The sequence below is a fragment of the Pongo abelii genome, chromosome X (assembly GCF_028885655.2).
Source record: "Pongo abelii isolate AG06213 chromosome X, NHGRI_mPonAbe1-v2.0_pri, whole genome shotgun sequence".
Taxonomy (NCBI): Eukaryota; Metazoa; Chordata; class Mammalia; order Primates; family Hominidae; genus Pongo; species Pongo abelii.
The window spans coordinates 55,925,584-55,997,672 of NC_072008.2; the positions used below are offsets into that span (position 1 = coordinate 55,925,584).

The following is a 72,089-nucleotide window of genomic DNA, read 5'->3' on the forward strand; positions in this document are numbered from 1 at the left end:
AGAAATCCCTTAAAACTTTATCCAAAGACTCCTAGATTTGATAAATAAATTCAGTAAAGTTGCAGGATACACAATGAATATACAAAAATCAATTGTATTTCTATATAGCAATAACAATCAATCTGGAAACCAAATCAAGAAGTAAATCTGAACTACAATAGCTAAAAAAAAAATAACTGGGAGTATATTTAACCAAGCAGGTGAAAGACATCTACAAGAAAACTAACAAAACACTCATGATAAAAATCATAGATGACACAAGCAAATAGAAAAACATCTCATGCTCATGAACTGGAAGAATCAAAATCATTAAAATGACCATACTACCCAATACAATCTACAGATGCAATGCAAATCTTTCCAAAATACCATCATTTTTCACAGAAATTAGAAAAAATAATCCTTAAATCTATATGGAACCAAGAAAGAGCCTAAATAGCCAAATCAATTCTAAACAAAAAGAACAAAGCTGGAGGCATCACATTACCTGACTTCAAATTATACTGCAAGCCTATAGTAACCAAAACAACATAATACTCATATAAAAATATAAATATAGTTCAATGTATATAAGCTCAAAAATAAAGCCACGTAACATACCTAATGCCAATTGATTTTCAACAAAGTCAACAAAAACATACACTGGAGAAAGGACTCCCTATTCAATAAATGGTTCTGGGATAAATGGATTGCCATGTGCAGAAGAATGAAACTGGATCCCTATCTTTCACCATACACAGAAATCAACTCAAGGTGGATTAAAGACTTAAATATAAGACTGGAAACTATTAAAATACTAGAAAAAAACCTAGGAAAACACTCTTCCGGACATTGGCCTTGGCAAAGTATTTATGACTGAGACCTCTAAAGCACAGGCAACAAAAACAAAAATAGGCAAATGGGACTTAATTAAACTAAAAGCTTCTGCACAGCAAAATAAATCATCAACAGAATGAATGGAAAATCTGATGTATGAGAGAAAATATATGCAAAGTATGCAACTGACAAAGGACTAACATTCAGAATCTATGAGGAACTCAAACATTTCAATAAGAAAACAATAAATACCCCATTAAATAGTGGGAAAAAGACATGAGTAGATATTTTCCAAAAGAAGACATAGAAATTACCAATAAGCATAGGAAAAAATGCTCAACATGACTAATCATCAGGGAAATGCAAATTAAAACCACAATGAGATATCATTTCACACCAGTCAGAATAATGGCTATTATTAAAAAGTTAAAAAAAAACATATATTGGTGAGGATGTAGAGAAAAGGAAACGCTTATATACTGTTAATGGGAATGTAAATTATTAACACCTCTATGGAAATCAGTGTGGAGATTTCTTAAAGAACTAAAAATAGAACTACAATTTGATCCAACAATCTCATTACTGGGTATGTATCTGAAAGAAAAGAAATTATTATACCAAAATGATAACTGCACTTATATGTTTATTGCCACATTATTCACAATAGCAAAGATATGGAATCAACCTAAATGTTCATCAATGAATGAGTCGATAAAGAAAAAAAATATATATATATATATCTCCCATGGAATACAACTTAGTTAAAAAAAATTAAATCATGTTTTGCAGCAGTGTGGATGGAACTAGAGACCATAGTCTTAAGTGAAATTACTCAGAAACAGAAAGTCAAATACCACATGCTGTCACTTATAAATGGGAGCTAAGTGATGCCTACACATGAATATAGAAAGTGGAATAGTAGATATTGGAGGCTTAGGAGGGTGGAAGTGTGGAAGCAGGGTGAGGGATGAAAAATTACTTAATGGATGTAATGTATACTATTGGGTTGATGGCTTCACTAAAAGCTCAGACTTCACCACTATGCAATATATTCATGTAACAAAACTGCACTTGTATTCCTTAAATCTATAACTTAAAAAACTGGAGGTCTATGAACTGGCCACAAATAATTCAAAATAATCATATTAAAGATGCTCAGCAAGCTACAAGAAAACAAAGATAGAAAATGAAACAAAAATCAGAAAAAATAACAAATAAATAATATCAGATGCTCAACAACGAGATAGAAATTATAAAAGGAACCAAACATATACCCTGGAGCTGAAGAATACAGTGTCTGAACTGAAAAATTCAATAGAGAGCTTCAACAGCAAGCTCAATCAATCAGAAGAAAGAATCAGTGAATTCAAAAACAGGTTATTTGAAATTATCCAGTCAAAGAAACAATATCAAAATACAATTAAAATTAGTAGGCTGGTTTGAGTGCAGTGATGCTTACAACTAATTGATCACATCCAATTACAGATTTCTTTGCTCTTTCTCTACTCCCAATGCTTCACTTGACTAGTCTATAAAGAAAAAAAGAGTAAAGAAAGCCTATGGGATATATGGGACACCATCAAAAGAATAAATATACACATTATGGAACTCAAAGAAGGGTAAGAGAAAGAGAAAGGGCAGATAGTTTATTTAAAGAAATAATGGCTGAAAACTTCCCACTTACGGTGAGGCAAATGGACATCCAAATTCATGAAGTCCAAAGGACTGTAAATATGCTGAATGTAAAGATGTCTATGGAGATAGATATTATAATTAAATTATCAAAAGTCAAAGATAAGGAGAGAATTAAGAAAACAGCAAAAGAAACATGAGTCATCACATACAAGAGAATGTCCACACAACTGAGTAGATTTCTCAGCAAATAAAAAAATGTCCATACAATTGAGAGGATTTCTCAGCAAAAACCCTTCAGGCCAGGAAACAGTGTGATGCTATATTAAAAGTGCTGAAAGAAATTTAAAAATGAAGGAGAGGCTGGGTGCAGTGGCTAACATCTGTAATCCTAGTACTTTAGGAGGCCGAGGTGGGCGGATCATCTGAGGTCAGGAGTTCGAGACCAGCCTGGCCAACAAGGCAAAACCCCATCTCTACTAAAAATACAAAAATTAGCTGGGCACGGTGGCACATGCCTGTAATCCCAGCTACTCAGAAGGCTGAGGCAGAAGAACCGCTTAAACCCAGGAGGTGGAGGTTGCAGCGAGCCGAGATTGCACCACTGCACTCCAGCCTGGGTGACAGACATCATCTCAAAAAAAAAAAAAAAAAAAATGAAACCAACAAAAACAAAGACACAACATATCAGAATCTCTGGGACACATTCAAAGCAGTGTGTAGAGGGAAATTTATAGCACTAAATGCCCACAAGAGAAAGCAGGAAAGATCCAAAATTGACACCCTAACATCACAATTAAAAGGACTAGAAAAGCAAGAGCAAACACATTCAAAAGCTAGCAGAAGGCAAGAAATAACTGAAATCAGAGCAGAACTGAAGGAAATAGAGACACAAAAAACCCTTCAAAAAATTACTGAATCCAGGAGCTGGTTTTTCAAAAGGATCAACAAAATTGATAGACTGCTAGCAAGACTAATAAAGAGGAAAAGAGAGAAGAATCAAATAGACGCAATAAGAAATGATAAAGGGGATATCAACACCGATCCCACAGAAATCCAAACTACCATCAGAGAATACTACAAAAAGGTCTACGCAAATAAACTAGAAAATCTAGAAGAAATGGATAAATTCCTGGACACATACACCCTCCCAAGACTAAACCAGGAAGAAGTTGAATCTCTGAATAGACCAATAACAGGAGCTGAAATTGTGGCAATAATCAATAGCTTACCAACCAAAAAGAGTCCAGGACCAGATGGATTCACAGCCGAATTCTACCAGAGGTACAAGGAGGACCTGGTACCATTCCTTCTGAAACTATTCCAATCAATAGAAAAAGAGGGAATCCTCCCTAACTCATTTTATGAGGCCAGCATCATCCTGATACCAAAGCCTGGCAGAGACACAACAAAAAAAAGAGAACTTTACACCAATATCCTTCATGAACATTGATGCAAAAATCCTCAATAAAATACTGGCAAAACGAATTCAGCAGCACATCAAAAAGCTTATCCACCATGATCAAGTGGGCTTCATCCCTGGGATGCAAGGCTGGTTCAATATATGCAAATAAATAAACATAATCCAGCATATAAACAGAACCAAAGACAAAAACCACATGATTATCTCAATAGACTCTGAAAAGGCCTTGGACAAAATTCAACAACGCTTCATGCTAAAATCTCTCAATAAATTAGGTATTGATGGGATGTATCTCAAAATAATAAGAGCTATTTATGACAAGCCCACAGCCAATATCATACTGAAAGGGCAAAAATTGGAAGCATCCCCTTTGAAAACTGGCACAAGACAGGGATGCCCTCTCTCACCACTCCTATTCAACATAGTGTTGGAAGTTCTGGCCAGGACAATTAGGCAGGAGAAGGAAATAAAGGGTATTCAATTAGGAAAAGAGGAAATCAAATTGTCCCTGTTTGCAGATGACATGTTTGTATATCTAGAAAAAACCCCATTGTCTCAGCCCAAAATCTCCTTAAGCTGATAAGCAACTTCAGCAAAGTCTCAGGATACAAAATCAATCTGCAAAAATCACAAGCATTCTTATACACCAATAACAGACAAACAGAGAGCCAAATCATGAGTGAACTCCCATTCACAATTGCTTCAAAGAGAATAAAATACCTAGGAATCCAACTTACAAGGGATGTGAAGGACCTCTTCAAGGAGAACTACAAACCACTGCTCAGTGAAATAAAAGAGGATACAAAGAAATGGAAGAACATTCCATGCTCATGGGTAGGAAGAATCAATATCGTGAAAATGGCCATACTGCCCAAGGTAATTTATAGATTCAATGCCATCCCCATTAAGCTACCAATGACTTTCTTCACAGAATTGGAAAAAAACTACTTTAAAGTTCATATGGAGCCAAAAAAGAGCCCACATCCCCAAGTCAATCCTAAGCCAAAAGAACAAAGCTGGAGGCATCACACTACCTGACTTCAAACTATACTACAAGGCTACAGTAACCAAAACATCATGGTACTGGTGCCAAAACAGAGATATAGATCAATGGAACAGAGCAGAGCCTTCAGAAATAATGCCCCATATCTACAACTATCTGATCTTTGACAAACCTGAGAAAAACAAACAATGGGGAAAGGATTCCCTATTTAATAAATGGTGCTGGGAAAAGTGGCTAGCCATATGTAGAAAGCTGAAACTGGATCCCTTCCTTACACCTTATACAAAAATTAATTCAAGATGGATTAAAGACTTAAACGTTAGACCTAAAACCATAAAAACCCTAGAAGAAAACCTAGGCATTACCATTCAGGACATAGGCATGGGCAAGGACTTTATATCTAAAACACCAAAAGCAATGGCAACAAAAGCCAAAATTGACAAATGGGATCTAATTAAACTCAAGAGCTTCTGCACAGCAAAAGAAACTACCATCAGAGTGAACAGGCAACCTACAAAATGGGAGAAAATGTTTGCAATCTACTCATCTGACAAAGGGCTAATATCCAGAATCTACAATGAACTCAAACAAATTTACAAGAAAAATCAAACAACCCCATCAAAAAGTGGGCAAAGGATATGAACAGACATTTCTCAACAGAAGACATTTATGCAGCCAAAAAACACATGAAAAAATGCTCACCATCACTGGTCATCAGAGAAATGCAAATCAAAACCACAGTGAGATACCATCTCACACCAGTTAGAATGGCAATCATTAAAAAGTCAGGAAACAACAGGTGCTGGAGAGGATGTGGAGAAATAGGAACACTTTTACACTGTTGGTGCGACTGTGAACTAGTTCAACCCTTGTGGAAGTCAGTGTGGCGATTCCTCAGGGATCTAGAACTAGAAATACCATTTGACCCAGCCATCCCATTACTGGGTATATACCCAAAGGACTATAAATCATGCTGCTATAAAGACACATGCACACGTATGTTTATTGCGGCACTATTCACAATAGCAAAGACTTGGAGCCAACCCAAATGTCCAACAATGATAGACTGGATTAAGAAAATGTGGCACATATACACCATGGAATACTATGCAGCCATAAAAAATGATGAGTTCATGTCCTTTGTAGGGACATGGATGAAGTTGGAAAACATCATTCTCAGTAAACTATCGCAAGGACAAAAAACCAAACACCGCATGTTCTCACTCATAGGTGGGAACTGAACAATGAGAACACATGGACACAGGAAGGGGAACATCACACTCTGAGGAATGTTGTGGGGTAGGGGGAGGGAGGAGGGATAGCATTAGGAGATATACCTAATGCTAAATGACGAGTTAATGGGTGCAGCACACCAGCATGGCACATGTATACATATGTAACAAACCTGCACATTGTGCACATGTACCCTAAAACTTAAAGTATAATAATAATAAAATAATTTTTTTTAAAAAAAGGAGAGCAAACACTTTCTGAGAAAAACAGAAACAGAAACTGAGGGGGTTTGTCAGCAATAGGACTTCCTTACAAGAAGTGATAAAGGGGCTGGGTGCGGTGGCTCATGCTTGTAATCCCAGCGCTATGGGAGGCCAAGGTGGGCGGATCATTTGAGGTCAGGAGTTCGAGACCAGCCTGGCCAACATGGCAAAAACCCATCTCTACTAAAAGTACAAAAATTAGCCAAGCCTGCCGAGATCGTGCTACCGCACTCCAGCCTGGGTGACAGAGTGAGATTCCATCTCAAATTTAAAAAAAGCTAAACAGATACTTGTTGAAAGCACATGAAAATATAAGTCTCACTAGTAAAGCTAAACATACAGACAAATACATAATCATTTCACTGTAGCAGTAGTGCATAAATCACATTAAATCCTAGAATATAACCATAAAAGTTTGTTAATGGATACACAATATAAAAAGAATTAAATTTTGGCTTCAATAACATAACATTTGGGTACAGGAGAGGATAAAAAGTATAGAGTTTTCACATGCAATTAAATTTAGTTATTATCAGCATAAAATAGATTTTTACAACTAAATGAAATTTTATGTAAAAGTCTCATGATAACTACAAAGAAAAAAACCAATAGTAGATACAAAAAAAATACAAAAACATTCAAAGAATATCACTACAAAAACTCACTAATCATAAAGTAAGATTTCAAGAAAGGAAGATTAGAAGAAAATGATTACAAAACACACAGAAAACAATTAACAAAGTGGCAATAATAAGTCCCTATCTATTGATAACTACTTTAAATGTAAGTGCATTAAACGCACAAATCCAAAGTTATAGAATGGCTTAATGTGGAAAAACAAACCCAAAACCTGTCTGTGTGCTGTTGACAAAAGACTCCTTTAGATTTAAGAACACATATAGGCTGAAAGTAAGAGGATAGAAGAAGACATTCCATGGAAACAGTAACCAAAAGAGAGCAGGAGTGGTTATACTTACATTCGATAAAATAGGTTATAAGTTGAAAACTGTCAGAAAAGATAAAAAGGTTATCACATAGTGATAAAGAATTGATTCAATAGGAATATATAACAATTACAAATATATATGCATCCAATATCAGAGTAACAATTTGAGTGTATATGTGTGTGTGCATGCACATGTGTTTGTATCAAACATTTATAGATCTGAAAAGAAGGAATACATAGAGGACTTCAATATCCCAGTTTTAATAATAGAAAAAACAACCAGACATAAACTTAATAAGGAAATGGCAGACTGCAACTTTATAGGTCAAATGGACCTAACAGACATGTACAGAACATTCCTTCCACCTGCTATAGACTGAATGTTTGTGTCCCCCCAAAATTCATTATTGAAACCTAATTCCCATGTGAAGATATTTGGAGGTGGAGCCTTTGTGAGGTTATTAGGTGATGAGGTTGGAGCCAGCAAGAATGGCATTAGTGTCCTTATAAAATACATCCTCACCCCTTCTGCCATGTAAGGACCCAGTGAAAGGACAGATATATGTGAACAAGGAAGCAGGCTCTCACCAGACACTTAATCAGCTAGTGCCTTGATTTTGGATGTCCCAGCCTGCAGAACTGTTGGAAACAAATTTCTGTTGTCTGCAAACCATCTAGTCTATGGTATTTTGTTATATCCGCCTGAATGGACTAAGACACTACCAATCAGCAGTAAGATACACATTCTTCTCAAGTGCATCCTATACACTCTCCAGGGAAGATTACATTCTTGGTCACAAAACAAGTCTCAACAAATTTAAAAATATTAAGATCATTCCAAATTTCTTTTCTGACCCCAGGGGAATCTAACTAGCAATGAATAACAAAAGAGAAATGGAAAAATTCACAAATATGTGAAAATTATACAGCACATTCTTGAACAACCATTAAATCAAAGAAAAAACCCAAAGGAAAGTTAGAAATTATCTTGAGAGAAAAGAAAACAAAAATAGAACTCAACAAAACTTATTAGATGCAAAGAACTGCCAAGAGAGAAGTTTATAGTGGTAAACACTAATATTAAACAAGAAAAAAAAATCTTAATAACCTAAGTTTATACCTAAAAGGACTAGAAAATAACAAACAAAGCCCAAAGTTAATAGGAGGAAGAAAATAACAAAGACGAGAGCAGAAATAAATAGAAGACAGAAAAACAATAGAAAAAAATTAATGAAACAAAGAGAAGATTTATTGAAAAGATAAAGTCCACAAACACTTACCTGGAACTATGAAGAAAGAGAGGATTCAAATAAATAAAATCAGAAATCAAAAAGAGTACATTGTAAACAATGCTACAGAAATTTTTAAAAGATCATAAAGGATTATTATGAACAATTATAACCAACAAATTAGATAACCTACAAGAAAAGGATAAATTCATAGGAACATACATCCTACCAAACTTGAATCTAGAAGAAAAAAGAAAGCCTGGCCACAACAAAAAACAAATAATGAGACTAAATCAGTAATCATAAATCTCCCAAAAGCCCAGGACCAGCTGGCTTCACAAATGAAATCTACCAAATATTTAAAGAAGAATCAATATCAATCACTCTTAAAGTCTTTCAAAAAAATAGAAGAAATAGCACTTCCAAACTCCTTTTATTAGGCCAGCATTGCCCTGATACCAAAGCCAGATAAAGACACCACCAGAAAACTACAGGCCAATATTCCTGATGAACAAGGGTACACATATCCTGAATAAAATATTAGCAAACCAAATTCAACAGCACAATAAAAGTATTATATACCACACCCAGGTGTTCTTTATCCCTGTGATGTAAGAATGTTTTAACATATGCAAATCAATATAATACATCGCATTAACAGAATGAAGGGGAGATGATCACATGATCATCTCAATAGATGTAATCAAAGCCTTTGAAAAAAAACTCAACACCCTTTTTTCTTTTTTTAATTTTACTTTTTAAATTTTACATTCTGCAATACATGTGCAGAATGTGCAGGTTTGTTACATAGGTATACGTGGCTGTGGTGCTTTGCTGCACCTATTAACCCGTCATATAGGTTTTAAGCCCCGCATACATTAGGTATTTGTCCTAATGCTCTCCCTCTCCTGGCTCCGCACCTCACAACAGGCCCCAGTGTGTGTTCTTCCCCTCCCTGTGTCCATGTGTTCTCCTTGTTCAACTCCCACTTATGAGTGAGAACATGCGGTGTTTGGTTTTCTTTTCCTGGCAACACCCTTTAAAGATTTAAAAAAAAAAAAAAAAACTCTCAATAAATGAGTTATAGAAGGAACTTACCTTAGCACAATGAAGACTGTATATGAAAAGCTCACAGCTAACAACATGCTCAATGGTGAAGAACTAAAAGCTTTCCTATAAGATCTGGAACAAGTCAAGGAGGACCACTTTCACACCTTCTATTCAAAATAGTATTGGAAGGCCCAGCTAAAACTACTAGGCAAGAAAAAGAAATAAAAGACATTCAAACCAGAAGTGAAATTATCTCTGTTTGAAGATGACATGATTTTACGTGTAGAAAACACTAACTCTGCAAAAACTCTGCAAAATATTTGTTAGAACTAATAAATAAATTTAGTAAAGTTGCAGGATACAAAATCATCATATGAAAATCAGTTGTATTTCTATACAGTAACAATGAATTATTCAAAAAGAAAATTAAGACAACATTTCTATTTATAATAGCATCAAAAAGAATAACATACTTAGGAAAAAAACTTAACCAAGGAAATGAAGGACCTGTACATTGCAAACTATAAAACATGGATGAAACAAATTAAAGCACAAACAAATAAATAGAAAGATATATCATGTTTGTGGATTAAAAAATAATATTAAATAATATTAAATAGAGAACCCAGAAATAAGCTCATACATACACTGTCAATTGATCTTCAACAACGGTGCCAAGGATATGCAATGGGTAAAAGATAATCCACTTTTGATACTTGCTGGGAAAACTGGACCCTTATCTTACACTATGTGCAAAATTCAACTCAAAATGAATTAAAGGTGTTAACATAAGATTGGAAACTATAAAACTCATGGACTAAAACATAAGGGAAAATCTTCTTGACATTGTCTGAGCCAATAATTTTTTTAACCCAAAAGTACAGACAACAAAAGTAAAAATGACAAATGGAATTACATCAAACTAAGAAGCTTCTGCACAGCAAAGGAAATAATCAACAAAATGAAAAGTCAAACTACAGAATGAGAGAAAATATTTGCAAACCATATGTCTGATAAAGGGTTAATATCCAAAATACATAAGGAGCACCTACAACTTAATAGAGAAAAAAATCACCTGCTTTAAAAATAGACAAAGAAACTGAATAGATATTTCTCCAAGTAAGACATAGCAATGGCCAACAAGTATATGAAAAGGCATTCGGCATCACTAATCCTCAGGATGATGTAAATAAAAACTACAATGAGCTATCACCTCATACGTGTTACAATAGCTATTATCAAAAAAAGGAAAGATACGTGTTTTCAAGAATACTGTCAATAGTGATGTAAATTGGTGCAGCCATTATCGAAAACAGCATGGAGGTTTCTCTAAAAATTTAAAATAGAACTACCATATAATCCAGCAATGCTACTTGAGTATATATCCAAAGTAAATGAAATCAATATCTTAAAGCAATAGCTGCATCCCATGTTAATTGCAGCATTATTCACAATAGCCAAGATATGAATCAACCTAAGTGTCTGCTGATGGATAAATATATAAAGAAAATGTGATTATATGCAATCATGTGCCACGTAATGATGTTTCAGTTAATGATAGACCATATATGTGGTGGTGGTCCCATAAGATTATAATACTGTATTTTAACTGTGCCTTTTCCATGTTTAGATACACAAATACTTATCATTGTGTTACAATTGTCTATAATATTCAGTATAGTAGTGCACTGTACAGCTTTGTAGCCTAGGAGCAATAAGCTATAATATAAAGCCTAGACGTGTAGTAGGCTATACCATCTAGGTTTGTGTAAGAACACTCTATGATGTCTGCACAATGACAAAATCATCTAACGACACATTTCTCAGAATGTATCACCATCATTCTCAATGCATGACTGTATATATATATATATATATATACACATTTTATATAAAATAAAATATTATTAACCTTAAAAGTAAGAAATTCTGCCATTTGCAACAACATGGATGAACCGGGAGAACTTTATGCTAAGTGAAATAATTGAAGTACAGAAAGACAAAAGCTTTATGATCTTACATGTGGAATCCAAAAATGTTAAACTCACAGAAGCAAAGAGTAAAATGGTGGTTGCCAGGGGCTGGAAATGAAGTGGGGAGATGTTGGTCAAAGGGTACAAAGTTTCAGTTAAGCAGGATGAATAAATTCTGCATTTCTAAAGTAAATCATGATGACAATGATCAATAATACTCTGTTGTATATTCAATTTTCTTGAGACAGTAGATCTCAAATATTCTCCTCACAAGAGAAGATAACTATGTGTGATGAAAAATATGTTAATTAGCTTGATTATGGTAATCATTTCACAACGTATATCAAAACATCATGTTCTACACCATAAATATATACAATTTTTATTTGTTAATATGGGTGGGGGAAAGAGAAAATATTGTCTAAACACACATTAGAATATTATTAGGCCTTTAAAGAGAAGGAAATCCTGCCATTTGTGACAACATGATGAACCTAGAGGACATTATGTAAAGTGAAATAAGTCAAACACAGATGCACAAATACTATATGATATCATTTTGATGAGAAATCTAAAATAGTCAAATTCATAGAAGCAGAGTGTAAAATGGTGGTTGCCAGCAGGTAGGAGGAGAAGGAAATGGGAGTTATTAATTAAAGGGTACAAAGTCTCAGTTATGCAAGATGAGTAAGTCCTAAAGATCTCTTCCTCACTATGCCTATAGTTAAAAATACCGTATTTTATTGTTTAAAACTCCTTAAATGGTAGATTTCATGTTTTCTTTTCATACACATACAGACAAAATAACAAAGAGGAGAAGGAAATTTTGAGAAGCGATGAATATGTTTATGGCATAGATTTTGGTGATGGTTTCATGAGTGTATACTTATCTCCAAACTCATCAAGTTGTATATATCAAATATATATAGCATTTTGTATGTTAATCATGCCTCAATAAAGTAGTTTAATAAAAAAGAGGGTGGAGACATATTAACCAGTGAAATATAATAGAGTGCTAATAAATAATCCTTCGCATATATGGTTAAATGATTTTCAACGAGAGTGTCAAGATCATTAAATGGGGTAAAAGCAAACTTTTCAACAAATGGTGCTGTGAAAGCTAGATATCTACATGTAAAAACATGAAGTTGGACCCTTACCTAACACCATATACAAAAATTAACTGAAATGGATCAAAAGCTTATGCATAAGAGCTAAAACTATAAAAACCCTTAGAGAAATATAGTGGAAAAGCTTTATAAAATTTTCTTTAAAATTTCATAAAAATCACAATTTTTTAAATTCTACTTTTCTAATTGACTAAATGATACAGTCCATTTAAAAGACTGCCACCCTCTCATTTAAAGCCTATGCAGAGAAGGCTTCTTAAACCATGCCAGACCAGACGTTTCTCCCCCAAAAAGATAGAGGCCTAGCCTATGCAAGGGCTATCCACTGACAACTCAATGTGCAGTGTAAAGTGCTCTGGGTTCAGTGAGTCCTATCTGTCCCCTGACATAGTTGGCATCTACTGTTGTTTGATGCTAGTGAGCTTGAGCATTTGATTTCCTGGGACTGTTGACTGCTATTAATTGTCTGTTTACCACATAATTCTATGTGCACGCCCAAAGGGATGAGGGAACCCAGAGGCTGATTCTTGGGAGAACATCGGGTGAAACAAGTCTAAAAACTTTCCTTCAAGGTCTGAGTAAATTCTAAAAGGGGAGAATGATGTAGTGTCTGTATAAAATATTAAAAATTTAGCATAACATTGCCCCAAAAAGGAGAAACAGTAGTTTACCCATCAACATAAAATGCATGAGTTATGAAGTATAATAATAACTTGGCGGCTGATAAAATTCATTTTCAAATGATGTTCAATTAAGAAAGTAATATATACATCATGAAATATAAGAATGGGAGTAATTGGTTTACAATAGACTAGAAATAAAATTACCAAATAAAGCACAAAACCAAAACTGTCTCCAAATTGTGAAAAGCAGCCCAAACTACTCACAAAATTTTACATGATTTTCTCTACTAATTCTTAATTGTATCAAACTCATAAATAATGGCTCAAATCATTTAATTTCTATCAATTTGACCATTGTGTAATTTCACCAATAGACTAAAAGACTGCTTAGAGAATGCTCACCAAATTACAAGGCATCTCCGGCCCAATAAAGGTCAACACTTCACAAACAAGTTTATTTTTTTCCAGGATACGTCCAGAAATGGTTCCTAACTTTTGGTTGTATCAAGAATACTAGACATTTTGGAATAAGAGCACTGCCCCCCACATCTCTACCTCAAACCCCACTTCCTCAGCTGAATGTCATGCCCTGTTGTAGGAAAATTTGTAGCCTTGGCCATTTCTTTATGTATTTGGCCGTCTAATGGTGAGCTTCTGATGCTGCTGTTCAGCATCTCCTTCATGTACAAGCCCAAAGATAGTGAGGAAATGACTAGCTGAGTATGGGACTACAGTTGGATAAAGACCAGAACTCTCTTTGCTGGAGTGTAGATGCACTCCCCTGCTGTAAGGGGAGGATGACATAGCAGTGACTGAGTGTAAACAGTAGTCACAATAGGAATGTAGGTGGCTTCATTGCCAGAGCAAAGTTATTCCTTCAGGATGTGAACAACACTCTTTTTTTCTGAGCACCTATCATTTGAGGTGAATGGATGGTGGAGGCCTATCTCAATTCCAAAATTGTCTTGATGAGTCACTTCTTTGAAAGTCAAATAAAATCTGGGAATTCTAGAACTGAAAACTATAGTAAGGGAATCAATTCTGTAAGGGATAAGTCTTCATTAAAAAGTACTGCATGGTCTTGGGCTGAAGGGAGCTCTGTAGGAGAAAGGGGGCTGTCATGGTCAGTATGTCAACCAAGGGTAACAGTGCCCTACTGAGAACAGTACCCTCACTCTCCAAATCAGTTCTCATCTACACAAACTCTGAGGTGCTCCCAATATACATCAGGACAGTACTTACATAAGCGTTTCTACAGAAATTATGTTTCTCCATCATTATACCTACAGGAAGTGGCGCATCTTGTTAATTTGTTGATGTTAAGTTAGTCCTTATGTCTTCCTTGAAATTTCAACAGAAATGATTATCATCTGGATTTTTTTTTTTCTCGAGATAGAATCTCGCTCTGTCACCCAGGCTGGAGTGAAGTTGCACGATCTCGGCTCACTGCAACCTCTGCCTCCCGGTTCAAGTGATTCTGGTGCCTCAGCCTCCCGAGTAGCTGGGACTACAGGCGTGCACCACCACATCTGGCTAATTTTTTTGTATTTTTAGTAGAGACGGGGTTTCGCCATGTTGGCCAGGCTGTTCTCGAACTCCTGATCTCAGGTGATCCACCCACCTCGGCCTCCCAAAGTGCTGGGAATCCAGGCGTGAGCCACTGCGCCCAGCCACCCTTGCCCATTTTCGATCCTCTTTATTACTATAGGCGGGCTTCTATTTTATCTGGCCACACAGGGATTTTCCTAATTTGTTACAAACAGGTCTCTGATACTGCAACCAATTCAGAGTCCCTTTTATTAACACAGTGAAACCCTTCTGCCAGCTCCAACCAGATAAATGTCTTCACCATCATCATTACAGGCAAGTCTTTGGACAGCCCCATCCCCGTCAAGTCCTTCTTACGATTGGCAGGCTTCTAGTTAACCCCATCTATAACCAAGGTTCTTCTATTCTTTATTCAAAGGCTTCTGTTCATTCCCTCTCAACCCAAGGTATTTCTTTTCTGTAGAAGCAGGCCTCTAGGTAGTTCCACCCACGTAAAAGTTGTTCTCATTTCTATTGGTGAATCCCCGCCTATACTACAGGATCTTTCTCTGCAAGTTCTCTATTCGTCTGAGTATACAACAGGTCCTTCCATATCACACGGGCAGTTCTATGCTCAATCTTACCAACACCAGAGTGGTATTCTCATATTGGGAGGCATCTCAGTAGGCCTGCCCACAGCAATTATGTATTTTCTATTTACAGGCAGTCCACTGGACAGCCCTTCCCACATAAGGGTCCTCTTTATCGTACAAGCCGACATATGGGTGAACCACCCACCATAGGGTACCTCGCATTTCTATTGGCAGGCTTCCAGTTAGCTCCACCCAGCATCATAACGTCTCTCTTTTTCATAGGTCAGTTCACTCACGTGAGTTCCTATGTAAAACAGGAAGGCCTGTGGAGAGCTGCGCCCCGTGAGCGTGGTACTCTTTGGTGATGGCGGATGGTCGCATGTGTCGCCATAATAGGGTATTTCTCTTTTCTAGAGGCAGTCTTCTGGTCAATTCTGTGACATCAGGGTCCTTATCACTACAGGTAGGCTTTTGGTCATCACCACCTATGCCTGAATCCTCTCCTCAATACAAGTAATTCCTCTGGTAGATTCCGATAACCTACAACTTGATTTTTTCACCAAACAGTTCTCCTGAACTGCGCTCAGTCTTCCTACAAAAGATTTTTTTTTTTTTTGAGATGGAGTTTTGCTCTTGTCGCCCAGGCTGGAGTGCAATGGCACAATCTTGGCTCACTGCAACCTACGCCTGCCGGGTTCAAGAAATTCTCCTGCCTCGACCTCCCGAGTAGCTGGGATTACAGGCGCATGCCACCATGCCTAGCTGATTTTTGTATTTTTAGTAGAGACGGGGTGTCACCATGTTGGCCAGGCTGGTCTCGAACTTCTGACCACAGGTGATCCGCCCAAAGTGCCAAGACCATAGGTGATCCGCCCAAAGTGCCTCGGCCTCCAAAAGTGCTGGGATTACAGGCATGAGCAGCCACGCCCGGCTTTTTTTTTTTTTTTTTTAAGCTACATAGTGCTCCTTAGTATAGTTTTTACCGTATTTAAGTCCCCTGTTACCATCCACATTGATGGATATTTTAACTATTTTCAGCATTCCAAGCAGTAGTGTGGGGCGTACCCTCTCCTGTTTCCTTAATCATAGTTACAAGTGCTTTCTAGAATACACGCCTGGAAGTAAAAACGTCAGAAGCTTAAGGTACTCAAATTATAACTTGTAATAAACACTGACAAATTGCCTTTAACATGGTTGTACCAGTTTACACTCTTGCAACTAGTGGATGAGAGTATTTCCTTCCATTCTTGTCAAAGCTCGATGTTATTGTTTGCATGCTTTTTTGTGGTTTTTTTTTTTTGCCAAAATGATGGATGCGAATTGGTATCTCATAATTGATGTATTTTTCCACGTTACAGCCTCAATTGAAACTCCCTGTGAACTCCTCCCTAATCCTATTCTCTTTTCTCCCTTTGCATGGTTTTACACTTTCTCTATATATTTTTAAATAATTAAAATAGTATTGTTTTGCAGCCTTTAAAATTTCATTTAAATGATGGCATATGGTATATAGTCATTTGCTACTTTTTTCATTCAAAATTTTGTTTTAGAAATTAATTCATATTGAAATGTGTAGCTTGGTTTACATGCTAATATTAGTCTATTACATATCCTTATATTTGCTATGGACATTAGGCTGTTAGCTATTTTTCATTTGTTTTACCATTTCAAACAGTGCTGTTTTTCTGATATATTTCTCAGTGTGCACGTGTGAAAGAATTTCTCTAGAATATAACCTAAAAATTGAATCCCCAGGTTGTAAATTTTAAGTATCTTTTAATTTACTAGCTATTTCTAATGTGATGGTGTGTAACATAACCTTATTTTGTTTTAATTTGCATTTTTCTGATTACTATTGAGGTTGAGCATCTTTTGTGTTTTCTTGGCCGTTTAGGGTTTTTCTTCTGTGAACTAGCCTTTTCATATCCGTTGCCTATTCTACTGTGTTATTTGTTCTTTTCTTGTTGATACACTGGAGTTCCTCTTGTGTTCTTGTTTTATGTGTCTCATAAATCTTCCTGCAGTCTGTAGTGGCTTGTTTTTACCCTTTGTTTGTTACTTCTGTCTGTATGTGTGTCCATGAATTTTGAGTTTTTATGTAATCCATTTTTTTAATATTTCTAAGAAATTCTTCTCCACTCCAAGGACACAATCGTATTTATTCCCCTGTATTCTAAAGAATACCAGTTTTAGGCCGGGCATGGTGGCCCACGCCTGCAATCCCAGCACTTTGGGAGGCCGAGACAGGCAGATCAATTTGAGCTCAGCAGTTCGAGACCAGCCTGAGCAACATGGCGAAAGCCTATCTCCACAAAAATTACAAAAATTAGCCAGGTGTGGTGGCACACACCTGTGGCCCAGCTACTCGGGAGGCTGAGGTGGTAGGATTGCTTGAGCCTGGGAGGCAGGGGCTGCAGTGAGTCTAAATCACCACTCCAGCCTGGGTGACAGAGTGAGACCTGGTCTCAAAAAATTAATTAATTAATTAATTAAAATTACAAATATCAGTTTTGATTTTCACATTTAGGTCTTATTCATTCAATAAATATTTATTAAAGCAGGGATTCTTCTGGGCACTGGGAATACTTCATCAAAACAAATGAACAAATATAGGCAAAAATCTGTCTTTTTTTTTTTTGAGATGGTGTCTCTCTCTGTCACCCAGGCTATTTTTTTTTTTTTTTTTGAGATGGTGTCTCTCTCTGTCACCCAGGCTAGAGTGCAGTGGCGTGATCTCGGGATCTCGGCTCACTGCAAACTCCACCTCCTGGGTTCAAGCAATTCTCATGCCTCAGCCTCCCAAATAGCTGGGGTTACAGGTGCACGCCACCACGCCTGGCTAATTTTTGTGTTTTTAATAGAGATGGGGTTTCACTATGTTGGCCAGGCTGGTCTGGAACTCCTGACCTCAAGTGATCTGCCTGTCTCTGCCTTCCAGAGTGCTGGGATTACAGGTGTGAGCCACTGCGCCCGACCGAAAATTTCAGTCTTTATTGACCTTACAGTCTATTGAACAAGACCATTAAATAATAGAATAGTGTATCATTTTAGGGAATAAGTGCTAAGGAGAAAAAGAGGGATAGAGAGTACAGATGATGCGGTTTGTTTCTGGACTCCTTTGTCTCTTTGGGCCTTCCCTTTGTTAATAACATAGTTTTAATTTACTACAGCTTTATAATAAGTATAGGTGTCTAGTAGAACAAACCTCCTAATTGTATTTTCTGTAATATGTCTTAGATATTCTAGGGCTTTTGTTCCCCTCTGTAATATTGAGGATCAACTTGAAAAGTTGTTTTGACACTCTTTCTGGAATTTTGATTGGAATGTTATTCCATTTTTAAAGTAAAATGCAGAATGTTGATATCTTTATGAAACTGAGAATTTCATTATATTAGCATGGTATATCTATTCATTTATTAAGACCATATTTTATGTCTTTTATTAAGGTTTGTTAAGTTTGTTGGGTTTTTAATATTTTTGGTGAAAGACATCATTTGTAGTGTGTTTTATTTTTCATTACATTTGTTCATTTGTAGCTATAAATGCCTTTCTAAATGTCATTTTACTGCATCTCACAAGTTTCAGAATATAGTCTGTTCATTGCTGTTTAGGTTTGAATATCTTGTAATTTTCATTTTGAACTCTTCTTTAACAAATGAGATTTTAAAGAATGGTTTTTGATTGGGAGGCTGAGATGGGCAGATCAACTGAGGGCAGGAGTTCGAGACCAGCCTGCCCAACATGGGGAAACTCCGTCTCTACTAAAAATACAAGAAATTAGCTGGGCGTGGTGGCAGGCGCCTGTAATCCCAGCTGCTCGGGAGGCTGAGGCAGGAGAATCGCTTGAACCTGGGAGGCGGAGGTTGCGGTGAGCCGAGATTGCGCCACTGCACTCCAGCCTGGGCGACAAGAGTGAAACTCCGTCTCAAAAAAAAAAAAAAAAAAAAAGTTTTAGAAATTTGTAAGCATTTTTTCTTATTTTTACTATAATTCATAGTTAATTGCATTGTGATCAAAGAAAGTGAACATGTTACAGATTATTTGAAATTTTTAAGACTTATGGTAAATTTTGCAAATTCTTGAAAAAAATGAGATTTTTCTTGGGTGCAAGTTTTTATATATAGGTTAATCTTTAATTTTATTGGGGTTTATTGGGACTTTTTAATTTATGTGGGTTTGTTTCTTGACTCTATTTTTCCTTTGGGCCTTTTGTTTTCCCTTTATTAATAACGGTCTTAATTTACTGTAGCTTTATAATAAGACTTGGTGTTTGGTAGGAAAAATTGCCCCACTGTATTTTCTTTAATATGCTTTAGGGTATTCTAGGGCTTTTGTTCTTCCCTATAATATTGAGGATCAATTTGAAAAGGATTCTCATTCTTCTTATTTTTTCTCTGTTTCTAATATAATAGAGGAGAGTGTAATTATGTCTTGTTTGTAGATTCATAAATGTCAACTCATAATTCTGTCAGTTTTTGTTTTGTCTGTTTTGTTGCTACCTGGACACATGCATCCAAGTCCATGATGCACTGTTTATTTTATTATTTTGGAGTGTCCCTCTATTGATGCTTTTTGCCTTTAATTCTATTTTCTCCAATATTTAATTTTTTGATGTTTTTTCTTTTAGATGTAGCTCTTAGAAATACTATATAGCTCGATTATTTAAAAATGATTCTGGTTATCTTGTCTTTATTAGATGAAGTTAACTTTTTTTATTGTTATGTTTATGAATAGATTTTGACTCATTTTTACTATTTTAGGGGGTTTTCAGTTTGTTCTTTTTCTTTTCAAGACAAGGTCTTGCTCTGTCTCTCAGACTGGAATGCAATGGCGCAATCATGGCTCACTGCAGCCTTGACCTTTTGGGGCACAAGCGATTTTCCCACCTCTGCCTCCCAAGTAGCTGAGACTACAGGCACATGCCACCACACCTGGCTAATTTTTGTATTTCTGGTAGAGCTGGAGTCTCACCATGTTGTCCAGGTTAGTCTTGAACTCCTGGTTCAAGTGATCTGCCTGCCTTGGCCTCCCAAAGTGGGAGGATTACAGGCGTGAGCCGCTGCGCCTGGCCAGGTTTTCAGTTTAACATCACTTTTCTTGGCTTCTTTGTCCCTCATATCCTCTGCTGCTTTGGATGCTGCAGATTATATTCTTACTGTGTTTGTCTTTAAATTTTTTAGATGTACACACAATTAATTTGTCTAACAAAATCTTTGGTTACTCAATATTTTCCATCCTTTTAACTATTGCAAAAGCCTTAGTATTCTGGAACTACCCATTGAACCCCTACTTATTATTTTTGGACACAGTTTTGTTTTTCTTTACCCTTTTAAACACAAAAAAATCAGTTATAATTTTATAGTCATAATAAACATAGTCTGTTAGTTTCTTTCTTCATTGTTGTTTCTCCTTCCCCCATATTTTCCCTCTGGCTTCACTGCTCATATTAAAAAACATTGTTTACCTGTGAGTGTATTGATGATCTTTGGTTAACTCTAATGACGGAAAATGTCTTCATTTTGCTCTCACACTTGAATAATTGAGTACAAACTTATGAGTGACAGTTATTTTACTTCAACATTTATAAGTATTTCTAGTATCCATTGTTTTTTGCCCTCAGTCTAGTTGATCTTCCTTTAGAATAAAGCTTTTTCCCCTCTAGTGGCTCTTAAGATTGTTGCTTTATTATGATTTATTATTAATGTCATATAATTCTTTTTACATAAAGTGCAAACACAAGCACAACTAATCTATGATGATAGACAACAGAAAGTAGTTACAAGGGTGAGTGAAGTTTGGAAAGGGGATGAGAAAATCCTCTGGGGTGAAAGAAATGTTCCACTTCTTGTGCTGGATGGTAGTTACATGGGTATAAACAATTGTCAAAGTTGATCAAATTGAATATGTACATTCTATGCATTTTAACATATTTGAATTATTTCTAATTTTTAATGCTGTAGGGCTTCAGCAATTTATGGCAAACTTCTTGCAAAAAGCTCTCAGCATCCTCTGAGGCAGAGCCAATTGCTCAAACATCACGTTGTACCAAAGGTCCCAGAAGAGTTCATATGAAACATTTGGCGATTATTTCAAAGGAATGAAGCATGGCATCTATATCTTCATCTTCTCTAAATTGCACAGCTAGGTTTGAGTTTTAAAAAATTTCCAGTGTTATTTTTTTATTGCAGGTGAGCCAGCAGTTCTGTGTCTGCACAGTAGCTTTATCAGTTAAAGTCTTATCAGCAATAGCCTACTCCTGACAATATCTACAATTTTCTCACTGCTGTGGGGCAATAGGTACAATTCTCTTTTCTATAGCTAGGCACACAGATAAGATACATCTGAAGTCTGTATACTAATGGTTATAAAACAAAGCTTGAGCATCTCTATGGCATATTGCACTGGAAATAATCTTGGAAATAATGAGGGAAAATTATTTTAGATAAGAAATATATCATAAACAGAAAATACCTGTGACTTCTTGGAGATTATGAAAGCTGGCACACCTCAAGCAGTACCCAACTCAGCACCACTGCCATTGTATCAAACACCCACCTTCCCTGACACTTTATTCTTGATATTATAAGGTTTTATTCAGTGTGTCTTGGAGTGGGTTGACTTGTATTTATCCTGTTCAGTGGACTTTTTAATTTGAGAACTCATGTCTTTCTTCAAATCTGGAAAGTCATTAGCAATTTCTCCTCATTATTAATCCTTTATAATTCTCTAAATATTCTTTTGAAACTTTTATTAGATGAATGTTGGAGTTTCTCAGTATACCTTCAATTTCTGTTCACTATTCTTTTGTATTTATATATACATATATATATATATTTTATTTTACTTTAAGTTCTGGGATATATGTGCAGAACGTGCAGGTTTGTTACACAGGTATACATGTGCCATAGTGGTTTGTTGCACCTATCAACCCGTCATATAGGTTTTAAGCCCCGCATGCATTAAATATTTGCTTTAATGCTCTCCCTCTCCATGACCCCCACCCCACAACAGGCCCCAGTGTGTGATGTTCCCCTTCCTGTGTCCATTTGTTCTCATTGTTCAACTTCCACTTATCAGTGAGAACATGTGGTGTGGTTTTCTGTTCCTGTGTTAGTTTGCTGAGAATGATGGTTTCCAGCTTGATCCATTGTCCATGCAAAGGACATGAACTCATTCTTTTTTTATGGCTGTATAGGATTCCATGGTGTATATATTTCACATTTTCTTTATCCAGTCTATCATTGATGGGCATTAGGGTTGGATCCAAGTCTTTGCTATTGTAAATAGTGGTGCAGTAAACATACGTGTGCTTGTGTCTTTATAGTAGAATGATTTGTAATCCTTTGGGTATATACTCAGTAATGGCATTCTTGGGTCAAATGGTATCTGTGGTTCTAGATCCTCGAGGAATTGCCACACTTACTTCCACAGTGGTTGAACTAATTTACACTCCGACCAACAGTATAAAAGCGTTCCTATTTCTCCACAGCCTTGCCAACATCTGTTGTTTCCTGACTTTTTAACAATCACCATTCTAACTGGCGTGAGATGGTATCTCATTCTGATTTTGATTTGCATTTCTTTAATGACCAGTGATCATAAGCATTTTTTCATAAGTTTGTTGGCCACATAAATGTCTTCTTTTGAGAAGTGTCTGTTCATATCCTTCACCCACTTTTTGATGGGGTTGTTTGTTTTTCTGTTGTAAATTTGTTTAAGATGCCTCTAGAGTCTGGATACTAAACCTTTGTCAGATGGGTAGATTGCAAAAATTTTCTCCCATTCTGTACGTTGCCTATTCACTCTGATGATAGTTTAGTTTGCTTTGCAGAAGCTCTTTAGTTTAATTAAATCCCATTTGTCAATTTTGGCTTTTTTGCAATTGCTTTTGGTGTTTTAGTCATGAAGTCCTTGCCCATGCCTATGTCCTGAATGGTATTGTCTAGGTTTTCTTCTAGGGTTTTTATGGTTTTAGGTTTTACCTTTAAGCCTTTAATCCATCTTGAGTTAATTTTTGTATAAGGTGTAAGGAAGGGGTCCAGTTTCTGTTTTCTGCATATGGCTAGCCAGTTTTCCCAGCACCATTTATTAAATAGGGAGTCTTTCCCCATTGCTTGTTTTCATCAGGTTTGTCGAAGACCAGATGGTTGTAAATGTGTGGTGTTATTTCTGAGGGCTCTGTTCTGTTCCATTGGTCTATATATCTGTTTTGGTACCAGTACCATGCTGTTTTGGTTCTGTAGCCTCGTGGTATAGTTTGAAGACAGGTGGCGTGATGCCTCCAGCTTTTCTTTTTGCTTAGGATTATCTTGGCTATACGGGCTCTTTTTTGGTTCCATATGAAATTTAAAGTAGGTTTTTCTAGTTCTGTGAAGAAAGTCATTGGTAGCTTGATGGGAATGGGAATAGCATTGAATCTACAAATTACTTTGGGCAGTATGGCCATTTTCATGATATTGATTCTTCCTATCCATGAGCATGGAAGTCTTTTTCATTTGTTTCTCTCTTATTTCCTTGAGCAGTGGTTTGTAGTTCTCCTTGAAGAGGTCCTTCACGTCCCTTGTAAGTTGTATTCCTAGGTATTTCATTCTCTTTGTAGCAATTGTGAATGGGCGTTCACTCATGATTTGTCTCTCTGTTTATCTAATGTTGGTGTATAGGAATCCTTGTGATTTTTGCACACTGATTTTGTATCCTGAGACTTTGCTGAAGTTGCTTATCAGCTTAAGCAGTTTTTGGGCTGAGATTATGGGGCATTCTAAATATAAAATCATGTCATCTGCAAACAAAGACAATTTGACTTCCTTTCTTCCTATTTGAATACCATTTATTTCTTTCTCTTACGTGATTTCCCTGGCCAGAACTTTCAATACTATGTTGAATAGGAGTGGTGAGAAAGGGCGTCCTTGTCTTGTGCCGGTTTTCAAAGGAAATGCTTCCAGCTTTTGCCCATTCAGTATGATATCGGCTGTGGGATTCCAACAAACAGCTTTTATTATTTTGAGATATTTTCCATTAATCTCTAGTTTATTGAGAGTTTTTAGCATGAAAGGGTTTTGAATTTTGTTGAAGGCCTTTTCTGCATCTATTGAGATAATCATGTGGTTTTTGTCATCGGTTCTGTCTATGTGATGGATTACATTTATTGATTTGCATATGTTGAACCAGCCTTGCATCACAGGAATGAAGCTGATTGATTCTGGTGGATAAGCTTTTTGATGTGCTGCTGGATTCATTTTGCCAATATTTTATTGAGGATTTTCACATTGGTGTTCATCAGGGATATCGGCCTGAAATTTTCTTGTTTTGTGTCTCTGCCAGGTTTTCATATCAAGATGATACTAGCCTCATAAAATGAGTTAGGGAGGAGTCCCTCTTTTTCCATTGTTTGGAATAGTCTTAGAAGGAATGGTACAAGCTCCTCTTTGTACCTCTGGTAGAATTCGGCTGTGAATTGGTCGTATCCTGGGCTTTTTTTTTATTGGTAGGCTATTAATTACTGCATCAATTTCAGAACTTGTTACTGGTCTATTCAAGGATTCAACTTCTTCCTGGTTTAGTTTTGGAAGGATGTATGTGTCCAGGAATTTACCCATTTCTTCTAGATTTTCTAGTTTATTTGCATAGATGTGTTTATAGCATTCTCTGGTGGTAGTTCGTATTTCTGTGGGATTGGTGGTGATAGCTGCTTTATCATTTTTTATTGTGTCTATTTGATTCTTCTCTCTTTTCTTCTTTATTAGTCTAGCTAGCAGTCTATTTTGTTAACCTTTACAAAAAACCAGCTTCTAGATTCATTGTTTTTTGAAGGGTTTTTCGTGTCTCTATCTCCTTCAGTTCTGCTGTGATTTTAGTTATTTCTTGTCTTCTGCTAGCTTTTGAATTTGTTTGCTCTTGCTTTCCTATTTCTTTTAATTTTGATGTTCAGATGTCTATTTCAGATATTTCCAGCTTTCTGATGTAGGCATTTGGTGCTATAAATTTCCCACTTAACACTGCTTTAGCTGTGTCCCAGAGATTCTGGTACTTTTTCTCTTTGTTCTCATTGGTTTCAAAGAACTTCTTTATTTCTGCCTCAATTTCATTATTTACTCAGTAGTCATTCAGGAGCAAGTTGTTCGTTTTCCATGTAGTTGTGCAGTTTTGAGTGAGTTTCTTAATCCTGAGTTCTGAATTGATTCCACTGCAGTCTGAGAGACTGGTTGATATGATTTCCATTCTTTTGCATTTGGTGAGGAGTGTTTTACTTCGAATTATGTGATCAATTTTAGAATAAGTGCTATGTGGTGCTGAGAAGAATGTATATTCTGTTGATTTGGGGTGGAGAGTTCAGTAGATGTCTGTTAGTGTCGCTTGTTTCAGAGCTGAGTTCAAGTCCTGTATATCCTTGTAAATTTTCTCTCAATGATCTGTCTAATACTGACAGTGGGGTGTTAAAGTCTCCGACTATTATTGTGTGGGAGTCTCTTCGTAGGACTCAAAGAACTTTTTTTTATGAATCTGGGTGCTCCTGTATTCAGTGCATATATATTTAGGTTAGTTAGCTCCTCTTGTTGTATTGATCCCTTTACCATTATATAATGCCCTTCTTTGTCTTTTTTGATGTTTGTTTGTTTAAAGTCTGTTTTATCAGAGACTACAATTGCAACCCCTGCTTTCTTTTGCTTTACATTTGCTTGGTAAATCTTCCTCCATCCCTTTATTTCGAGCCTACATGTGTCTTTGCACGTGAGATGGGTCTCCTGAATACAGCACACTGATGGGTGTTGACTCTGTATCCTATTTGCCAGTCTGCGTCTTTTAATTGGGACCTTTAGCCCATTTACATTTCAGATTAATATTGTAATGTGTGAATTTGATCCTGTCATTATGATACTAACTGGTTATTTTACACATTATTTGATGCAGGTTCTTCATAATGTCATTGGTCTTTATATTTTGGTGTGTTTATCCAGTGGCTGGTACTGGTTTTTCCTTTCCATATTTAGTGCTTCCTTCAGGAGCTCTTGTAAGGCAGGCCTGGTGGTGACAAAATCGCTATTTGCTTGTCTGGAAAGGATTATTTTTTCTCCTTTGCATATGAAGCTTAGTTTAGCTGGATATGAAATTCTAGGTTGAAAATTCTTTTCTTTAAGAATGTTGAATATTGGTCCCCCACTCTCTTCCAGCTTGTAGAGTTTCTGCAGAGATCTGCTGTTAGTCTGACTGGCTTCCCTTTGTAGGTAACCTGACCTTTCTCTCTGGCTGCCGTTAACATTTTTTCCTTTGTTTCAACCTTGGTGAATCTGATGACTATGTGTCTTGGAATTGATCTTCTTGAGGAGTATTTTAGTGGTGTTCTCTGTATTTCCTGAATTTGAATGTTGGCCTGTCTTGCCAGTTAGGGGAAGTTCTCCTGGATAATATCCTGAAATGTGTTTTCCAACTTTGTTCCATTTTCCCTGTCACTTCAGGTACACCAATCTGTTGTAGGTTTGGTCTTTTCACATATTCCCGTATTTCCTGGAGGCTTTGTTCATTCCTTTTCATTCTTTTTTTTTCTAATCTTGTCTTCACGCCTTATTTCAGTAAGTTAATCTTCAATCTTTGTTATTCTTTCTTCCACTCAATTGATTTGGCTATTGATACTTGCGTATGCTTCATGAAGTTCTCGTACTGTGTTTTTCAGCTCCATCAGGTCATTTATGTTTCTCTCTAAACCGGTTATTCTAGTTAGCAGTTCCTGTAACCTTTTATCAAGGTTCTTAGCTTCCTTGCATTGAATTAGAACATGCTCTTTTAGCTCAGAAGAGTTTGTTATTACCCACCTTCCAAAGCCTACCTCTGTCAATTCATCAAACTGATTCTCCATCCAGTTTTGTTCTCTTGCTGGAGAGGAGTTGCAATCATTCAGAGGAGAAGAGGCATTCTGGTTTTTGGAATTTTCAGCGTTTTTGTGCTGGTTTTTCCTCATCTTCATGGATTTACCTACCTTTGATCTTTGAGGCTGATGACCTTTGGATGTGGTTTTTGTTTCGGGGTTCTTTATGTTGATGTTGTTTTCTGTATCTTTTCCTTCTAACAGGCTCTTCTTCTGCAGGTCTACTGTAATTTGTTGGAGGTCCACTCCAGACCCTGTTTGCCTGGGTATCACCAGTGGTGGCTGCAGAGCAGCAAAGATTGCTGCCTGCTCCTTCCTCTGGAGGCTCCATCCCAGCGGGGTACTGCCCTGATGCCAGCTGGAGCTCTCCTGTATGAGGTGTCTGTCCACCCGTTTTGGGAGGTCTCTCCTCGTCAGGAGGCAGAGGGGTCAGGGACCCACTTAAGGAGGCAGTCTGTCCCTTAGCAGAGCTTGAGCACTGCACTGGGAGAATCCTCCTTGTCAGTATCAGCTGCTCTCATCAGAGCCAGCAGGCAGGAGCTTAAGTCTGCTGAAGCTGTGCGCACAGCTGTCCCTTCTCCCATGTGCTCTATCCCAGGGAGATGGGAGTTTTTTCTATAAGCGCCTGACTTGGGCTACTGCCTTTCTTTCAGAGATGTCCTGCCTAGTGAGGAGGAATCTAGAGAGGCAGTCTGGCCACAGCCCCTTGCCAGGCTGTGGTGAATTCTGCCCAGTCCAAACGTCCCGGCCTCCTTAGCACTGTCAGGGGAAAACCATCTACTCAAGCTTCAGTAATGGCAGATGCTCCTCCTTTCACTAAGCTCGATCATCCCAGGTAGACTTCAGACTGCTGTGATGGCAGTGAGAATTTCAAGCCAGTGGTTCTTAGCTTGCTGGCTCTGTAAAAGTGGGACCCCCCGAGTGAGACCAGTTGGCTCCCTGGCTTCAACCCCCTTTCCAGGGGAGTGAATGGTTCTGTCTTGCTGGGGTTCCAGGTGCCACTGGGGTACAACCAAAAAAAAAACCTCCTTCTTCTAGTTTGGCGTCTGCCCAAACAGCCGCTCAGTTTTGTGCTTGAAACCTAGGTCCCTGGTGGTGTGGGCATACGCGGGAATCTCCTGATATGCAGATTGCAAAAACTGTGAGAAAAGTGTAGTATCCAGGTCGGATAGCACAGTCCCTTGCGGCTTCCCTTGGCTGGGGGAGGGAGGTCCCCAAATCCTTGCATTTCTTGGGTGAGACGATGTCCCATCCTGTTTCCACTCTCCCTCTTTGGGCTGCACCCACTGCCTAACCAGTTGGTTATGCAGTTGGAAATGCAGAAATCACCTGCCTTCCTTGTTGGTCTCTCTGGGAGCTGCAGACCAGAGCTGTTCCTATTTGGACATTTTCTCAAAGGGCCTTATTTTTATATTTTTATGACTACTGCATGTTGGATGTTCTTTAGTACTCTATCTTCCAATTAACCAATTTACTCTTTGACCATGTCCAGTTGAGTTTGTCTCATCTATTGCATTCTTTAAATTTCAGTGACATTTTGTATTCAACATTTTTAATTGCTTTTTTATTTCTATCTGTATTGCTTTCCTTGCATATATTTTATTATATTCACTCTTTGTTGCTTTGACTATACTGAACATACTTATTTTATTATCCAGGTGGCTGTATAACATTATTGTTTTCTTGAGAGAATTCATTAACTAGTTGATTTTTCTTGTTATTAAATTTCTTCATGTATTTTTGGGATTTTGGTTTTCTGCCTGATTTGAACAGATAGTTTTGGTTCTCCACCTCTTGCCTACCTTTATTCATTAGCCTGTGCTCCCTCAACCCTTTCTAGAGGCTTTTTGGTTGCTTTCTCCCAGCACTCCAGGCTTCAATCCACTACCACATTCCAGAATGGAAGTTCTGAGTTACTGTCTCATGATGTTACAGAGAATACTACAGATCCAGTAGAATCAGTTACAACAGCTAGTGGGCTTGGCCCAAATTCTGGTTGTGAGGTTTCATCAGTGATGATCTTCTTTCCTAGACCTACAGTTTGCCAGGGTTTGGCAGCAATACTTTTTTAGCTTCTTTGCACAAGCAGAGGTAGTCCCTAGGATGGGGCTAGAATGCCACTGAATTTTGGTCTCCTTTCTTCTCCCACCAATAAACAAAAAATAAAAAATAAAAAAAAAAAAACTCTGAACTTTCAATTCCTGCTTGATAATCCAGAGTCCAGCAATCCAGTGGCTTAGTTTCACTCATTATTTTGTTTTTTTCTTGTCTAATAAGATGCTTTTTTTCCTTATATTTGAGCTTGATTTTTTTATGGTCTATCTGTTTATCTGTGTAATTTTATTCCTTATATATTTGGAGCAAAAAGAAGAGGGTTCCTAAAGTGTATTAAATCAGTGTACCAAATTGACCTGGCCATAATATGTGTTTAATATATGTATGTTGGTGTGACTTGTCCTGAGAATAACAAAAAGCAGCTGAGATTATGTGAAACATGTACTGGACCTAAAATCCTGACTCTACTCTCTGTATTCCATATGCTCTTGACATGCCATTTAATTCATATTGCAGAATAGATTCATTACATTAAGCTATGCAAAACTTGACCCAGGATATAGCCATCTCCACAAGGTTTTTATCTGATTTTATGTTTTCTTTTGTTTTGCAGACAGTCTCCTTCCCCTTTCCAGGCACTTGAGGCTGAACCCTTGGAAAGAAAAACAAGCAGTAAGTGACAATTAACAAGGGGTTATTGCCTTTTAAAGGGTCTCAGAACACTTGAAAAAAAATATTCCAAATAAAAAGGTACTTTTCTCCCACAAATTCAAAACTCTCGAAGCCTTGGAATAAAGTAAGACTCCAAATTTTGTTGGATTGAGGTTTTTAGTTCAAATTGCAGCTCCTAAAGGATTAAAATTCAATCTAAAGACTCCCAAGTTAAGTAAGCTTTCCATGCATAGTTATTAAAATCAATCCTCTTTGTTTGTCACTATCATTTCTGTGTGATATATTCAAGTTTAAGAACCAGTGTTGCCCTTAAAAAGAATAACATAACATAATAAAAGTTTACATTTATGGAACATTATAATTGTCAAACACTAAACTTAAACCTTGATATACACGATACATAAATTAATGGTATACATTAAAGTATTTCTTTTGATATTCTCAATAACTCATTGAGGTAGGACTTTTTATTATCTTCATTTTACAGATGGAGAAGCTTAGTAAGGTGTGGCAGAAACAAGTTGGTGAGTCTATTAGCAATCACTTATTCCAACAGTCTACTTTAGTTTGCTACATGCACAGCTACTTCAAACATAACATTTCCAGAATTGAACTATTTCATTTTTGGTGCGTGTGAGAATGCTGAGGAGTTCTCCAGAAACTCGAAAAGTTAATCTGATTGCTAAAGAGAAAAGCTAAAGAAAATAGTGTTAACATAGTAAATCCTTTCATAGATTCTTGGGTGTCCAGTGGCTTTTGTACATGGATATAAATACTTACTACTACTTGTACTTTGCCTACTGCTGAATTTTATGAAACTCAAATAACTTATAAACAAAGATTTTAAAACTAATTTTTATTGACCATCTAAACTTTGGTTACCAATTTGATGAATTAAATTTCCTAAAAGTTTTAAACTGCAATTACAAATTTGACGTGGCCTTTTCTGAAACACTTCAAACAGCTTGACTAGTATATGAAATCTACACAAATACAATGATTAAAAATATATCCATGCACTTACATTTAAAGTTACTCTAAAATATGAATACCACAGGTTTATTTCCTCTTTATTTCCAGCCTTGCATATTTTTCTTCCTTGGGCTAACATTTTATCTTCAGAGGATTTTAGTAATTTTATTCCCTTTTACATTTTTCTAGGGTTTCAATAATCTTAGCCAACTGAGAGGAAAAAAGAAATACCATTTCAGACATGCCAAGGTAACAGAATACAGGTTATCGACTAATTTGATTCTTGGGGCAAGGGGATCATAAGACATGATTGGGTAGTTCAAAATGATTTAACCGTAAGGTATTGGCTGAAGTCCTTTTGATATCAATTTTTAATTTATTATCTCATGGTACTAATTCCCTATCTGTCACACAGAGGTTTGGTTTTGTTTGTTTGTTTTTTGTTTTTGTTTTTTGTTTTTTGTTTTTTGCAACTTGTCTTTAACAAAAATGAAGCATTATTTAATTTATACATGTTTGGTAGTATCCATTATCCTGTCCTGTCTTCTTGCTATATTTACCTAGTCTAAGATGTATGTATTCCTTATTAATATTTTGTGATAATCATTAGGACTTTTGAAAGGATTCATTTTTTAGAAGATAAGGGATTGAGTTTTCTTAGGTAGTTCTTTTCTTTCTTTTTTATTTTTTATTTTTTGAGACAAAGTCTCGCTCTGCCACCAGGCTCGAGTGCAGTGGTGCGATCTCCTCTCACTGCAACCTCCGCCTCTCAGGTTCAAGTGATTCTCCTGCCTCAGCCTCTCGAGTAGTTGGGACTGCAGGTGTGTGCCACCACGCCCAGCTAATTTTGTATTTTTAGTAGAGACAGGGTTTCACCGTGTTGGCCGGGATGGTCTCGATCTCTTGACCTCGTGATCCACCTGCCTCGGCCTTCCAAAGTGCTGGGGTTACAGGTGTGAGCCACTGTGCCCAGCCGGTAGTTCCTTTCGTTAAATCATGTTGTTAATAATCTTGCAACACCCTGTTGGACCTATTTCTACGTGATTATTATTTGTGACCATCAGTATTAATCTGTCTTACTAGTTCTTGGTATACATGGCAGCTGATCTTTGTGCGAATTAGAATAAAGATGTCCTGTCTAGGAGGATACAGTTTAGCCGCATGGCGACCAAATGGCTCCTCGGTGTGAGTTAAAAAGAGATACCACTTTGGGATTGACACAGCCCCAGAACCAGAGTACATGGTTTGGAAAACAGAGCTCAGGCTGAATTTCATGCTATCTGGTTGGGCACTGTATTAGTCAGGGTTCTCTAGAGGGACAGAACTAATAGGAGATATATATATACATATATATATAAAGGATATAGATATGGATATATATATAAAGGATATAGATATGGATATATATATATATAAAGGATATATATATGGATATATACATAAAGGATATATATATGGATATATACATAAAGGATGTACATATATATGGATATATACATAAAGGATGTACATATATACGGATATAAGTATATAAAGGATGTACATATATACGGATGTAAGTATATAAAGGATGTACATATATACGGATGTACGTATATAAAGGATGCACATATATACGGATGTACGTATATAAAGGATGCACATATATGGATGTACGTATATAAAGGATGCACATATATGGATGTATGTATATAAAGGATGCACATATATATGGATGTATGTATATAAAGGATGCACATATATATGGATGTATGTGTATACAGGATGCACATATATATGGATGTATGTATATAAAGGATATATATATGGATGTATATATAAAAAGGATATATATATGAATATATATATATAAAAAGGATATATATATGGAGATATATATATAAAAAGGATATATATATGGAGATATATATATAAAAAGGATATATATATATGGAGACATATATATAAAGGATATATATATATGGAGACATATATAAAGGATATATATATATGGAGACATATATATAAAGGATATATATATATGGAGACACGTATATATAAAGGATATATATATATATGGAGACACGTATATATAAAGGACATATATATATGTGGAGACACGTATATATATAAAGGACCTATATGTGTGCGGATAGATACGTATATATATAAAGGACCTATATGTGTGCGGATAGATACGTATATATATAAAGGACCTATATGTGTGCGGATAGATACGTATATATATAAAGGACCTATATGTGTGCGGATAGATACGTATATATATAAAGGACCTATATGTGTGCGGATAGATACGTATATATATAAAGGACCTATATGTGTGTGGATAGATACGTATATACATAAAGGACCTATATGTGTGTGGAGATATATATATATATATATAAAGGACCTATATGTGTGTGGATATATATATATATATATAAAGTACCTATATGTGTGTGGATATATATATATATATATATAAATATATATATATATATAAAGGACCTATATGTGTGTGGATATATATATATATATATATATATATATAAATATATATAAATAAAGGACCTATATGTGTGTGGATATATATATATATATACACACACATATATATATATATAAAGGACCTATATGTGTGTGGATAGATAGATATATATATATATATAAAGGACCTATATGTGTGTGGATGTATGTGGATAGATATATATATAAAGGACATAGATATGTGGATAGATATATATAAAGGATATATATATTAGGATATATATATGATATATACATTAAGATATATATATGATATATATATTAGGATATATATATGAGATATGTATATTAGGATATATATATATGATATATATATTAGGATATATATATATCATATATATATATATATAGCTCCAGAGGGAGGAACGATGCCACCAGGAGACACAACAACAAATCCGTTCAACTGGAAGTTAAGATTGCCACCTGGACATTTTGGGCTCCTCCTATCTTTAAGTCAACAGGCTAAGAAGGGAGTTAGAGTGTTGGCTGGAGTGACAGACCTGGACTATCCTATATATATATATCCTTTATATATATACATATATATATGCTTTATATATAGATATATCCTTTATATATCCTTAACATATATACATATATATATCCTTTACATATGTACATATGTATATCCTTTATATATATATTTATCTCCTTTATATATATATATATATCCAAATTTTTTGTCACCAATTTTCCAGTCATGCTTCTTCCAAGTCCCTGACCATCCAGCCAAACCATTGGTACACCCCATGAATCAGTGTATAATCCCACATCTGGCCATTTCTCCTTCCATGCAAAGTGCACAACCAGTTACACTGCTCGAAGTTCTGCCCACTGTGAAGATGTCCCTTCACCGGTGTTCTTCAGGGATATCCTAGAAAGTGGCTGTAGTGCTGCAGCTGTCCACTTTCAGGTGGTTCCTGCATATCATGCAGAACCATCTATGAACCAGGTTCTAGTCTTCTCTTCCTGTATCAGCTGATCATAGGGAACTCTCCTTGAGGCCATCGGTGCAGGCTGGGGGAGAGAAGGCAGGGTGGCAGGAGTGGAGACCATGGGCATTTGAACCACTTCCTCATGTAACTTACTTGTGCCTTCAGGATCTGCTCAAGCCCAATCACGAATATACCTCTTCAATTTGATGATGGAATGCTGCTGTGCATGACCCACTTTATGGCTAGATGGGTCAGAAAGCACCCAGTTAATGATAGGCAGTTCAGGTCACATGGTGACTTGATGACCCATAGTCAAATGTTCACTTTCCACCAAAGCCCAGTAACAGGCCAAAAGGAGAGTAGTTATCTACAGAAGATGGCAGGGCCTTGCTCCAAAATCCTAGCGGCTTCCACTGCGATTCATCTATGGGGGCCTGCCAAAGGCTCCAAACAGCAGCATCCCTACCTGCCACTGACACCTCAAGCACCATTGGATCTGCTGGGTCCTATGGCCCAAGTGGCAGAGCAGCTTGCACAGCAGCCTAGACCTGTTGGAGAGCCTTCTCCTATTCTGCACCCCACTCAAAACTGGAAGCTTTTCGGGTCACTCGATAAATGAGCTGGAGTAACACACCCAAATGAGGAAAGTGTTGCCTCCAAAATCCAAAGAGGCTCACTAGGCGCTGTGCTTCTTTCTTAGTTGTAGGAGGGGCCAAATGCAGCAACTTATCCTTCACCTTAGAAGGAATATCTCGACAGGTCCCATACCACTGGACTCCTAGAAATTTTACTGAGACAGAAGATCCCTGAATTTTAGTCAGATTTATTTCTCATACTCCAGCACGCCAGAGTCTCACCAATAAGTCCACTGTGTTTGCTACTTCTTGCCCACTGGATCTAATCAGCATAATGTCATCAATGTAATGGATCAGTGTGATATCTTGCGGAAGCAAAAAGTGATCAAGGTCTCTTCAAATAAGATTATGACACAAAGCCAGAGAGTCAATATACCCCTGAGGTAGGACACTAAAGGTATATTTCTGGCCTTGCCAGCTGAAGGCATATTGCTTCTGGTAGGCCTTATGGACAGGAATGGAGAAAAAAGCATTTGTCAAGTCAGTGGCTGCATACCAGGTACCAGGAGATGTGTTAATTTGCTAAACCAATGAAACCACATCTGGTACAGCAGCTTCAATTGGAGTCACCACTTGGTTAAGCTTACTATAATCCACTGTCACTCTCCAAGATCAATCTGTCTTCTGCACAAAACAAATGGGAGAGTTGAATGGGGATGTGGTGGGAATCACCACCCTTGTGTCTTTCAAGTCCTTGATGGTGGCACTAATCTCCACAATCCCTCCAGGGATGTGATATTGTTTTTGGTTTACTATTTTTCTAGGTAGCGGCAGCTCTAGTGGCTTCCATTTGGCCTTTCCCACCATAATGCCCCTCACCCTACCAGTCAGGGAGCCAATGTAGGCGTTCCGCCAGCTGCTAAGTATGTGTATACCAATTATACACTCTGGCAGTGGGGAAATGACCACAGGATGAGTCCGGGAACCCACTGGACCCACTGTAAATCGTACCTGAGCTAAAACTCCATTAATTACCTGACATCCATAAGCCCCTACTTTAACTGGAAGACCACACTGACGTTTTGGGTCCCACGAAATCAATGTCAGCTCAGAGCCAGTGTCCAGTAGTCCCCAAAATGTCTGATCAGTTCCGTTTCTTCAATGCAGTGTTACCCTGGTAAAAGGCTGGAGGTCTCCTTGTGGAAGGATGGGAGAAAGATTAACAGCATAAATGGTCAGTAGTGTGATGGGGTCCTTCCTCAAGGGGACCCAGCCTCCCCTTCATTCAAGGGGTTCTGGGTCTGTAAACAGGCTCAAGTCTAGAAATTGATTGAGAGGCTATGATTCTCTGTTTTCATAATTCAAATTAGTCTTTTGTCCATTCAACCTAGAAGTTTTCTGCTTATATAAATTAAGTAGGAATGCAGTAGGCTTCCTATCAATTTCACTTCTAGGAACACCATGATTAATTAGCCAATGCCAGAGCGCTCTCTCTCTGTCTCCCCACCTCTCTGTCTCTCTGTCTCGCTACACACACACACACACACACACACACACACACACACACACGCACACAAAGGGGAGTTTACTAAGAATTCACACTATCACAAGGTCCCACAATAGACCGTCTGCAAGCTGAGGAGCAAGGAGAGCCAGACCGAGTCCCAAAACTGAAGAACCTGGAGTCTGAAGTTTGAGGGTAGGAAGCATCCAGCATGGGAGAAAGATGTAGGCTGGAAGATTGGGTCAGTCTAGTCTTTCTATGTTTTTCTGCCTGCTTTATATTCTAGCCTTACTGGCAGCTGATTAGATGGTGCCCACCCAGATTAAGGGTGGGTCTGCCTTTCCCAGCCCACTGACTCAAATGTTAATCTCCTTTGTCAACACCCTCACAGATACACCCAGGATCAATACTTTGCATCCTTCAATCCAATCAAGTTGACATTCAGTATTAACCATCACAGGCACCCTTGGGCTGCATGCAACCTATACAACTATACACAGCAGCCATTGGTATCGTACCTGTTTTTCTGGAACCACATATAGCTTACTCATCGTTTTTCCTGTATTCTTTCCTGTTTGCCCATTGATAGAAACAAGTACATATCTATGCTTTACAAAAGACATATACTTAAAATGAAAAAAGTACCCATGAATATTTAGCAGTTTCATATATAAAAGCAACAAATCTTAAATATCCTATGGCATTTTTTTTTTCATTACAAGTACCTTTTTTCTTTTCTTTTTTTTTAAGAGAAAAGATCTTATTCCACTGACCAGGCTGGAGTGTAGTGGTGCCATCACAGCTCACTGCAGCGTTGAACTCTTGGGCTGAAGCAATCTTGCCACCTCAGGCTTCTGAGTAGCTAGAACTACAGGCGCACGCCATCTTGCACAGCTGATTTTTTAAAAAAATTATAGAGGCAGAGTCTCACTCTGTTGCCCAGGCTGGTCTCAAACATTTGGCTCCAAGCAATCCTCCTGCCTTGGCCTCTCAAAGCACTGGAATTACAGGAATGAGCCACTGCACCCAGCCCACAACTACCTTTTTTATTTTTAGGAGTATCATTATGTACTTACAGCATTTAACAGACTAAAATAGTTTCAATTAATCATAGCATATGTGGTAAAATAAAAAGTTACAATTTGGCAGTGAGAGCTCCTTTAAGGTGACTTTTCATCCTTTTAACACTGCTCCTGACATTCTTGAAAGAATTTTTTATTGTAACAAGAGTCTTTATTAATATTGCTGACTTTTTTCTGCCTCAAAATGTGTATCAGCTACCCTCCTTATCAGTCCTTTGAGTGGGGACCAAAATCTGGGCACAGGAATGCTTCTGAAAATTGAAGGCAGGTAAAAGCACTGCTTCTACTGCTGCTCCTGTTATTGGGTGTATTAGTCCGTTCTCACACTGCTATAAAGAACTACCTGAGATTGGGTAACTTATAGAGAAAAGAGGTTTAGTTGATTCACAATTCCAAAGGCTGTACAGGAGGCATGGCTGGGGAGGCCTCAGGAAATTTACAATTATGGCAGAAGGTGAAGGGGAAGCCAGCACATCTTCACATGACAGCAGGAGAGAGAGAGAGAGCAAAGGGGGAAGTGCTACACACTTTCAAAAAAACAGATCTTGTGAGAACTCAATATCATGAGAACAGCAAGGGAGAAATTCATCCCCATTATACAGTCACCTCCCACCATGTCCTTCCTCCAACATTGGGGATTACAATTCAACATGAGATTTAGGTGGGGGACAGAGCCAAATCATACCATTGGGACTGCGTGTGTGTGTGTGTGTGTGTGTGTGTGTGTGTATGTGAATAAGAGACAGAGCAAGCATAAGCATGCCCATGCTGAAGAGGTATTTCTAAGGTCATTATGAGTTCCCACCACTTTTTCCAACTTAACTTATTATGTTGTTGTGCCATTTTTTGCTTATAACATATGGTTTCATCAGTCGCTGACATTTTTGCCTATATCAACACTCGGGATAGGTTGGGACCTGGGAAACAGGCTACCCACAAATATGAGTTTGAGTACTTTTCCAGAGCATGTGCAAAATGTCCCTGTCTCCTTTCCTGGAGCAACTTAAGCAAGTTTGGGTTCTAAGATGTGTTTGAGATTAACAGAGGCCATCTTTTGATGGTTACCATCTTACTCTAAAACTCATATAGTTTTATGGGTTTTGCTTTGTATAGTACATATACTGTGTTGAACGTGTACCTGGTTGGCATGTGCTAGCCTGTTCTCCATATCTCTGCTTCTGGGTAACATGTCTTTTAAGCTTAAGTAATATATTCTATGGGATCCCTTTTGATTCCTATTATCTGGGTTAAGTTGTTCCTCTCTATGCTCTTCTATTACAGTATCTAATACTCATCACACTGTATTTTAACTTTCTTTTTTACTTCTCTGTCTTTCCGCATTACTCTGTGATATCCTCTTGGGTTGCGTCTTACTCATCTGCCAGACCTATTACGTACTTCTTGGAACATGGTGGATGCTCAATACGTAAATATTGAATGTTTCTAAATGAGTCCCAAAGAAACAATACACAGTGATAACTTGGTTTTACTAGCCAATATCTAAGGATTGGAGCACTTTCGCAGGTGAAGATGGAGGAGAAATTCTGTAACACTAGAGCCCCCATTTAAAGAATAAAAGACTACTGAGTACTAAAATGCTTCCAGGCTCTTCGTGGTTGGCATAATAAGCTAAATATTTCAGGTTAATCTCCTGCTTTTCCAAGATCAGTGCCCCACTGGGAAGGAGATCCATTAATTCCCTATGGGGAGATGGAAGCAGGATTTTTATTAGAAAAGGCTTTCTGTTGTCTTAAAAGATGAGTAGAGGTTAGTTAAGTCAAGGCAATAGGTAGTAAGCCATTTTAAGCGAATGTTTTTGAGCAAAGGGACATGAGAAAAAAAGATGGGTGTGTGGTGAAGATCCCAGTATTTCAGTACTTTTTGGATGTGAAGTATGAAGCAAGAAAGCTAGGGTGTTAAGTTATCCTGGAAAGGTAAGCATAGGTGAGATTTTGGAGGGCCTTTTATGTTGCATTAAGTTATAAGATTTTATGTTATAATAACAAAATAGAGAAGATTGGTATAGTGAGTAAAAGCATATGTTCTGCAGTCAGGTTGCCTATGTTTGAAAGTCAGCTCTGGCCTTTACTAGCTCTGTGACTTAGGCTTTTTTGTGCCTTATGTTTTTTACTCTGTAAAGGAAGAATAATAAGAGTACCTATTTCATAGGATTATTTTGAAGATTTGAGTTAGAGTGCTTACAGCATTCTATAATGATTAACAGTTGGTACAACTGTTGTGTTATTTTTTATATTTATGCTGTAGAAAGACCACTCAGGCCACCTGTATGAAAGATTATTTAGAGTAGAAGAGAACCAGAGTATGGAAACAATATGGAGATTAAAGTGCCTCTCCAATAGCTCCCAATGACATTTGCTGGATATGTTTGCAACATAGTCCTATGTAGTGATTTTAATGATATCGCATACTTTACACATGGATTTTGTGCAAACTGAATTAAAGGAAACCTTGCCATTTTATTTTTCTTACAAATGTCCTGGGTGTGAACTTACTGGAAATAGAAGCTCTGGGGCTTTCAGGACCTTGCATACTGTGGCTAAATTTTGGTCCTGCTGTTCAGTGTATAGTTCAGAACTCATTTCCTAAGAAGGTGACCTGGAGAGAGGAAAACCAGCTGTTTCCCAGAAAAGGATTCAAAATGGCAGCAAGGTTAGATTCTAGCATCAGTATGAGAATAATAGAGGCTATGCTCTGATAGTTACCATCTTACAGTAAAACTCAGGTTGCACATATTGCTGCCTGTTGTATATCGTATGTTGAGTATGACCAAGAGTCAATGGGTATAGTGAAAATAAAAGATCTGGGCTGTGGATCTAGCTGTCCTACTTACTCGTGTATGTGGATCTCAGTTGCCATATCTGTGACATGAGATTAATAATACCATGTTATCTTGCAGGGCTGTGATGAAAATCAGTTCAGATCATCTATGTGAAAGCGCTTAACAGAAATCCAAAGGCACTCGATGAATGAAATGATTTTTAAAACCATTAAGGAAGACTCAGAAATATAATGTGATTTATAAATATGTTTGTCCCTTCATTAAATGAACTCATCAAGAGTTTAAGTATGTGCCAGATGATCACCTGTTATGCAAGTCACCGTAGTTTGCACAATTCAGTTTATGATTCCTCTTGAAGTGACTTTCTGCTTCCAGTCAAAGCTCAAGAATTCCACCTAAAAATGTTTTTCTGCCCAAAAGCTTTTTTTTATTACTTCCATGTTTTGAGCCTTGTTCCAGAAAGCTGAGGTTTCTCCAGGTCTGACCACTAATCAGTGAGACATTGGTGCCTCTTCCTTCAGTGCTTCTAGCAGACCTACTGATAAGCTCCCTAGATGAGATACACTGCATAAAAAAAATGGTGCCCAAACAACAGCTTTAAGTGCCTGCTAGATCTCTGTTCTTTCAGAAGTCTCTCTCCACTTATCTCTCCACTAAAGATGGACTTAAAACTAAAAGATTGTGAATTTTGGTACAGTCTCCATGGCCAGGTCCCAGGGCTGCTGGACTGGGACATGGGGAATGAGTTATTTCTGCCTTGTACCACAGACCAGTGCTCTTTAGGTGAGCAGATCCTTGCCAAATACAGATTCCAAGTAATGAAGCCCCCAGAGATGCCTCAGAATAGGAGACCCAGTCCTGATGAAGATGGTCCTCACTGTGAACCCAATCTGTGGATGTGGGTGGACCCCAATATCGTGTGTCCCCTTGGCAGCCAGGAGGCCCCAAAGCCCAGTGGAAAAGAGGATCCGACAAACATTTCTCCTTTCCCTCAGCCTCCACTAAAAGATGAAGAGTCTAACTGCTCAGAGGACAAAATGGTAGAGTCTCTGCCATCTTCCTCCAGTGAGCAGTCTCATTTACAGAAGCAGGGTATCCATTCCCCCAGTGACTTTGAGCTCATAGAAGAGGAGGCTGAGGAACAAGAGGACAACTCCCTCCAGTCCCCTGAAATGAAGTGCTTCCAGAGCCAGAAACTATGGCAAATCAACAGCCAAGAGAAGTCCTGGCAAAGGCCCCCTCTCAATTGTAGCCACCTTATTGCCCTAGCATTAAGAAACAGCCCCCACTGTGGTCTCAGTGTGCAGGAGATCTACAATTTCACCCGACAGCATTTCCCCTTTTTCTGGACAGCTCCGGATGGCTGGAAGAGCACCATTCATTACAACCTCTGCTTCCTGGACAGCTTTGAGAAGGTACCAGACAGCCTTAAGGATGAAGATAATGCAAGACCTCGCTCTTGCCTTTGGAAGCTCACTAAGGAGGGGCACCGCCGCTTTTGGGAGGAGACTCGTGCCTTAGCCTCTGCTCAAAGGGAGAGAATCCAGGAGTGCATGAGTCAGCCAGAATTGTTGACCTCTCTCTTTGATCTTTGAAATACCACTACTCCCTTTTGGAACACTGCCTTCCTTACTGTGCCTACTTATCCCCTGACATTCGTTAATCTCTAAACTTACCCAGCCTGGTTGGTGCCAAGCCTGTCTTTAGCTACTGTTACAATAATGGTGTTAAGTAAAGTTAGAGGTGGGTACAAGGGAGACAGAACTTAAATCCAGGTGGAGAGTCATGGAAAGTCGCATGAGGAGTGGCTGTTGTTCCACATTTTGAGCAAAGGAAGAAAATCCTAGAAACAATGGCATAGAAACTAAGGAAGGAAGGGTGTGTTTTGTGAAAGAAAGGAATTTTGTTTATAGAGAGTATTTTCACACATGGAAGTGAACAGTGGAATATAAAGCATAAAAGGCAGGATGGAGCCAAGCCATGGAGAACCTCGAGTGCCATGTGAAGAGAATTTGACTTGTGATGGAGAATCAAGTTTCCCCCTCTACCATTCATCAGCTACATCTCCTTTTTAAGTAACCCATTTTATCCTTCAGAACCTCACTTTTCTATTTCTGGCCCTGGACTTCTAAGCCTTGTTTCTTTGTCATCCAATTCCAGTATTGACAAATAATTCTAAACAGCTACTTTTAGTTTGTATGTTTAACGTGCTGTGAAATATTCCTGTATTAACCCCAAGCCTTTTGATGATAAAGCTTTATTTTCCATTCTTTTTAGTTCTCAAGATTTTATTGAGGATATGCTAATGTGTCAAGGTCCATCTTAGATGCTGAGGATAAAAAGCTGAGGGATACTAGTGGGAGATATATTTATAATGTAAGTATGATGAAACAGATGTGAGAAATTGACATGGAAATGGGGAGACATTCTTCCTGGGAAACACATGAAAGGCATTGGAAAAAATACATTTTGAGCTAGTTTTGAAGAATAAATAGAAATTTGCTGGGTAAGTAAACTGGAGTAGAGGCATTACAGAGGCAACAGTGTGAACAAAGTGGATGCAGTGTTTGGGGGAATGGCATGAAGTTCAGTGTGGCTTAACTACATGAGGACCGTGAGTGACTAAGAGAAAACTATTAGGTGTTTGGACTTCATCTTGTGGGTTTTTGGAAGCCAAGAGACATCAGTGGTGTTTTGCTAAAAAACAAAAAAAGAAACGAGCCAGCAGCAGCAACAAACACTACAGCATTTGTTTTTCTAATTTCAAAATTATCTTTAACACATTTTCTATGAAAATAAACTTTTGTTTATCAGATTTAAGCATAGCTTTTTGCTTCAATGATATTAACATATATCCAGGAGAAAATAGATTTTTAGGTATAAGTTTAGTTGCAAAACCTTCATAATGGGGATACAGAAACGCCTGTGAGCTACAAAAGCAATTAATTCAATATAATTGTAACTATTTTGAAAGTTCACATTTTGGTAATGATCTATTATGGCTCATACAAAATTGTACATTTAGGTCAAATCACAAAACAACATATGCAAACAGTATTTTTTGAAAAAAATTGTAAATGCTACTTCTGTATCATAAGGCAAAGACCAAGTTAACAGAATACCTTGGAATTAATAAAATATTCTGCATATAAGTAGTCACCATTTGCTTCTCATTTTTCTCCCAGATTAACACTAGTAAAAGAGCTGGATGTGAAATTAATGAGACTATTTTTATCACAAACTACACTTCTAATATGCCTAGTCTGTGAACTTCTCAAACAAGACAAACTTTCATTTTTAGAACTAGACCTGGATTTTTCTGCTGCAACCTGGTACCTCTGAGCTTTGAACTCTATTCAGTATTTTCTGATCCTTATTTCTGCTCTCTGGTTGCATGAAAAAAAGCAGTGGCTGGACATGGTGCTTCTTCAGTAATGTCAGATGATCCAGATATACCTTCAGAGGAACTTTTTAAAAAAATTATAAATTGCTGTAATCGAGTGCAAAATAAAGGAAACTTGAGTTGCTTTATTCAACTTCCAGTTTCTGGGAGGCTTAAGAATCATAAGAATTCTGGATAACAAAAGAAAGTAAGACTGTGCTTATAAAGCTTGTTCTGCCGTATTTTTTCTTAATGATTGCTATTTTATTGTTGCTTTTCTTTTTACATGTGATGTATGCATCAGGTGTTAAAAGGTACAATACTTTCTACAACTGAGCACCTTTTTCTGTAACTGAACAAGCAAAGAAATTACACTGAACATCTGCATCTGGCAGTATTTTTTGGAAAAATGACTAAAAATGGGTTTAAATTGAACACTATTAAATCACATCTAATATTTGATACTACATGATTCAATATAGCTATAAAATACAATTATACAAAATATGTTAACATCAAAGAATACAACAAAAATTAAGATAGCAAACAAAACCTATATAACTTCTTTTATAGGAAAATATTTTTGAAGTATGCATGTAGCTGCCCATTCTTTTAAAGAAAATGTACTGCAAGCAAACTTATCAACCTCCAGAAAAATCACACATAGCATTACTAAGCATATCCCCCAAAAGTGTACAATATGCACATTTGGAAAACACAAAATTTTAAAAATTGTAAACAACAGGTGAGCTTCGTATTTACAACAATGTGAAAAGAAGTCCCATTTTTAACACTGTTGTATAAAAAATTGTCTTTATGTGAAAAGACCAAATCTACGTCTGATTGGTGTACCTGAAAGTGACAGGGAGAATGGAACCAAGTTGGAAAACACTCTTCAGGATATTATCAATGAGAACTTCCCCAACCTAGCAAGGCACGCCAACATTCAAATTCAGGAATTACAGAGAACACCACAAAGATACTCCAGGAGAAGAGCAACCCCAAGACACATAATGGCCAGATTCACCAAGGTTGAAATGAAGGAAAAAATGTTAAGGGCAGCCAGAGAGAAAGGTCGGGTTACCCACAAAGGAAAGCCCATCAGACTAACAGCAGAACCATTGGCAGAAACTCTATAAGCCAGAAGAGAGTGGGGGCCAATATTCAACATTCTTAAAGAAAAGAATTTTCAATCCAGAATTTCATATCCAGCCAAACTAAGCTTCAAACTAAGCTGAGAGATTTTGTCACCAGCATGCCTGCCTTATAAGAGCTCCTGAAAGAAGCACTAAACATGGAAAGAAACAACTGGTACAAGCCACTGCAAAAACATGCCAATTTATAAAGACCATCAATGTTAGGAAGAAACTGCATCAACTAACGGGCAAAATAACCAGCTAACATCATAATGACAGTATCAAATTCACACATAACAATATTAACTGATGAATCAAGATCCATCAGTGTCCTGTATTCAGGAGACCCAACTCATGTGCAGAGACACACATAGGCTCAAAATAAAAGGATGGAGGAAGATCTACCAAGCAAATGGAAAGCAAAAAAAAAAAAAAAAAAAAAAAAAAAAAAAAAAAAAAAGCAGGGGTTGCAATCCTAGTCGCTGATAAAACAGACTTTAAACCAACAAAGATCAAAAGAGACGAAGAAGACCATTACATAAAGGTAAAGGGAACAATTCAACAAGAAGAACTAACTATCCTAAATATGTATGCACCCAATACAGGAGCACCCAGATTCATAAAGCAAGTCCTTAGAGACCTACAAAGAGACTTAGACTCCCACACATTAATAATGGGAGAATTTAACACCCCACTGTCAACATTAGACAGATCAACGAGACAGAAGGTTAACAAGGATATCCAGGACTTGAACTCAGCTCTGAAACAAGCAGACCTAATAGACATCTACAGAACTCTCCATCCCAAATTAACAGAATATACATTCTTCTCAGAACCACATTGCACTTATTCCAACATTGACCACGTAGTTGGAAGTAAAGCACTCCTCAGCAAATGTAAAAGAACAGAAATCACAACCAACTGTCTCTCAGACCACAGTGCAATCAAATTAGAACTCAGGGTTAAGAAACCCACTCTAAACCGCACAACCACATGGAAACTGAACAACCTGCCCCTGAATGACTACTCAGTAAATAACGAAATGAAGGCAGAACTAAAGATGTTCTTTGAAAACAATGACACAACATATCAGAATCTCTGGGACACATTTAAAGTAGTATGTAGAGGGAAATGTATAGCACTAAATGCCCACAAGAGAAAGCAGGAAAGATCTAAAATTCACACCCAAACATCACAATTAAAAGAACTAGAGAAGAAAGAGCAAACAAATTCAAAAGCTAACAGAAGGCAAGAAGTAACTAAGATCAGAGCAGAACTGAAGGAGATAGAGATACAAGAAAACCTTCCAAAAATCAATGAATCCAGGAGCTGGTGTTTTGAAAAGATCAACAAAATTGATAGACTGCTAGCAAGACTAATAAAGAAGAAAAGAGAGAAGAATCAAATAGACACAATAAAAAATGATAAAGGTGATATCACCACCAATCCCACAGAAATGCAAACTACCATCAGAGAATACTATAAACACCTCTATGCCAATAAACTAGAAAATCTAGAGGAAATGGATAAATTCCTTAACACATACACCCTCCCAAGACTAAACCAGGAAGAAGTTGAATCACTGAATAGACCAATAAGAGGCTCTGAAACTGAGGCAATAATTAATAGCCTACCAACCAAAACAAGTCCAGGGCCACACGGATTCACAGCCGAATTCCACCAGAGGTACAAAGAGGAGCTGGTACCATTCCTTCTGAAACTATTCCAATCAATAGAAAAAGAGGGAATCCTCCCTAACTCATTTTATGAGGCCAGCATCATCCTGATACCAAAGCCTGGCAGAGGAACTAGAAAAAACAGAGTAGGTTGTGAAAATCTTCTCCCATTTTGTAGGTTGCCTGTTCACTCTGATGGTAGTTTCCTTTGCTGTGCAGAAGCTCTTCAGTTTAATTAGATCCCATTTGTCAATTTTGGCTTTTGTTGCCATTGCTTTTGGTGTTTTAGACATGAAGTCCTTGCCCATGCCTATGTCCTGAATGGTATTGCCTAGGTTTTCTTCTAGGGTTTTTATGGTTCTAGGTCTAACATTTAAGTCTTTAATCCATCTTGAATTGATTTTTGTATAAGGTGTAAGGAAGGGATCGAGTTTCAGCTTTCTACATATGGCTAGCCAGTTTTCCCAGCACCATTTATTAAACAGGGAATCCTTTCCCCATTTCTTGTTTTTGTCAGGTTTGTCAAAGATCAGATAGTTGTAGATATGTGGCATTATTTCTGACGGCTCATGCTGCTATAAAGACACATGCACACGTATGTTTATTGCGGCATTATTCACAATAACAAAGACTTGGAACCAACCCAAATGTCCAACAATGATAGACTGGATTAAGAAAATGTGGCACATATACACCATGGAATACTATGCAGCCATAAAAAATGATGAGTTCACGTCCTTTGTAGGGACATGGATGAAATTGGAAATCATCATTCTCAGTAAACTATCGCAAGAACAAAAAACCAAACACCGCATATTCTCACTCATAGGTGGGAATTGAACAATGAGAACACATGGACACAGGAAGGGGAACATCACACTTCGGGGACTGTTGTGGAGTGGGGGGAGGGGGGAGGGATAGCATTGGGAGATATACCTAATGCTAGATGACGAGTTGGTGGGTGCAGCGCACCAGCATGGCACATGTATACATATGTAACTTACCTGCACGTTGCACACATGTACCATAGAGCCTAAAGTATAATAATAATAATAATAATGAAAAAAAGATACTTTTAATCCGATGTCCATGATAAACATTAATGAGAAAATCCTCAATAAAATGCTGGCAAACAATCCAGCAGCACATCAAAAAGCTTATCCACCATGATCAAGTGGGCTTCTTCCCTGGGATGCAAGGCTGGTTCAACACATGCAAATCAGTAATCCATCACAAAAAAAGAATCGATGACAAAAACCACGATTATCTCAATAGATACAGAAAAGGCCTTTAACAAAATTTAACAGCACTTCATCCTAAAAACTCTCAATAAACTAGGTATTGATGGAACATATTTCAAAATAATAAGAGCTATTTATGACAAACCCATAGTCAATATCATACTGAATGGAGAAACACTGGAGTCATTCCCTTTGAAAACTGGCACAAGACAGAGATGCGCTCTCTCACCACTCCTATTCAACATAGTGTTGGAAGTTCTGTCCAGGGCAATCAGGCAGGAGAAAGAAATAACGGGTATTCAATTAGGAAAAGAGGAAGTCAAATTGTCCCTATTTGCAGATGACATGATCGTATATTTAGAAAACCCCATTGTCTCAGCCCAAAATCTCCTTAAGCTGATAAGCAACTTCAGCAAAGTCTCAGGATACAAAATCAATGTGCAAAAATCATAAGCATTCCGGTACACCAGTAACAGACAAACAGCCAAATCATGAGTGAACTCCCATTCACAATTGCCTCAAAGAGAATAAAATACCTAGGAATGTAACTTACAAGGGATATGAAGGACCTCTTCAAGGAGAAGTACAAACCACTTCTCAACAAAATAAAAGAGGACACAAACAATGGAAGAACATTGCATGCTCATGGATAGGAAGAATCAATATCCTGAAAGTGCCCAATGTAATTTATAGATACAGTGCCATCGCCATCAAACTACCAATGACTTTCTTCACAGAATTGGAAAAAAACTACTTTAAAGTTCATATGGAACCAAAAAAGAGCCTGCATTGCCAAGACAATCCTAAGCCAAAAGAACAAAGCTGGAGGCATTATGCTACCTGACTTCAATCTATACTACAAGGCTACGGTAACCAAAACATCATGATACTGGTACCAAAACAGATATATAGACCAATGGAACAGAACAGAGGCCTCAGAAATAACAACTCAAATATACAACCACCTGTCTATCAAACCTGGCCATAAAAAGAAATGGGGAAAGGATTCCCTATTTAATAAATGGTGCTGGGAAAAGTGGCTAGCCATATGTAGAAAGCTGAAACTAGATCCCTTCCTTACACCTTATACAAAAATTAATTAAACGTTAGATATAAAGCCATAAAAACCCTAGAAGAAAACCTGGGCAATATCATTCAGGACATAGGCAGGGGCAAGGACTTCATGACTAAAACACCAAAAGAAATGGCAACAAAAGCCAAAATAGACAAATGGGATCTAATTAAACTAAAGAGTTTCTGCACAGCAAAAGAAGCTACAATCAGATTGAACAGGCAACCTACAGAATGGGAGAAAATTTTTGCAATCTACCCATTTGACAAAGGGCTAATATCCAGATCCAGAATCTACAAAGAACTTTAAACAAATTTACAGGAAAAAAACAACCCCATCAAAAAGTGGGCAAAGGACATGAAAAGACCCTTCTCAAAAGAAGACATTTATGCAGCCTCATCATCACTGGTCATCAGAGTAATGCAAATCAGAACCATAATATGATACCATCTCACACCAGTTAGAATGGCAATCATTAAAAAGTCAGGAAACAACAGATGCTGGAGAGGTTGTGGAGAAATACAATGCTTTTACACTGTTGGCAGGAGTGTAAATTATTTCAACCATTGTGGAAGATAGTGTGGCGATTCCTCAAGGATCTAGAACTAGATATACCATTTGATCCAGTGATCCCATTACTGTGTATATACCCAAAGGATTATGAATCATGCTACTATAAAGACTCATGCACGTGCATGTTTATTGTGGCACTCCTCACAATAGCAAAGACTTGGAACCAATCCAAATGTCCATCAGTGATAGACTGGATTAAGAAAATGTGGCACATATACGCCATGGAATACTATGTAGCCATAAAAAAGGATGAGTTCATGTCCTTTGCAGGGACACGGATGCAGCTGGAAACCATCATTCTGAACAAAAACTATCACAAGGACAGAAAACCAAACACCGCATGTTCTCACTCATAGGTGGGAATTGAGTAATGAGAACACTTGGACACAGGGCGGAGAACATCACAGTTTGGCACCTGTCGTGGGGCGGGAGGTAGGGGGAGGGATAGCATTAGGAGAAATACCTAATGTAAATGACGAGTTAATGGGTGCAGCAAACCAACATGGCACATATATACCTATGTAATAAACTTGCAAGTTGTGCACATATACACTAGAACTTAAAGTGTAATAATGATTATAATAAAGTGGTATAGAAACATGAAAAAAATTGTCTTTTTTTTTTTTTTAAATGTACTATGGTTTATTTACCCGTTAATCTATTTTTTTCTTTTATTATTATTATTATTATACTTTAGGTTTTATGGTACATGTACACAATGTGCAGGTAAGTTACATAAGTATACATGTGCCATGCTGGTGCGCTGCACCCACCAACTCGTCATCTAGCATTAGGTATATCTCCCAATGCTATCCCTCCCCCCTCCCCCCACCCCACAACAGTCCCCGAAGTCAACCCCATCAAAAAGTGGGCGAAGGACATGAACAGACACTTCTCAAAAGAAGACATTTATGCAGCCAAAAAACACATGAAAAAATGCTCACCATCACTGGCCATCAGAGAAATGCAGATCAAAACCACAATGAGATACCATCTCACACCAGTTAGAATGGCAATCATTAAAAAGTCAGGAAACAACAGGTGCTGGAGAGGATGTGGAGAAATAGGAACACTTTTACACTGTTGGTGGGACTGTAAACTAGTTCAACCCTTGTGGAAGTCAGTGTGGCGATTCCTCAGGGATCTAGAACTAGAAATTCCATTAGACCCAGCCATCCCATTACTGGGTATATACCCAAAGGACTATAAATCATGCTGCTATAAAGACACATGCACACGTATGTTTATTGCCACATTATTCACAATAGCAAAGACTTGGAACCAACCCAAATGTCCAACAATGATAGACTGGATTAAGAAAATGTGGCACATATACACCATGGAATACTATTCAGCCATAAAAAATGATGAGTTCACGTCCTTTGTAGGGACATGGATGAAATTGGAAATCATCATTCTCAGTAAACTATCGCAAGAACAAAAAACCAAACACCGCATATTTTCACTCATAGGTGGGAATTGAAGAATGAGAACACATGGACACAGGAAGGGGAAAAATTGTCTTTTGATGTGAAGTTCATGAATTGTCCTCCTGTTGGGACCATACTTCATAAAAACACCGTGTTTTTTAAATAAGATTACAGAGCAAGATAGAGCATCTTAGCAATGTCATTAAAGGTTTTTTTTAATGAGTACTTTATCAAAATATGTCCCTTACATGTGTAGGATTCATTTTTAAAATTCTTCTTAGAAATAATATACAAAGGAGAGGCATATTTATTCCCAATTACACTCCTGGAAGATGGTTCCCATGGTCGAGAAGGGTCTTTTCTCGCTTCACTGGTTGTTTTTGGCCTTAGCATGGGTTAAAATGTGAGATTTCAGATTAGTTGAGCAAACTTCTTATTACAACCAACAAAGGGGCACACATAGGGCTTGTCTCTGGTATGGATTCACACATGTATGCCCAAATTGAAGTCGAGGGAAAAGCATTTCCCAGAAGGAGGAGCCAAGATGGCCAGATAGAAACAGATTCGATCTGCAGCTCCTAGTGAGACCAACGCAGAAGGCGGGTGATTTCTGCATTTTCATCTGAGGTACCCAGTTCATCTCACTGGAACTGTTTAGGCAGTGGATCCAACCCACGGAGGGTGAGCAGAAGCAGGGTGGGGCATCGCTTCACCTAGGAAGAAGCAGCCCAGGACCTCTCTCTCCCAGCCAAGGGAAGCCATGAGGGACTGTGCTAGCCCAGGTAACTATACTTTTTCCATGGTTTTTGTAATCTGAAGATCGGGAGATTTCCCTCATGTCCTTACACCACCAGGGCCCTAGGTTTCAAGCACAAAACAGGGCGGCTGTTTGGGCACAGCTAGCTGCAGGGTTTTTTTTGTTTGTTTGTTTGTACCCCAGTGGTGCCTGGAACTCCAGCAAGACAGAATTGTTCACTCTTCTGGAAAGGGGGCTGAAGCCAGGGAGCCAAATGTTCTTGCCCAGTGGAGAACTGCAAGCTAAGAACCACTGGCTTGAAATTCTCACTGCCAGCACAGCACTCTGAAGTTGACCTGGGAAAATAGAGCTTGGCGGAGGGAGGGGCGCCCGCCATTAATGAGGCTTTAGTAGGCGGTTTTCCACTGACAGTGCTAAGGAAGGTGGTAAGCCTGAACTGGGCGGAGTCACCACAGTCTGGCAAAGTGGCTGAGGCCAGACTCCTTCTCTAGATTCCTCCACACTGGGAAGGGCATCTCTGAAGGAAAGGTAACAGCCCCAGTAAGAGTCTTATAGACGAAGCCCACAGTTCCCTGGGACAGAGCACCTGGGGGAAGGGGAAGCTGTGAGTGTAGCTTCAGAGGATTTCATCTTTCCTGCCAGCCAGCTCTGAAGAGGGCAGCTAATACTGACAAGAGGGACTCTCCAAGCACAGCACACCAGCTCTGCTAAGTGACACATTGCCTCTTCAAGTGGGTCCCTGACACCTGTGCCTTCTGACTGGAAGAGACTTCCCAATAGGGGTCAACAGACACCTCATACAGAAGAGCTCCGGCTGGCATCAGGCTGGTGCCCCTCTGGGACAGCGCTTCCAGAGGAAGCAACAATCTTTGCTGTTCTACAGCCTCCAATGGTGGTACCCAGGTGAACAGCATCTGGAATGAACCTCCAACAAACTGGAGCAGACCTGCAGAAAAGGGCCCTGACTGTTAGAAGAAAACCTAACAGCAACAACATCAACATAAAGGACCCCCACAAAAAAACTGCACCCAAAAATCATCAGCCTCAAAGATCAAAGGTAGATAAATCCATGAAAATGAGGAAAAGGAGGAGCCAAGGTGGCCGAATAGGAACAGCTCCGGTCTACAGCTCCCAGCATGAGGGACGCAGAAGATGGGTGATTTCTGCATTTCCATCTGAGGTACTGGGTTCATCTCACTAGGGAGTGCCAGACAGTGGGTGCAGGACAGTGGGTGCAGCGCACCGTGCACTGTGCACGAGCCGAAGCAGGGCGAGGCATTGCCTCACTCCGGAAGCGAAAGGGGTCAGGGAGTTCCCTTTCCTAGTCAAAGAAAGGGGTGACAGATGGCACCTGGAAAATCGGGTCACTCCCACCCGAATACTGCACTTTTCCAACAGGCTTAAAAAATGGCGCACCAGGAGATTATATCCCACACCTGGCTCAGAGGGTCCTATGCCCACAGAGTCTCGCTGATTGCTAGCACAGCAGTCTGAGATCAAACTGCAAGGCAGCAGCAAGGCTGGGGGAGGGGCACCCACCATTACCGAGGCTTGAGTAGGTAAACAAAGCGGCCAGGAAGCTCGAACTGGGTGGAGTCCACCACAGCTCAAAGAGGCCTGCCTGGCTCTGTAGACTCCACTTCAGGGGGCAGGGCATAGCCAAACAAAAGGCAGCAGCAAGGCTGGGGGAGGGGCACCCACCATAGCCCAGGCTTGCTTAGGTAATCGAAGCAGCTGGGAAGCTCAAACTGGGTAGAGCCCACTACAGGTCAAGGAGGCCTACCTGACTCTGTAGGCTCCACATCTGGGGGCAGGGCACAGACAAACAAAAAGACAGCAGTAACCTCTGCAGACTTAAATGTCCCTGTCTGACAGCTTTGAAGACAGCAGTGGTTCTCCCAGCACGCAGCTGGAGATCTGAGAAGGGGCAGACTGCCTTCTCAAGTGGGTCCCTGACCTCTGAACCCTGAGCAGCCTAACTCGGAGGCACCCCCCAGTAGGGGCAGACTGACACCTCACATGGCTGGGTACTCCTCTGAGACAAAACTTCCAGAGGAATGATCAGACAGCAGCATTCGCGGTTCACGAAAATCCGCTGTTCGGCAGACACCGCTGCTGATACCCAGGCAAACAGGGTCTGGAGTGGACCTCTAGCAAACTCCAACGGACCTGCAGCTGAGGGTCCTGTCTGTTAGAAGGAAAACTAACAAACAGAAAGGACATCCACACCAAATCCCATCTGTACACCACCATCATCAAAGACCAAAGGTAGATAAAACCACAAAGATGGGGAAAAAACGGAGTAGAAAAACTAGAAACTCTAAAAAGCAGAGCACCTATCCTCCTCCACAGGAATGCAGTTCCTCACCAGCAACGGAACAAAGCTGGATGGAGAATGACTTTGACGAGTTGAGAGAAGAAGGCTCCAGATGATCAAACTACTCTGAGCTACAGAAGGAAATACAAACCAAAGGCAAAGAAGTTGAAAATTTTGAAAAAAATTTAGATGAATATATAACTAGATTAAGCAATACAGAGAAGTGCTTAAAGGAGCTGATGGAGCTGAAAGCCAAGGTTCGAGAACTACGTGAAGAATGCAGAAGCCTCAGGAGCCGATGCCATCAACTGGAAGAAAGGGTATCAGTGACGGAAGATTAAAGGAATGAAATGAAGTGAGAAGGGAAGTTTAGAGAAAAAAGAATAAAAAGAAATGAACAAAGCCTCCAAGAAACATGGGACTATGTGAAAAGACCAAATCTAAGTCTGATTGGTGTTTCTGAAAGTGACAGGGAGAATGGAACCAAGTTGGAAAACACTCTGCAGTATATCATCCGGGAGAACTTCCCCAATCTAGCAAGGCAGGCCAACATTCAGATTCAGGAAATACAGAGAACGCCACAAAGATAATCCTCGAGAAGAGAAACTCCAAGACACATAATTCTCAGATTCACCAAAGTTGAAATGAAGGAAAAAATGTTAAGGGCAGCCAGAGAGAAAGGTCGGGTTACCCACAAAGGGAAGCCCATCAGACTAACGGCGAATCTCTCAGCAGAAACTCTACTAGCCAGAAGAGAGTGGGGGCCAATATTCAACATTCTTAAAGAAAAGAATTTTCAACCCAGAATTTCATATCCAGCCAAACTAAGCATCATAAATGAAGGAGAAATAAAATACTTTACAGACAAGCAAATGCTGAGAGATTTTGTCACCACCAGGCCTGCCCTAAAAGAACTGCTGAAGGAAGCACTAAACAGAGAAAGGCACAACCGGTACCAGCCTCTGCAAAATCATGCCAAAATGTAAAGACCATCGAGACTAGGAAGAAACCGCATCAACTAAAGAGCAAAATAACCAGCTAAGATCATAATGACAGGATCAAATTCACACATAACAATATTAAATTTAAATGTAAATGGACTAAATGCTCCAATTAAAAGACACAGACTGGCAAATTGGATAAAAAGTCAAGACCCATCAGTATGCTGTATTCAGGAAACCCATCTCACGCTCAGAGACACACATAGGCTCAAACTAAAAGGATGGAGGAAGATCTACTAAGCAAATGGAAAACAAAAAAAGGCAGGGGTTGCAATCCTAGTCTCTGATAAAACAGACTTTAAACCAACAAATATCAAAAGAGACAAAGAAGGCCATTACATAATGATAAAGGGATCAAGTCAACAAGAAGAGCTAACTATCCTAAATATATATGCACCCAATACAGAAGCACCCAGATTCATAAAGCAAGTCCTGAGTGACCTACAAAGAGACTTAGACTCCCACACATTAATAATGGGAGACTTTAACACCCCACTGTCAACATTAGACAGATCAATGAGACAGAAAGTTAACAAGGATACCCAAGAATTGAACTCAGCTCTGTACCAAGTGGACCTAATAGACATCTACAGAACTCTCCATCCCAAATCAAAAGAATATACATTTTTTTCAGCACCACACCACACCTATTCCAAAATTGACAACATAGTTGGAAGTAAAGCTCTCCTCAGTAAATATAAAAGAACAGAAATTATAACAAACTATCTTTCAGACTACAGTGCAGTCAAACTAGAACTCAGGATTGAGAAACTCACTCAAAACCGCTCAACTACATGGAAAATGAACAACCTGCTCCTGAATGACTACTGGGTACATAACAAAATGAAGGCAAAAATAAAGATGTTCTTTGAAACCAATGAGAACAAAGACACAACATACCAGAATCTCTGGGACACATTCAAAGCAGTGTGTAGAGGGAAATTTATAGCACTAAATGCCCACAAGAGAAAGCAGGAAAGATCCAAAATTGACACCCTAACGTCACAATTAAAATAATTAGAAAAGCAAGAGCAAACACATTCAAAAGCTAGCAGAAGGCAAGAAATAACTAAGATCAGAGCAGAATTGAAGGAAATAGAGACACAAAAAACACTTCAAAAAATTAATGAATCCAGGAGCTGGTTTTTTGAAATGATCAACAAAATTGATAGACCACTAGCAAGACTAATAAAGAAAAAAAGAGAGAAGAATCAAATAGACGCAATAAAAAATGATAAAGGGGATATCACCACCGATCCCATAGAAATGCAAACTACCATCAGGGAATACTACAGAGACTTCTACACAAATAAACTAGAAAATCTAGAAGAAATGGATAAATTCCCAGACACATACACTCTCCCAAGACTAAACCAGGAAGAAGTTGAATCTCTGAATAGACCAATAACAGGGTCTGAAATTGAGGTAAAATTAATAGCTTACCAACCAAAAAGAGTCCAGGACCAGATGGATTCACATCCCAATTCTACCAGAGGTACAAGGAGGAACTGGTACCATTCCTTCTGAAACTATTCCAATCAATAGAAAAAGAGGGAATCCTCCCTAACTCATTTTATGAGGCCAGCATCATCCTGATACCAAAGCCGGGCAGAGACACAACCAACAAAGAGAATTTTAGACCAATATCCTTGATGAACATTGATGCAAAAATCCTCAATAAAATACTGGCAAACTTAATCCAGCAGCACATCAAAAAGCTTATCCACCATGATCAAGTGGGCTTCATCCCTGGGATGCAAGGCTGGTTCAATATACTCAAATCAATAAATGTAATCCAGCATATAAACAGAACCAAAGACAGAAACCACATGATTATCTCAATAGGTGCAGAAAAGGCCTTCCACAAAATTCAACAACCCTTCATGCTAAAAACTCTTAATAAACTAGGTATTGATGGGACGTATCTCAAAATAATAAGAGCTATCTGTGAGAAACCCACAGCCAATATCATACTGAATGGGCAAAAACTGGAAGCATTCCCTTTGAAAACTGGCAGAAGACAGGGATGCCCTCTCTCACCACTCCTATTCAACATAGTGTTGGAAGTTCTGGCCAGGGCAATCAGGCAGGAGAAGGAAATAAAGGGCATTCAGTTGGGAAAAGAGGAAGTCAAATTGTCCCTGTTTGCAGATGACATGATTGTATATCTAGAAAACCCCATTGTCTCAGCCCAAAATCTCCTTAAGCTGATAAGCAACTTCAGCAAAGTCTCAGGATACAAAATCAATGTACAAAAATCACAAGCAATCCTATACACCAATAACAGACAAATAGACAGCCAAATCATGAGTGAACTCCCATTCACAATTGCTTCAAAGAGAATAAAATACCTAGGAATCCAACTTACAAGGGATGTGAAGGACCTCTTCAAGGAGAACTACAAACCACTGCTCAAGGAAATAAAAGAGGATACAAACAAATGGAAGAACATTCCATGCTCATGGGTAGGAAGAATCAATATCGTGAAAATGGCCATACTGCCCAAGGTAATTTATAGATTCAATGCCATCCCCATCAAGCTACCAACGACTTTCTTCACAGAATTGGAAAAAACTATTTTAAAGTTCATATGGAACGAAAAAAGAGCCCACATCGCCAAGCCAATCCTAAGCCAAAAGAACAAAGCTGGAGGCATCACACTACCTGACTTCAAACTATACTACAAGGCTACAGTAACCAAAACAACATGGTACTGTTACCAAAACAGAGATATAGATCAATGCAACAGAACAGAGCCCTCAGAAATAATGCCACATATCTACAACTATCTGATCTTTGACAAACCTGAGAAAAGCAAGCAATGGGGAAAAGATTCCCCATTTAATAAATGGTGCTGGGAAAACTGGCTAGCAATATGTAGAAAGCAGAAACTCGATCCCTTCCTTACACCTTATACAAAAATCAATTCAAGATGGATTAAAGACTTTAACGTTACACCTAAAACTATAAAAACCCTAGAAGAAAACCTAGGCATTACCATTCAGGACATAGGCATGGGCAAGGACTTCATGTCTAAAACACCAAAAGCAATGGCAACAAAAGCCAAAATTGACAAATGGGATCTAATTAAACTAAAGATCTTCTGCACAGCAAAAGAAACTAACATCAGAGTGAACAGGCAACCTACAAAATGGGAGAAAATTTTCACAACCTACTCATCTGACAAAGGGCTATTATCCAGAATCTACAATGAACTCCAACAAATTTACAAGAAAAAAACAATCAACCCCATCAAAATGTGGGCAAAGCATATGAACAGACACTTCTCAAAAGAAGACATTTATGCAGCCAAAAAACACATGAAAAAATGCTGACCATCACTGGCCATCAGAGAAATGCAAATCAAAACCACAATGAGATACCATCTCACACCAGTTAGAATGGCGATCAGTAAAAGTCAGGAAACAACAGATGCTGGAGAGGATGTGGAGAAATAGGAACACTTTTACGCTGTTGGTGGGACTGTGAAGTAGTTCAACCTTTTTGGAAGTCAGTGTGGCAATTCCTCAGGGATCTAGAACTAGAAATACCATTTGACCCAGCCATCCAATTACTGGGTATATACCCAAAGGACTATAAATCATGCTGCTGTAAAGACACATGCACACGTCTGTTTATTGCAGCACTATTCACAATAGCAAAGACTTGGAACCAACCCAAATGTCCAACAATGATAGACTGAATTAAGAAAATACGGCACATATACTCCATGGAATAGTATGTAGCCATAAAAAATGATGAGTTCATGTCCTTTGTAGGGACATGGATGAAATTGGAAATCATCATTCTCAGTAAACTATCGCAAGAACAAAAAACCAAACACTGCATATTCTCACTCATAGGTGGGAATTGAACAATGAGAACACATGGACACAGGAAGGGGAGTATCACACTCTGGGGACTGTTGTGGGGTAGGGGGAGGGGGGAGGGATAGCATTGGGAGGTATATCTAATGCTAGATGACGAGTTAGTGGGTGCAGCGCACCAACTTAGCACATGTATACATATATAACTAACCTGCACATTGTGCACATGTACCCTAAAACTTAAAGTATAATAAAAAAAATAAAAAAGAACATATAAGGCTAGTTGTCGGTCCCTCCCTCCCTCCCTCCCTCCTTCACTCCCTCCCTCCCTCTTTCCCTCCCTCCTTCCCTCCCTCCTTCTCTGCCTCCCTTCCTTCTGGTTTTATGTCCTTCTTTTTTCACCTGCTGCCATCCTCAGTTTATCTCATGATACAAGGTTTTTCTGACTGTCATGTGTAATGTCAAATGCTCAGGCAAAATGGATGATTTGGCTAGGCTAACAACATGTTCATTTTGCAATATTTCCTTTTTTTAGTCCATTTTCTTATGATTTTGAGGAAATTTTGCTGTCTCTCTACATTTCTATTTTGTTCCTTGTATTGTTAGTGCTTTTCCTTTTCTTTAATTTTCTTTCAAAAAAATCAAAATTATTTTGTTGATTATTTTTAAATACTTTTAATTTCATTAATTTTCGCCTTATAAAAGTAGGACATTTTTATTATTGTGTCCTACTTTTGAGATTTTTCCTTTTTTTAATCATCTTGAGCTCATGTTTAGTTCATCTATTTTTATTAATGAATACTTTCTATTAAAACCATTTACCATAATAATTTCTCTCTAAACGATATTTTGGCTGTATCTTAAGTGTTTTGATAAGTAATGATTTTATACTCACTTTTTTCTATATATTCTGTAATTTCTCTCACAATTTTGTTTGTAACCTGTGGATTATTTTGATGTGTGCTTTTTTGTTTCTAAATATGTATATGTTAATATTTTTTGTTATTTGTTTCTATTTTGTTGCCTTGTGCTCAGAAAATGTGATTTATATTATGTTGAAGTGTACGTTGAAATTAGTTGAGGCTTGCTCTAGTTGAAGAATTGGTGGTCAAGTTAACTTTTCCATCTGTGCTTGCTTGGTGGAATGTTGAGTGTACATTACTAGATAAAGCTTTCTAAAATTAAAAAAAAAAAAAAAAAGAAAATGAGGAAAAACCAGCACAAAAACCCCGAAAATTCCAAAAACCAGAACGCCTCTTCTCCTCCAAATGATCACAACTCCTCTCCAGCAAGGGCATAAAACAGGATGGAAAATCAGTTTGATGAATTGACAGAGTAGGTTTCAGAACATGGATAATAACAAACTCTTCTGAGCTAAAGGAGCATGTTCTAATCCAATGCAAGGAAGCTAAGAACCTTGAGAAAAAGTTACAGGAACTGCTAACTAGAATAACCAGTTTAGAGGGGAACATAAATGCCCTGATGGAGCTGAAAAACACAGCACAAGAACTTCGTGAAGCATACACAAGTATCAATAGCCTAACCGATCAAGTGGAAGAAAGGATATCAGTGATTAAAGATTAACTTACTGAAATAAGACGTGAAGAAAAGATTTGAGAAAAAAGAATGAAAAGGAATGAACAAAGCCTCCAGGAAATATGGGAATATGTGAATAGACCAAACCTATGATTGATTGGTGTACCTCAAAATGACAGGGAGAATGGAACGAAGTTAGTAAACACACTTCAGGATATTATCCAGGAAAAATTCCCCAAACAAGCAAGACAGTCCAACATTCAAATTCAGGAAATACAGAAAATACCACTAAGATACTCCATGAGAAGATCATCCCTAAGACAAATAACCATCAGATTCTCCAAGGATGAAATGAAGCAATAAATATTAAGGGCAGCAAGAGAGAAAGGTCAGGTTACCTACAAATGGAGCCTATCAGAATAACAGCAGATCTCTGTGTAGAAACCCTACAAGCCAGAAGAGAGTGGGGGCCAATATTCAACACTATTAAAGAAAAGAATTTTCAACCCAGAATTACATATCCAGCCAAACTAAGCTTCATAAGTGAAGGAGAAATAAAATCCTTTACAGATAAGCAAGTGCCGAGGGATTTTGTGACCACCAGGCCTGCCTTACAAGAGCTCCTGAAGGAAGCACTAAATATGGAAAGTAAAAACCAGTACCAGCCACTGCAAAAGCATACCAAATTGTAAAGGCCATCGACATTATGAAGAACAAGCTTCAAGTAATGTGCAAAATAACCAGCTAGCATTATGATCACAAGATCAAATTCACACATTACAATATTAACCTGAAATGTAAATGGGCTAAATGTCCCAATTTGAAAAGTCCCAGACTGGCAAGGTGGATACACAGTCAAGACCCACTGGTGTGCTTTATTCAGGAGACCCATCTCGCATGCAAAGACACACATGGCCTCAAAATAAAGAGATGGAGGAATATTTACCAAGCAAATGGAGAGCAAAAAAAAAAAAAAAAAAAAAAAAGGCAGAGGGTGCAAGCCTAGTCTCTGATAAAACAGACTTTACAACAGCAAACATCAAAAAAGACAAGGGCATTACATAATGGTAAAGGGATCAATGCAACAAGAAGATCTAAATATCTTAAATATATATGCACCCAATACAGGAGCACCCAGATTCATAAAACAAGGTCTTAGAGACCTATGAAGAAACTTAGACTGCCACACAATAATAGTTGGAGACTTAAACACCTTACTGTCAATATTAGACAGCTCAATGAGACAGAAAATTAACAAGGACATTCAGGACTTGAACTCAGCTCTAGACCAAGTGGACCTAATAGACATCTGCAGAACTCTCCACCCCAAATCAACAGAATATACATTCTTCTCAGCACCACATCTCACTTAATCCAAAATTGACCACACAGTTGGAAGTAAAACAATTCTCAGCAAATGCAAAATATGGAAATCATTACAAATAGTCTCTCAGACCACAGTGCAATAAAATTAGAACTCAGGATTCAGAAACTCACTTAAAATCGCACAACTACATGGAAATTGACCAACATGCTCTTGAATGACTATTGGGTAAACAATGAAATTAGGGCAGAAATAAAGAAGTTATTTGAAACCAATGAGAACAAAGAGAGAACGTATCAGAATCTCTCGGACATGGCTAAACCAGTAAGAGGGAAATTTATAGCACTAAATACCCACATCAGAAAGCTGGAAATATCTGAAATTGACACCTCAGCATCACAATTAAGAGAGAAGCAAGAGCAAAGAAATTCAAAAGCTAGCAGAAGACAAGAAATAACTAAGATCAGAGCAGAACTGAAGGAGATAGAAACATGAAAAACTCTTCAAAAAATCAATGAACCCAGGAGCTGGTTTTTGAAAAGGTTAACAAAATAGACCACTAGCCAGACTAGTAAAGAAGAAGAGAGGGAAGAATCAAATAGACACAATAAAAAATGATAAATGGTATATCATCACTGATCTCACAGAAATACAATCTACCATAATAGAATACTATAAACATCTCTATGAAAATAAACTAGAAAATCTAAAGAAACGGGTAAATTCCTGGACACATACACCCTCCCAAGACTAAACCAGGAAGCAGTCAAATCCCTGAATAGACCAATAACAAGTTCTGAAATTGATGCAGTAATTAATAGCTTATCGACCAAAAAAAAAAATGCCCAGGAGCAGATGGATTCACAGCTGAATTCTACCAGAGGTACAAAGTGGAGCTGGTACCATTCCTTCTGAAACTATTCCAAACGACAGGAAAAGAGGGACTCCTCCCTAACTCATTTTATGAGTCCAGCATCATCCTGATACCAAAGCCTGGCAGAGACACAACAAAAAAAGAGAATTTTAGACCAGTATCCCTGATGAACATCGATGCAAAAATCCTCAATAAAATACTGGCAAACTGAATCCAGCAACACATCAAAAAGCCTATCCACCACGATCAATTTGCCTTCACCTGTGGGATGCAAGGATGGATCAACATATTCAAATCAATAAACGTAATCCATCACATAAACAGAACCAATGACAAAAACCACATGATGATCCCAATAGATGCATAAAGTTCTTTAATAAAATTCAACATTCCTTTATGTAAAACCTCTTAATAAACTAAGTATTGATGGGACATATCTCAAAATAATAAGAGCTGTTTATGACAAACCCATACCCAATATCATACTGAATGGGCAAAAGCAGGAAGCATTCCCTTTGAAAATTGGCACAAGACAAGGATGCCCTCTCTCACCACTCCTATTCAACATAGTATTGGAAGTTCTGGCCAGGGCAATCAGGCAAGATAAAGCAATAAAGCATATTCAAATAGGAAGAGAGGGAGCCAAATTGTCTCTGTTTGCCAATGACATGATTGTATATTTAGAAAATCCCATCGTCTCAGCTCAAAAACTGCTTAAGCTGATAAGCAACTTCAACAAAGTCTCAGGATACAAGGTCAATGTGGAAAAATTACAAGCATTCCTATACACCAATAATAGACAAGCAGAGAGCCAAATCATGAGTGAACTCCCATTCACAATTGCTTCAAAGGGAATAAAATACCTAGAAATACAACTTACAAGGGAGATGAAGGACTTCTTCAAGGAGAACTACAAACCACTGCTCAAGGAAATAAGAGAGGACACAAACAAATGGAAAAACACTCCATACTCATGGATAGGAAGAATCAATATCATGAAAATGGCCTTACTGCTGAAAGTAATTTATAGATTCAGTGCTATTCCCATTGAGCTACCATTGACTTTCTTCACAGAATTAGAAAAAAATACTTTAAATTTCTTATGGAACCAAGAAAGAGCCCGTATAGCCAAGACAATCCTAAGCAAAAAGAACAAAGCTGGAGGCATCATGCTACCTGACTTCAAAGTATACTACAAGGCTACAGTAACCAAAACAGCATAGTACTGGTACCAAAGTAGATATCTAGATCAATGGAATAGAACAGAGGCCTCAGAAATAACACCACACATCTACAGTAGTCTGATCTTTGACAAACCTGACAAAAACAAGAAATGGGGAAACGATTCTCTATTTAATAAATGGTGCTGGGAAAACTGGCTAGCCATATGCAGATAACAAAAACTGGAGGCCTTCCTTACACCTTATACAAAAATTAACTCAACGTGGATTAAATACTTAAATGTGAATCCCAAAACCATAAAAACCCTAGAAGAAAACCTAGGCAATACCATTCAGGACATAGGCATAGACAAAGACTTCATGACTAAAACATCAAAAGCAATGGCAACAAAAGCCAAAATTGACAAATGGGATCTAATCAAACTAAAGAGCTTCTGCACAGCAAAAGAAACTATCATCAGAGTGAACAGGCAACCTACAGAATGGGAGAACATTTTTGCAATCTACCCTTCTGATAAAGGGCTAATATACAGAATCTACAAGCAACTTAAACAAATTTACAAGAAAAAATCCCATCAAAAAGTGGGTAACGGATATGAACAGACACTTCTCAAAAGAAGACGTTTATGTAGCCAACAAACATATGAAAAAAAGCTCATTATCACTGGTCATTAGAAAAATACAAATCAAAACCACAATGAGATACTATCTCATACCAGTTAGAACGCTGATTATTAAAAAGTCAGGAAACAGATGCTGGCGATGCTGTGGTGAAATAGGAATGATTTGACACTGTTGGTGGGAGTGTAAATTAGTTCAACCATTTTGGAAGACAGTGTGGCAATTCCTCAAGTATCTGCAACCAGAAATACCATTTGATCCAGCAATCCCATTAATGAGTATATTCCTGAAGGAATATTAATTATTCTACTATAAAGACACATGCACACATATGTTTATTGCAGAATTAATTACAATAGCAAAGACTTGGAACCAACCCAAATGCCCATCAATGATAGACTGGATAAAGAAAATGTGGCACATATACACCATAGAATGCTATGCAGCCACAAAAAAGAATGAGTTCATGTACTTTGAAGTGACATGAATGTAGCTGGAAGCATCATTCTCAGCAAACACACACAGGAACAGAAAACCAAACACTGCATGTTCTCACTCATAATTGGGAGTTGTACAATGGGAACACATGGACACAGGGTGGGGAACATCACACACCGGGGCCTGTCAGGGGATGGGGGACAAGAGGAGAGAGAGCACTAGGACAAATACCTAATTCATGCAGGGCTTAAAACCGAAATTACGGGTTGATAGGTACCTTGTATGTTGTTGGCAGGAATGTAAAGTGATATAGCTACTGAGGATATCAGTGTGGGGGTTGCACAAATAATTAAAAATAGAATTACTAGATGTTTCAGCAATTTCACTTCTGGATACATACACCAAAAAGAACTAAAAGCAGGGACTCAAAGAGCTGTGTGTATATCCATGTTAATAGTAGCATTATTTACAATCGCCTAGAAGTAGAAGCAAACCAAGAGTTCATCAAAGAATGAATGGTAAACAAAATGTGGTATATAAATAACAATCAAATAATATTTAGTCTTCAAGAAGAAGGAAATTCTGACACACACTACAACATGGATGAAACTTGAGGACGTTATGCCGAGTGCAGTAAGCCAGTCAGGATAGGACAAATGTTGTATGATTTCACTTATGTGGTGCATTTAGATAAGTGAAATGCGTAGAGACAGAAAGTACAAAGGTGGTTACCAGGGGCTAGAGAGAAGTAATTAATGGGTACGAGTTTCCATTTTGCAAGATAGTGTTCTGTGAACAGATGATGGTGATGGTAACAAAACAGTGTGAATGTACTCAATGTCACTGAACAGTATACTTAAAAATGATTGATGTTAAATTATGTATTATGTATACTTTACAATAATTAAAAAAATAAATAAATGAGCAATTTTTACAGAGGAAAACATCTTGAGATACCAACTATAATAATCCTGAGACATACCATGAATATAGCAAACATATAATTAGAATATACCAAGAATTAATAAATCATAAGTGAAGAGATTCAGTTAGTCTGGAATAGGTTCACGTATTAATAAACAGATAACAATGTGCTATTGCAATTTAATGTCAAGTAAAAAAGTACCAGGACTCTGGTAAATACAAAAATATGATGGACAGTGAGGGCATTAACAAATCTCTAGGAACTTCTCATATGGCATACAATTCTAAACTATTTATATTAACAACTGTAGCCACACACAGGCTGTGGGTTAATATAAATAGTTAAGGAAGACCTAGCAAAACTTCTGATCTGACAGCTCTTTCCAAACAACTCGTCAATAGTAACATGTAAAATAAACTTAATTATTTCTAGCACTACCCTTTCTATGATGTAAATGAATACGAGTTTTATGTGCAAAAAATACTATGAAAGTTTTCTTTTACTTTATTTGACATTTAGGATTCAATGTTGAAAAGATGCAAATTAAAAATTTTTCAGATTTGAACACTTAAGACAGGAATTGGATCATGAGTGCCTGAGAAACTGTACTTTGCCATTAATTTCAAAGTGAGAGTAAAACAATTAAAAATAAAATAGAAAACACAATTATTAAAAACATTAGCTCTTTCTTTTGTTTGCTTAAATAAGCAGGGGCATAAGAAAATCAATATATCCCATGGAAGATTATTCGGGAATACACAGAATCTTTGCTGTCTATTCAGAATACACTGAACAACAATAATCCTTTATATTACAGGTGAAGGCACTTAACTATAACCAAGAAAACATGGCCATCAAAATTGAATAAACTTTGCTAATATATTTTTCTAATTATACTTTAAGTTCTAGGGTACATGTGCACAACGTGCAGGTTTGTTACGTATGTATACATGTGCCATGTTGGTGTGCTGCACTCACTAACTCGTCATTTACATTAGGTATATCTCCTAATGCTATCCCTCCCCTCTCCCTCCACCCCACAACAGGCCCTGGTGTGTGATGTTCCCCTTCCTGTGTCCAAGTGTTCTCATTGTTCAATTCTCACCTATGAGTGAGAACATGCGGTGTTGAGTTTTTTGTCCTTGCCATAGTTTGCTGAGAATGATGGTTTCCAGCTTCATCCATGTCCTTACAAAGGACATGAACCCATCATTTTTTATGGATGCATAGTATTCCATGGTGTATATGTGCCACATTTTCTTAATCCAGTCTATCATTGTTGGACGTTTGGGTTGGTTCCAAGTCTTTGCTATTGTGAATAGTGCTGCAATAAACATACGTGTGTATATGTCTTTATAGCAGCAAGACTTATAATCCTTTGGGTATATACCCAGTAATGGGATTGCTGTGTCAAATGGTATTTCTAGTTCTAGATCCCTGAGGAATCGCCACACTGGCTTCCACAATGGTTGAACTAGTTTACAGTCCCACCAACAGTGTAAAAACATTCCTATTTCTCCACATCCTCTCCAGCAACTGTTGTTTCCTGACTTTTTACTGATCGCCATTCTAACTGGTGTGAGATGGTATCTCACTGTGGTTTTGACTTGCATTTCTCTGATGGCCAGTGATGATGAGCATTTTTTCACGTGTCTGTTGGCTGCATAAATGTCTTCTTTTGAGAAATGTCTGTTCATATCCTTTGCCCACTTTTTGATGGGGTTGTTTGTTTTTTTCTTGTAAATTTATGTGAGTTCTTTGTAGATGCTGGATATTAGCCCTTTGTCAGATGAGTATATTGCAAAAATTTTTTCCCATTCTGTAGGTTGCCTGTTCACTCTGATGGTAGTTTCTTTTGCTGTGCAGAAGCTCTTGAGTTTAATTAGATCCCATTTGTCAATTTTGTCTTTTGTTGCCATTGCTTTTGGTGTTTTAGACATGAAGTCCTTGTCCATGCCTATGTCCTTAATGGTATTGCCTAGGTTTTCTTCTAGGGTTTCTATGGTTTTAGGTCTAACATTAAATCTTTAATCCATCTTGAATTAATTTTTGTATAAGGTGTAAGGAAGGGATCCAGTTGCAGCTTTCTACACATGGCTAGCCAGTTTTCCCAGCACCATTTATTAAATAGGGAATCCTTTCCCCATTGCTTGTTTTTCTCAGGTTTGTCAAAGATCAGATGGTTGTAGATGTGTGGTATTATTTCTAAAGTCTCTGTTCTGTTCCATTGGTCTATATCTCTGTTTTGGTACCAGTACCATGCTGTTTTGGTTACTGTAGCCTTGCAGCATTGTTTGAAGTCAGGTAGTGGGATGCCTCCAGCTTTGTTCTTCTGGCTTAGGATTGTCTTGGCAATGCAGGCTCTTTTTTGGTCCCATATGAACTTTAAAGTAGTTTTTTTCCAGTTCTGTGAAGAAAGTCATTGGTAGCTTGATGGGGATGGCATTGAATCTATAAATTACCTTGGGCAGTATGGCCATTTTCACGATATGGATTCTTCCCATACATGAGCATGGGATGTTCTTCCATTTGTTTGTATCCTCTTTTATTTCATTGAGCAGTGGTTTGTAGTTCTCCTTGAAGAGGTCCTTCATGTCCCTTGTAAGTTGGATTCCTAGGTACTTTATTCTCTTTGAAGCAATTGTGAATGGGATTTCACTCATGTTTTGGTGCTCTGTTTGTCTGTTATTGGTGTATAGGAATGCTTGTGATTTTTGCACATTGATTTTGTATCCTGAGACTTTGCTGAAGTTGCTTATCAGCTAAAGGAGATTTTTTGCTGAGACGGTGGGGTTTTCTAAACATACAATCATGTCATCTGCAAACAGGGACAATTTGACTTCCTCTTTTCCTAATTGAAGACACTTTATTTCTTTCTCCTGCCTGATTGCCCTGGCCAGAACTTCCACCACTACGTTGAATAGGAGTGGTGAGAGAGGTCATCCCTGTCTTGTGCCAGTTTTCAAAGGGAATGCTTCCAGTTTTTGCCCTTTCAGTATGATATTGGCTGCGGGTTTGTCATAAATAGCTCTTATCATTTTGAGATACATTCCATCATTACGTAATTTATTGACAGTTTTTAGTATGAAGTGTTGTTGAATTTTGTCCAAGGCCTTTTCTGCATCTATTGAAATAATCATGTGTTTTTTGTCTTTGGTTCTGTTTATATGCTGGATTACGTTTATTGATTTGCATATGTTGAACCAGCCTTCCATCCCAGGGATGAAGCCCACTTGATCATGGTGGATAAGCTTTTTGATGTGTTGCTGGATTCGGTTTGCCAGTATTTTATTGAGGATTTTTGCGTCGATGTTCATCAGGGATATTGGTCTTAAATTCTATTTTTCTGTTGTGTCTCTGCCAGGCTTTGGTATCAGGATAATCCTGGCCTCATAAAATGATTTAGGGAGGATTCCCTATTTTTCTATTGATTGGAAACTTTCCTAATATTTTAATACATTGCATAGCTTTTCAAACTCGTTTATTATAAACCAAAATACATGAAATTCACTCTGAAGTTTTGTATTTCATTCAAGTCTTTCATATTCTGAAACAAACTGATAATTTATTTTAGGATTGATCTCAGTGAATCCACAAGGTCAGAACTAATTTCATAATATTACCAAAATGTTATTAATGTGTATTGAATTCATGATTCATCATTGCTATCTTCAAGTAAACCAATAAGTAAATGCAAACTGTTTCTGTTTAAATTTTTGAGACAGTAAAAATACCAATACTTGTAACCCACAAAACAGCTCTCTTGTGTCCTCAATAAACTTGACAAGTGCAAAGGGGTTTGGAGACCAAAAAAATATTCCTTTAGGATAAAACCACCCTTTTCCTTAAAAAATAGAAAGATACACACAGTTGCATTTCTATAAAAGTATTGCTCATAAGTAACATTTATTCACATAGTAATTATAACTTTTTCCAAAGTAACTGACTTCTATGTAACAGAGAAAACTATGTGATGGGTAATTGTGAACTGTCTGTCACACAAACAGCATTTTGCAGCAGATTAGCAGAACTTGTTGGGGGAAATAAAACAATCCTTCCAACGAAAGACCTCCAACACAATTTGTTAGTGAGTATGCATTACAGGTTTTTACATATATAAAGGTAGCATGAAAATATGTATAAAATCTGCACACAACTTCACACAAATTTATATATGTAGTAAAGTAGAAGAAAGAACAATACAAATAATTGAAATTTTCTCCATGAAATACAAATGATACACCTTGATGACTGTGTTTTGTATATCTTGTTAGAGAGTTCAATTTGGAGGTATGTATTTACAGTTCCAAAAGTCAGAACGACCATGAACTTACATTGTAAAATTCAAAGGTTGGACACCTTATTAGGTCTATTATGTCAAGGAGACATACTAAAAAAGATGGTGGAGAGGGAATGGCCTTCCTCCTCTTAATTAGACAAAACTTGATCACCTTACCCTTATAATTTGAGAGCTTGATCATTTTGCATCTATAATTTTCCCTTTCATTAACAGTCTATATTAACATTATAATTTTTTAAATTATTGCTGTTGTCCTATCTACGTTTCTCTATGCTATTTGCAATCATTAAAATATCCATCAAGTCCATAGGAAAACACAAAGAAAAGCAATTATCAGAACTGCAAAAGAATGAATTAAAAAATTATATAATCTGAATATGACATCAAAGCTTTCTATATGAGTGACAGTAAGCTCATTAGAACAACTCTTTTTCTGGTAAGTTCATTACCAATGTCAGGTATTCTAAAAAATTTAAGTTTCAAAGTCCTTTGTGAGTCTCTGGTATTTTTGAGGTACTGTCTTCACATGAAAAGCTAAATCTAGTTGAGTTATTTCACCTTAATAGTAGTATGGGTGACCAAAAAAACCTGTATGTGTGTTTATTCCCAGTGTGGTGGCAGTCCATCTTTTTCTTCAGAACACTTTTTTATAGATGACATCTCTTGATAGATTTGGATGAAAGATTTCTTCTGATTAATCTTTCCAGTTTCTTGTAATTTTATTTCTCAGGGCTGTGAGAGGAGAGAGAGAAGCCTTTTTAAGTATTGGCATGATTATGAAAGGATTCAATTAATGTAGACATGGAATATGGTCTCAGGCCCATATTCATAGGTCTGCCAAATATAAATCCTAATTTTTAGCAAGGCTAGTGACAAAGGTTTAGGGTTTGTTAACCCAATATGTTACTGAATTGTAGCCAATGATTTGTGTTTTTTCTTTGAATTTGATTATGTTTTTCCACTTGTTCAGAGGATGAAGGATAAGAAAAAGGATAAGGAATTTGCAAACAATTACATAATTAGTAGATAATAATGAAAATGAAATGACTTCCTCTGTCTGACTCAGTATGCCCAATTCTCTAAAAAATGGGAATTATGTATAACAAAATCACCTTTACCCATACTTTGAACATCAGTCTTTGGAGAAGTCTGGGCCATGTCAACACCATATAAACCATAATGAAATAGAAGCTTTTACCTTCCACAGATGTTACATACATCTGCTACTAGTTTCCTGGTAAAATTTTGTAGGGAAAGAAAAAACGTTTTCCTCTACGCTCTTACTTTTAGTACCTGGGTTCCTGCAAGTTAAACTGACAAAATACAGATTAATGGAAGAAAAGGCTTGTAAATTTTATTTGATGTGCATATTTTTCATGTGTGATAGTGGGAGGTGCTTTATAGAAAAGAAGAAATCCCCAAAGAAGTGGTTAGGCCTGAGACAATATATACCATTTTAACAAAAACAATGAGATGTTGACATGTGGTAAGAGAGAGGAAAAGGAGTTTGGGGCTTCTAGGGTGGTAATTTGTGGAAAGGTAAATATGTGAAAGAAACTACTGGAACATAAAGGCTATTTAGTAAGTTTTGTTATGCAAACTCAACTCAGTGTCTTCTTCAGTAAAAAGAATCTAGTAAGAGTTATCTCCAGTGATTAAGAGGTATTCTTCCCTTCCTGGTATGTGAGAGGGGAGAGAGGGATACTTTCACAAAGGAAAATGTTTGTCCTGCCATTAAGCACAAAAACAGAAAGTGGAAGTAGAAAGATTTTCCTATCTGGTGTTTCTCCACTGCTTTCAGTTCAAAATAATTCTTATGCCAAAGTGGCATGTTTTGGAGTAGCATACTCTGATCCCTTTTAATTTCTTAGGAAAAAAATTACCCATATAATTTACTAGGAAGATAGAGGCATAAGAAACTAGTCATCCCGTAAGATTTATCCAGAATTAAGCCCATTTGGAGGTTATATAGACCAGCCTACAGCCTCTGGGTATCAGAGCTGGGAAGAAAGAGTGAGAGAATGTCATATCTCCATTGAATATTGAAGTACAA

At 37.8% G+C, this 72,089-nt stretch overlaps 1 protein-coding gene across 1 annotated transcript; it reads left to right on the forward strand.

Annotated features, from left to right (window-relative positions):
* The first annotated feature begins 15,778 nt into the window (after window positions 1-15,778).
* FOXR2 (forkhead box R2) lies at window positions 15,779-43,239 on the forward strand. The gene is made up of 5 exons (XM_054544232.2): window positions 15,779-15,904; window positions 29,970-30,028; window positions 30,516-30,552; window positions 31,190-31,249; window positions 40,543-43,239. Exon 5 carries the CDS (start codon window positions 41,085-41,087, stop codon window positions 42,018-42,020), a length of 936 nt encoding a protein of 311 aa, XP_054400207.1. The 5' UTR covers window positions 15,779-15,904; window positions 29,970-30,028; window positions 30,516-30,552; window positions 31,190-31,249; window positions 40,543-41,084; the 3' UTR covers window positions 42,021-43,239.
* The last annotated feature ends 28,850 nt before the right edge of the window (window positions 43,240-72,089 follow it).

Bases quoted from the DNA above. Each gene is read 5' to 3' on its own strand.
- FOXR2 (XM_054544232.2), top strand. From the start codon at position 41,085: ATGGACTTAAAACTAAAAGATTGTGAATTTTGGTACAGTCTCCATGGC.